The 64285-nt window shown below is 35.8% G+C and overlaps 1 protein-coding gene across 1 annotated transcript; it reads right to left on the bottom strand.

Moving 5' to 3' along the window:
* Window positions 1-20839: 20839 nt before the first annotated feature.
* On the bottom strand, window positions 20840-57312 carry LOC123668095 (fatty acyl-CoA reductase wat-like; the record flags this gene model as incomplete). Its single annotated transcript, XM_045601888.1, has 13 exons — window positions 20840-20996; window positions 21244-21371; window positions 22738-22867; window positions 23373-23492; window positions 24254-24376; window positions 24896-25019; window positions 25837-25914; window positions 26386-26495; window positions 27197-27342; window positions 28079-28204; window positions 30600-30722; window positions 37044-37174; window positions 57150-57312. Coding segments are annotated over 13 exons (1590 nt in total), but the record flags the coding sequence as incomplete, so codon positions are not given.
* Between the last annotated feature and the right edge of the window lie 6973 nt (window positions 57313-64285).

The following is a 64285-nucleotide window of genomic DNA, read 5'->3' as shown; positions in this document are numbered from 1 at the left end:
CGTTTTTGGTGCGAACTTGTGATGGCCTATGTCAGGCTGTGGACTGTGATAGGCTGAAATGATGATGATGATTATGATGATGGTGATGATGATTATGATGATGGTGATGATGATTTATTTATATCTTGTCCTACACAGAGAAAAAGGCCAACGCCCGGATGTTATATATGTTAAATAAGTCAGTCAATCTTTATTTAATAATTATATATTTTTTAGTATTTGACAGATATCCTAAATGAAATATACAAATCTAACCTAGTGAATTCTGGTACCGAGATATTACCCCTTACCCAAAGAAAGTAAAAAAAAACATTAACATTTAAAAAAGATAAAAAAACCAAAAAAATTATGAAAAAATATTTAAACTCAATCCCTGCTTAGTTAAATTTCTCCGATAAAAATCTGAAAATTATTTTATTTTACTAAATTTCATTTTAGTAATTTAAATAACTTAAATTTGTGGGGATGAGTAAAAACTATTTAATTGACGATTGAAAATTTATACAAGATAATTAAAAATTTTATCAGAAAATAAAAGAATATAATATTTATATAAAATCTATATACACAGTGTCACCAAGCGGATTCCTTGCACCGTCCGCGTCGAGGACTCGAAGAGCACAAACTACGACTCGCAATATTGTAATCGCAGTAAAATATAAATAATACGTAAATTTATTTATTTGTTTTAAAATATAAAATCGGTTATCCGTTGGGATGCGAAGCTAATGCTATCATTATGCAATACATTAAAAAACACATACAATTTTATTATTATTAACCGACTTCAATAAAAGGAGGAGGTTATTCAATGCGACCCTATATACAGGATGTTCCAGAAATTGCACGCCAGGCTGACACGGGAGGTAGATCGGCTTTAGATCTATCAAATAAAAGCAACATGATTTCAGTAAAAGTTTTTTAGTTTTCGAGATATTGACACTTTTAGGTTTCTTCAGAAAATCTCTACTTTTTGCCCTATTTTTGCCTGTTATGGGAATAAAAATACCTCTAACTTATAATATTTTTTTCCTGGGCTACCACTAATAGTTGGTTGAGATAACCCAGTATTCATTTTATTAAAAAGTAGCACGACATAAAAAAAAAACTAAATCTTACTTTTTGTTTCAAAGCGAAAACCTTAACTAAAGTTTGGCTAGCGACTGTGAAAAAAAATGTACCAGACTGAGTCAGCAAATGTTCTTAAAAACTAACCTACTTAATGTTCTTTCAAAAATGGTATAACATTCTTAGTTTTTTTTTCACTAAAAATTAAATAATACCACGTTTTGTCATTGAAGTCGTAATTGTTCGAAATTATGCAACTAAAAAATAATAGTTTTAATTCAATGTGCGGACGTCTTTTGTCTCCATATCACTGAGAAATTAAATGACCTAAGCATTTATTAACTATCTCACTCACACTCATTTTTCGGTCGGTAACAACGTTACCAATAGGATCAGAGGTGTTACCTGCGCACCGCACGCGCGGGGGCGCAGGGTAAATTTAGTACTGCTCCTTGTGCTTAGTGCTACACACGTGTTCTTTAATTTCTTAGTCTTGAAGCTTCGGTTTGCATTTTTACGACAACTTCGCATTAACTTGCATTCCGTTTTGCTTTTGTTTGAAATTAGTTTATTGGATACAGTTTCATAACGACGACTTTTCGCTCTTAGTGGATTCGATTTACTTTGTGATTTGGACTGCTTTTAAGATGGCAAATGAACAACCTGTGCTTTTCACCTCTAGTGAGTACACAGACATGTTGTTAATTTATGGTGAGACAAGAAGCGTTTCTTAACGTGGTAGCGTCAGTTATAACGCAAGATTGGTAGCGAGATTGTACTCGGAAAGATACCCTAACCGCAGGCGAACAACCCATGAGATTATTCTTCGCACTGTCAATGCCTGCCGAAAAGGCAGAATCCCTGGCCGAAGAAGTCCTCAAGGAAGACCCCGTAGTACTCAAGAGGATGAGGTTGTACTAGAACAAGTATCGGAGGACCTATCTACTTCATTAAGGGTAATTGAACGACGTACTGGCGTTTCTAAATCGCAAGCGCAACGAATTTTGAAGAGGTATGAATACCACCCGTACCATATTCAAAGGATTCAAACGCTGGTAAGCAGTGATTATGCAAAACGTGTATCGTTTTGTCGCACAATGCTGGAGAAGCATGAGGAAGACCCAAATTTTTTCAACTACGTCTTATGGAGCGACGAGTCGGCCTGTAAAAGAGATGGGTATCTTAATCTACATAATATTCACAGTTGGCAATTAGAAAATCCGCATGAAGTAAGACAAAACCGTTCGCAGCACCAATTTAAAATAAATCTATGGACCGGGATCCTTAATGGGCACATAATTTGCCCATTCGAACTCCCTGCTACCCTCAATGCAGTATTTAGAATTTTTACAAAATGATCTACCCATTCTTTTGGAAGATGTGTCTCTTGAGACAAGAATGTGGCTGCAGAATGATGGGTGCCCTACTCACTAAGCTCGCGCAGTTAGAGCTTATCTAGATGACACATACCCAAGAAGATGGATTGACCGGCTAGGGCCAATTTTGTCGAATCTGCAGGACTTGTTGGATCATACTGTGGCACGTATATTACTAATTGATTCAGTTTACAAAAACAGTTTAAGAAAGTTGAAACTATTCTGTAAATGGGGTTGTGACGGTTCATCAAGACAGAGTGAATACAAGCAAGTTTTGCGCGAAGAAAGCGATTTAATATCAGATGTAAACCTTTTTATTGCTTCACTTGTACCCATTAGACTCATAGATGAGACAACTAATACTGTTGTTTGGAAGAATGAAACTTGCTCATCTGTAAGATATTGCAGACCTATATTGTTAGAATTTGCCAAAGAAACTCCTGAAAAAACCGCGTCTGTTGTGGCTGATATCAACAATCAAAAACAAAATCTGTCTCCCTCCCTGATAAATAGGAATAGTGATGTAATCGAAATTACTCATGAACTATTTTTAACCATGATTGATGGTAAAGCGGCACAAGTTTTAACTGAGACTTTTTCGAGCGCTTCTTGTACAGTTTGTGGTGCTACTCCTCGCCAAACGATAACTTAGAGGCAGTTAGGACACGAGATGTTAACGAAAGTTCACTTCATATAATACGGACTGTCAACACTACATGCTCGGATTAGGAGTATGGAGATGATCTTACACATTTCTTATAACTTGTCTTTTGAAAAGTGGTCAGCTACTACACTTGAAAATAAAAAAAACAAAGACGAAAAAAAAAAACTGGTACAAAAGCGGCTTAGGGAGGAAATGGGACTGCATGTCGATAAACCTCGACAAGGCACTGGAAATAGTAATGACGGAAACACAGCTCGGAGATTTTTTCAGAATTACTCTTGCTCTGCAAACATTACAGGTGTAGACGTAGAATTTATAAAACGAATGTACATAATACTACAAACTATGTCATCTGAAATGGCTATTAATTCAAAAAAGTTCGGTGAATACGCAAATAGTACAGCCCAACTGTACGTAAATATTTATAATTGGTATTATATGCCTTCGATTTTTTCTCCGTGCATAAGTATTTTATAGAAAAAAATCATTGAGTACTATGCTATTTTACCTATCGGACAATTGTCCGAAGACGCGCAAGAATCCCGAAATAAGGATTACAAAAAGTTTAGACTTCATCATTCTAAAAAGTGTTCAAGAGTGGCTACCAATGAAGACGTGTTCCATACCTTATTGTACACTTCTGATCCATATATATCAAGTTTGAGAAACACCTCAGAAACAATATCGAAAGAACTTTTAGATGAAGGCAAGGCCCTTCTTGCTATCAACGAAAATCTGTAGGAGCTTCCTGAATTTTGTACATATTTTTTTTTCTCGTTTGTTACTAGTATTCCATTTTATGTAAATTACAAAAAAAAGACAAATTTTGTTTATTTTTCAATATGAATGAATGAATATGATATGAATGCATGTATTTTTTTAAGTTTTACTTCTTAAATTAATTAATAAACAGAATTTTCAAAATCAAAATTATTTCCATTAAACTTTGTACATACAAATATATGTGTGCAAAATTACAGCCCATTTAGAGACGAAACATACGCGATTTTCCCATAGTGCAACGGGTTGGTTTCTAATAAAATATTTTTTTTATAAGATGTTATACCTAGGGCTTGTAATACCGTTAAAAATTCGGTAACGTTAATTTGCCAAGGTCAGCATAACGTTATTTTTGGAGTAACGATACTTTAGATAACGGTATTTTTCTAAAATTTTATCGTTATATTTTTTACCGGTAAAAACTCATTTAACGTTATTTTTAACGTTACTTATTTATATACCGTTACTGTTAATTGCTACTGTTAACGTTATAGGTAACGAAATTATTACGCTCGTACAATGTATGAAAAAGACAGATTAGACTTGTAATTTTCTTTATTAGTTTTTGAATTATCACAGAATACGCCCTGTTTGTTTAGTGTGCACATATCTACCTATGTGATCTATTTTTAAAACAATGATGGAATATGAAATAAGCCGTTCGTTGTGTATTATTATTTTTAACAGACTTGAAAAAAAGAAGATATTCTCAATTGGATTGAATTTGTTGTAATGTGTGTTACGTCATAATTTATTTTTACTAGGTAGACCGATTTCGATAATTCTTTTTTTAGTCAAAAGGTGGTGCTTATCATATAGTCCCATTTAAATTTGATTGAGTACTTTTCGAGGTATATCTAATAATGCATATTTTACTATGTTTTCGTCTATAAACGTTATTTTACTCGTCGATGTAATTGAAGTTGGTTTTTTCTTTCGTTTGCAACTAAACACAATTTTATTTATTTTATTTCAAAATCTTTGAATCAGCTGTTTTTATTACTAATTGAATTCTAGTACTACAATAATCTATTGGTAAAAAAATGATACAAGTAGTTTTTCTCATTAGGTGTTCTGTCGGTTATTCGGTCGTTTGCAATAATATGGGGAAGGGTCTAATATGGAGATGGGAGGGGGGGGGACGCAATCGCGGAAGTAGAAAAGCACCCGCTGATAGCGTCCTATACACTAATATGTATTTATTTAAATAAATAGAGATACCTGTACTTTCGAAATAAAAATATTCTAGGAGGATGGGTGGGCTGTGGTTGTTACGTAGTAATGTTTGCTAGGGGATCATTGAACGTGTGACTAAGCGTGACAAAGGGGGAGGGAGGGTTCCCAAATGATAAAATTTGCGTGATATATTTGAAGTTAAAATTAATAAAATTAATTAATTAACTAACAAGAAGATACCGCCTACTTGATGTCACTGATTTTGTTGGAATTTATATTTCTCTAGCGTCCTTTTTCAGCTTTGCACGGGTAACTAGCTACCTAGTATAATAATAATATTATTTAACTCAGCAACAGCGGGTGGCGGCGCGTCGTCGGTATCTGATCCGTCATCTATTCAAATAAATAAAATTGGAGTGTCTTTTTGTAATATTAAAATAACCTCTTTTTACTAAATGGGCATAAACACGGTACAAATACTAAAATACCATTTTCTGCAATTTTTGCCGGTCTGTCTGTTTGTCTGTTTGTTCCGGCTAACCTCTGAAACGGCTGAGCAGATAGCTGATGTAATAAGGAGTAACTTAGGCTACTTATATTTTAGAAATTTATTTATTTTGTAATTCTGTGAACTGAACAATAATTTTTTATAAGTTCCACGCGGACGAAGTCGCGGGCACTGCTAATTGAATAATATTTTCGCGTGCTTTTTTTTAGTCTATTTAAATTAATTGAGCGCTGACTTTTCAGCTACTTACCTATTTGTTCAAACCTATATACACACAAACGTATATAAAGTATCAAATTGTACATGAAATCTTTAAATTATTGACGCATTTTAGTCAATTATCTAATTAATTAACGTATTTAGTAAATATCAGAAATATTTAATCAATTCACAAAATTAATTAACGTTTTTGTAATAAGTAATAATACTGTATCCGTATAGCTTTAGAATTAGTGCAATATAAATTAGCATTATTTAGAAGTTAAGTATGAGTGAGTAGCTTTCTTAAAAGTCAACACGGACTGTTTTTGTAGACCAATGAAAGAAGAACAATTCTACCATACATTTTTTTGTTACATCTCAAAGTGTTTATGCAGTGTTTTCGATAAAACTTTTTCTTTTTATACAACTAGGTCGGCAAACAAGCACTAGCTACATATGTACTAATTTTCGAATAAGTGTACGGCTTACCCGATGGTGACCCTGTTGGATATATTTATTTGGAAAAAAGTGTTAAAATATAACTCTAAGGCTAATAAGGCTTTTAAAATAATAAGTCTTTATAACTCTGTAAAACTAAAAAGATCAAATATTCTCTAAAATTTCAGACTTTCAGACTTACACTTTTAAAAATCTTATTAACATGAAGATTTTTTAAGATTTATTTCAACAAATATTGAAACCAGGTTACCGATTTCCGTAGATTATAGCCCTGCAACACCAGCAGCATCACAAGCGTTTTGTCTATCATATGTCTATTGCTTAATTTATGCATTTAAAAGTTCGCAAAACAGAACAAATCCAGTCAAGGTCAGATAGTATAAAACTCGCGTAAACATTGGAAATCAATATGTGAATTAGATAGTAGGTATAATTAAAAATTGTTATGCAGAAACTAGACGTTATAAACTTTTTTTTAAATAATGGATCTAATAATTACAATGATTGCTTTTGAAAGTTCAATGATTATTTTTTGTATAAACTTATAAAGTCTGATCGTCTCTTATTGAATATCATATATATTAATACCTCCGCTAAGGTTTAAGATGTTTGCCTCCCTTTTTAGAAAAAAAAAACTTAAAATTATTCCACATAAATTATATATCATTTTATTATAAATAATTGCTTGCTCTACCGACATCAATAACTAAAATAATTTTTAACAAAAAAAAACCGACTTCAAAAAGGAAACTAAAAAGTGAAAAATAAATTTACTTAGTACAAAGTAATTCGTATTTTGATTTAGTTAATCAGAAATGATTAAATAAATATTTTATAATTTTGAAGTCGGTGCCAAGTAAAACAATAACTACTCTAGTATCTACTCGTAAGTTGTATTCAGTTTTCTTTCATAATTTGTTTCATTGACTATTAGGTTGAATACTGTTATTATTCTGTTATTGTTTTGACATATCTAATAATATTTTTTTGTACTTGTTGGTTGTGTGTGTGTTGTTTGTATTTGTTATTGTAGCCAGGTTGTTGTAGTATTTACTTGGCACCAACTTCAAAATTATAAAATATTTATTTAATCATTTCTGATTAACTAAATCAAAATACGAATTACTTTGTACTAAGTAAATTTATTTTTCACTTTTTAGTTTCCTTTTTGAAGTCGGTTTTTTTTTGTTAAAAATTATTTTATTTTACAATTTTTAGTGATGGGTAGACCTAACAAGGATGCTTTTTCTCTTATGTCGGGGGTTCGGAAACATACATAATACACAAGCACAAACACCCAGATCATGACAAACATCTATATGGCCAATACAAATGTCTGTCGTGCGCGGAGATTGAACCCACTAACGCCAGCGCAACAGCCGATGCTGTGACCGCTGCGCTAACGCGTCGACATACTATGAGTAAAGTTCGCTATCAGGTGTACGTAATAACAACCGGGACTGACAGCCTAGCGTGTTCTCCGAGGCTAGGTTGGGAGAACCACAAGGATTAACAACTAGACCAAAAATAAATATTTATATAAACATAAATATCCACTCCGAGCTGGAATAGAACCCGCGACCGTCAGTATTTAGGCGCCGCCGACACGGCACATGCACCATTATATCAAAGCGGTCGACAAACAGCAAAAGGTAACTGCTGTAAATTGTTGAGAAATTCCCTCGAGTGTTTATGGGCTCCATCATCAAACCTGGTCCTGCGGCACAGATGATCATACAGCAGGTAATTGCTATAAATCGTTGAAAAGTTCCCTCGACTATCTTTCGTCTCCATCATCAGACTTTAATGGCACTTGTAACTCATATAGGTGCAAAGTTCTCATCAATAGAAACGAATTAAGTTCAAACAGCAGGTAATTGCTATAAGTCGTTGAAGAGTTCCCTCTACTATCTTTCGACTTCATCATCAGACTGAAATGGCACTTACAACTCATACATATGCAAAGTTCTCATCAATAGAAACGAATTAAGTTCAAACAGCAGGTAATTGCTATAAATCGTTAAAGAGTTCCCTCGACTATCTTTTGTCTCCATCATCAGACTGTAATGACACTTATAACTCATACAGGTGCAAAGTTCTCATCAATAGAAACGAATTAAGTTCAAAAAGCAGGTAATTGCTATAAATTGTTGAAGAGTTCCCTCGACTATCTTTCTTCTCCATCATCAGATCGACTCCAGACCTTTATTAAATAGTAGTGCTTTATAGTACTTAATGAAAACATGATTAAATTTACTAGTCACCCTCACGATTTTTGAAAGTTTCCCTCGATTTCTCTGGGATTCCATCATCAGATCCTGGTTTCTTATCATGGTACCAAACTATGAATATCTCCTTTCCAACAAAAAAAGAATTATCAAAATCGGTTCATAAACGAAGAAGTTATCTCCGAACATACATAAAAAATATATATATATATATATACGGTCGAATTGAGTAACCTCCTCCTTTTTTTGAAGTCGGTTAAAAAAAATTATTACTGCTTTTGTTTTTGGAAATTATTTGATTATTAAAATTATATAGGTATATGACGGCTTTAATTTTGAAACACCGTCAACATGACTGACGGTCCGTAATTTTTTTATTGTTCAATTTCAAATCAACTCACGTATAATAATACTTTTTTTGTAATTTTGTAAAGTGATAATTATTATACTTATTTAGTGCGAATTATTCGTACGGGTATAGCTAATAAAGGGTATAATAGTAAAACGATAAAATTTACGAGGTGACTGTAGGTACTCGAACCGAAGCAGAAATTAATATAACCAAGAGCGGATCCAGCTTTGGCGCCGGGGGAGGGGGGGGTGTCACATAGTCGTGGTCGAGTCACAAGAAGTTATAATTTAATTATTAATTTTAATAATAATAGATACATGTAAAAAGATGATATTTTATTAATGTAGGTATGTAAGTACTGTACTTAAAAATATCTATATTGTGACAAAAATATAAAATAGGTCATATGCTTAACAATTTTAATTAGTTCTCCTCCTAGGTCCTGGACCCAGCCCTGGATCCGCCCTTGTATATAACCTTGCAATTGCAAAAGGAGGAAATATTTTAGAAGATATCCCGGAAAACAGCTTATGTAAATTTCTAAATGACAGTAATTGAATCTTATTGTCACAGCTATGAAGAAATAAATAAAACAGTTAGATTTTAGTTGTTTTATTTTTTAATAAACATATAAATATGTTAATATTATATATACATACATAAAGAAATTAACAAGCTAAATCTAAAATATTTATTATAAATATATCTTAATATATGATTTGGATATATTATCTATATCTGATGATGATGATGACTGATGATATAATTTGGATATATTATTATTAATATATCCGCCAACCCGCAGTGGAGCAGCGTGGTGAATTAAGCTCCAATCCTTCTCGTAGGTACGTGAAGAAAGAGGCCTATGCCTGGCAGTGGGATGATACAGGCTGAATACATGCATGCGACATGCGAATACATGTAAATATAGTAAATAACTAATAAATTTACCTGTAAATGTTACTTTGCTTAGTAATGCTTTGTTTTAACGGCAAATTAATTTAATTCGGTCTTTTTTATTTGTCTTAATTTTGATTAAGTTTGTTTGTTTTGATGTTTAAGTCTGATTTTAATTTTATGTTATTTAATCTATTCTATTTTAATTTTAATTATTTTGTTTGATTGAATTTTGATTAACTTAATTTAACTTGATTGGATTTTTTACGACATAATAGGTTTTTATTATTATTAAATGTAATGTAAATTGATGTAATTTAATTTGTTTTGTTTAATTCATGACAAATCGTTGGTTTTACTAATTAATTCAAATTGATGTATCTCGTCTGGGCTTAGTTTAGTTTAAGTTCATTTTATGAATTACTGGCGACCCGCCCCGGCTTCGATCAAAACAAAATATCAACAACAATAATTATCAACAACAAAAGATATGTACCTATTCTATTCAGTTCTTTTTTTGAACTTAAATACTTAACCTTAAGCTAGGATTTTCGATACCTAATTAAATATACTTGCTCTAATGACAAATTGCTTTAAGTCTAAATTCAAACCAGAAGAAATACAATTGATAAATTATGGTTTTAATCTAATCCTATCCAACTGGGTGACCGATCTTAGCTCGGTATTTTTAGTAAATCGTGTTTTTTTTGGAAATCATATTTTATTTTTATTTTTTTATTTTTATTTTATTCGAAAACCAACAGCGTTACAATTCGTATATATATGACATTTAACATAATATTAACAATAATAAGGCCAGTAATAGGTTTTCCTATCTATACATCTTAGTATTGTTACAAAAGGGCTGTATTAAGAGCCGATATTAAAATGACTTGAAAAACAAAACAAAATTAAGTTAATAGGATAGCCACATAAATGATAGTAACATAATAGATACCCATCACACTAAGCATCACACACTAACAACAAGACGTAGAATAAGTACAGTGAGTCCAAACGTATACAAATAGCCAATGTAACATAATTTTTATATATAATTACCAACAGACATTGCAATTTTATTCATCTGTATAGATAATAAAACTTTGTAGTATATAACAAACACAACAACATCTACATGCAGACTTATAACTTGTTTGTAGCTATTACATTTATTTCGTTTATAATGATTGCTAATGAGATTCTAATTTACTCTTTTAAAATTTTTATTAAACTTTTTTTTAATTGAGATTTCGAGTTTACGAAAATATCCATGTCCTTACACATCTCATTAAACAGACGCGGCAGTCTAGACAGAACATAATTGGCTGAGTAATTGGTACTACATTTGGTCACATATAGGAGTGGTGTATGTCGGGTACGATGCTTGGGTGCACAATATGACATTGCTCCTACAAGCTCGGGACAATCCACGCGGCCGTGGACAATGTCATACAATAAAGAAAGACTAAGCATTTTGCGACGTTCCTCCAGTGTTAGAAGATTATTTAGGTGACAATTCTCAGAATAAGATAGGGAAGGTTGTCGACTTCGGTATAGAATGTGTTTGATAATTTTTTTTTGGACCCTTTCAAGACGATCAATATAAATTTTATATTGTGGGGACCAGATAGGACACGCATACTCGAGAACACTTCGTACATACGAGATATAAACAGTTACAATCGCATTCATGTCATCAAAAGGCCTACATGCGCGCAGAACGAATCCTAGATTTTTTAAAGCTTTTTGCGTGATTATTGAGTTGTGAAGCGAGTATATCATTTTACTATCAAAATACACACCAAGGTCCCTTATGTGGTTAGTACGAACAATTATTTTACCATCAAAATGATAGAAGAAATTTATAGGATTCAATTTACGCGTGAACGTTATGCACTGGCATTTTTCAATGTTGACATTTATTTTATTATGTGCATAGTACGCATAAAGTGAATTCAAATCCGATTGCAAACGATAGCAATCTTTTAGACTTTTTATTTTTATGTATACTTTTTTATCGTCGGCATACATCAGATTTTTGGAATGCCTTAAGCAGGCCGATATGTCAAATAGGTAGGAGTTATACAATAGAGGTCCCAAGTGCGATCCCTGAGGGACACCTGTAGGTATTTTAGTGAAGTTAGATTTGAAACCACCTACTACGACTGCCTGTGAACGATTAGTAAGATAGGATTTTATCCACCTTAGCAAATCCCCATGTGTTCCCAACCTCTGTAGTTTGTATAGAAGTATCTCGTGATCCACATGGTCGAAAGCCTTCTCAAAATTGGTATAGATAACATCCACTTGACCGCCCTTCTCCATATTAGATAGTACAAATTCCGAAAAACATGTAAGATTGGTGATCGTCGAACGTCCTTTAAGAAATCCATGTTGGTTATTATAATCTATTTCACATAGGATGGGTACGGTGACATTTGATATGTTCCAATACACGCTCACTATTTTCAACAAATCGGATAAATATACATTTTTAAAAATCACCAATTAGTTTCCAAAGCAAATAGTAATGCTTGATTAGATTGAAATTGTATTTATATATGCGTTTTTACATTTTAAATAAAATAAAAAAGGTACAAAAAAAATGATAACTTAAAATTACAGGGATGATACGAAACGTTTAATGATAGGGATTGACACGTAGTAATCGGCTAAAATAAATAATTGTAGCGGCCATCTTGCGAATCGCGTCATCTCACTGACTCGAGATATCTCAATCAGTACTTTCTGTCTCTTGTATGCTTCCCGTGTTTTGGTTTTGCCAGTTGCTATAGTTATATTTGTTGCTGTTTTATTGTTGTTAAGTTCTGTTATTATTTTTTTTAGTTATTCATTTTGTGTGTGTATTCTGTTCTGTAAAATGCCGAAAAGAACAAAAGAAGACCGTTTCAAACAGTCAATTGGTTGTCCGCTTTCGGGAATACTTTGAACGGGAGTGAGAAAATAGCGGTCCATTATTATCTGTCAACCACATAGTGGATCGAGTTGCACAGGCACTTGAAATTAGGCGTAATACGTGTCAAAAATTACTTCAGCCTATCGCAGTCCACTGTTGGACATAGGCCTCCACAAGCTCGTGCTAAAAAATGGCGTGAACTCATGTGTGTTGCCTATAGTCACCACGCTGGGCGGGTTGGTGACGGCAGGGCCGGCTTTGTCGCACTGAAGACGCTGTTGCCCGTCTTCGGCCTGTGTATTTCAAAGCCAGTAGTTGAATGGTTATCCCGCTATCGGTCGGCTTTATAAGTTTCAAGGTGGTAGTGGAACTGTGTTATCCCTTAGTCGCCTCCTACGACACCCACGGGAAGAGACGCTGGTGGCTATATTCTTTATTGCCGTAGCCACACAGCTTAGTGTCAAAAATAAGTAAAGAAAAGTATGGTGACACCAATATGGAAGATAATAAGTTATCGACTCCCAAAAAAAGGCAAAGGAAATAAATGTTTGGTCGTTGAGGTTGAATATGATTATTAGCGGAGAAATGAGTTGCCCACAGTTTTACAATAATTAATGTCTTTGAAAGGTGCTAAATTATTTAATGGAAGTGTGACATCGTTATGGCGACTTTTAAATAAAATTGGATATCCATAAAATAAAAAAAGTTAAGAAACGGAAAAGTGCGTGAAAACTTTGTGACATTCTTAGAAAAGGCGAAAAACATTACGGATTGGAACAACGTAGTATTCCTTGACTATACATGGTTGAACGCCAATCATACTGTTGGCAATGTATGGACAGACGACACTGCTCATTCTTCGACTAAAGTACCGGAGGGTAAAGGCGAACGACTAATAATTTGCCACGTGAGCTGTGTTAATGGGTTTGTCGATAGCTCATTTCTCGCGTTTAACACCACCCTTAAAATATTATTTACTCACTATAGCGATGATTAATTTTTAATAAGCAGTTAAATTTTTTTTTTATATAAATGATTAAAGGTTAACCGCATTTGTACTCGATAATCGAATTACATCAATTAATTATGCACGGTCACCTCACTATAGAGTAAATTTGACATGTGTCACCGTACCCATCCTACGTGAAATAGACTATAGGTATGCCTTTAACGATGACGGGAGATATAGCATCATATACACATTTTTTGAATATTTTGCCTATTGTATTTAGTATGGATATACCTCTGTAATTCTTGATTTCTACCTTAGAGCCTTTTTTGTGAACAGGAACTATATGTGCTTTTTTCCAAACACTGGGAAATACGCCTTCTTTTAGAGATTTATTAAATACAAAAGTAATTGGGGCTGATAGCTGTTTAGCACATTTACGCCAAAACAGTGAAGGTATACCATCGCTGCCTGCTCCTTTGTTAATATCTAATTGTAATAAAGACTTTTCTACTGTGTTTTTATCAATGTGAAGCTTTGAAATCGAGTCCAACGCAGGCGTATGTTCTTCATCGCTTAAAGCAAAATTTGTGACTGAACCAGTGTCAAAAACACAAAGAAGAATACACTGAAAGCCTCACAAATAGATTGTCCATCCACATATTTCCTATTATTGTAAGTCATTAATTTTGGTTAATTAGAGCTACCACGAATAGATTTCATGTATGACCAAAATGCTTTTGAATTTTCTTTTATAGAATTTTGTATGTTATAAATATATCTATCATAACATAAACGTTGTACTTCCTTTTGTGCATGACGCAGCATACAGAACTCATTGTAATCACGATAGTTATTAAATTTTTTCCATAGCTTAAGTGCTTTTGATTTTTCCTTAATTATATTTATCAACGCTGACCTATACCAGACAGGATATTTACGTTTAGTGCCATTTCGCTTTGAAAATGGTATATATTTAGAAATAGATTCGTTTACACAGAAGTAAAAGTTATCGAGCATACCGTCTATTGTGTTTGAATTTAGTATAGTTTCCCAATGCAATTCGCTAGGATATTTGTTTAAGCTATCATAGTTGCCTTTTCTATATTCTCTAGTTTACACACTTGTGAATGTAGGAAACTGGTCTTACTTGCAATGACTGAGAGGCTAATATTCGGTAAATTAAACAAATGAATTAAATTTAGAGTTTTGTGAATACGTCCGTTCGCAACAAGGTCTCGATTAGAACAATATTTGAATACAAATTACATATTGATAAAATATGAATAATATTTTCCGAATTTACCGACATAATAATAAAAAGTATGAACTGGTTATTTAAATAAAAAATCATGAGTGCAATTAGAAAAAAAAAAAAAATAATCGATCTTGGCGACATAAGATTTGAACCGCGGTCTTCTCGGTCACTCCCGACCGGCCGACTTCCCACCGAGCTATTACAACTTTATTAATGACTAGCTTCTGCGCGCGAATTCGTCCGCGCGGATCAGAGGCGCGCGCAATACTTGATCATTATTTTGCTATCTCCTGAGATACTCATTGAAATCTATTTTGTTTTTAATTAAATACTTGTGATGAATAACGCATTTATTTAGATAAGGATTAGTATCATGTTTATAAAAACATCTTCGCAAATAATGCATTATTTTAGAACAAACTTGGTAGCATAAAAAGGGCACGGTGGGCAGGCGGGGGATTTTTCTCCCCGCGGGGGGCCACGCGGGCGATGGGTCGGGGGATTCGTCGTCCGCATTGCACGGTCCCCCAGTTGGAGAGAGCGCGCTTCGTGTTCGAGCGCGCCCTCCGAGGTGCTTTGCACCGCGGTGGACCCGCAAGGGCAAGCGCCGGCGGGATTGCGAAAGAGCTCTGCGTCCTTGCGATCCCGCCACTTAGGCGCCTAGGCGGACACACGTGGCGGTTTTTATTCAGTAAGAGTCTGAATCCCCTTCGGAGCTCCCGCGACGGAGGGTGTCCATGAGGATTTTCCCCACGAGAAAAAAAAATGGTTAGCATAAAAAACGTTATAGTGAGCCAACCTTAAAAGATAGATATATGTTGCGCGGAATTTTTTTTAGAAGTTGTAAAAAGGATCAATTCTGTCATACATGATTTTGCGAAACTTTAACTGTTCTCACAGCGCACGCAGCGGAAGCTTTCAAAAGGAAAAAAGAACTCCCGATTTTGAAACATTCTTCATTGATGCTCCGCTCCTTTTAGTCTTAGCGTGATGATATATAGCCTATAACCTTTCTCGATAAATGGGCTATCTAACACTAAAAGAATTTTTCAAATCGGACCAGTAGTTTCTGAGATTAGCGCGTTCAAACAAACAAACAAACAAACTCTTCAGCTTTATAGTATTAGTATAGGTTTCGAAATTTACCTTCATATTATAAATATTGTAGCTATTTTTTCATTGCCTAAAAACCGGGATAAAACGACATTTTCTAAAAATGAATCTTAGCTATGTCGATTTATCGCTCCCGAAATTCCCTGCATACATTTCATGAAAATCGTTGGAGCCGTTTCCAAGAATCACATTGTATATATATATACAAGAATTGCTCGTTTAAAAGTATTAGATGCTATCTCCTATAACTGAGGTTTGAAGATTAACTTTAATACAGATTAAAGTACGTCATACAATTCCGAGAAAAATTGTTGCGCTGAAAAGCACGTTTCGTCTTTAAAAAAGAATTCACTTAAGTATTTAAATACTATCATACCATTTAGAATATATATTTTTTATTTTATCTATTCTCTATCTATATATTATTATTAAAAAAAATATTTCTCAGTTTTATGTTTTAGTTTATTTTGAATATTTGCTATTGTATAATCAAGTTTTCTTATAAGTATTGTTACACTACCTGTGCCGCGACTTCGTCCGCGTGGAATGTAAAAAAATGTTCAGTTCGCAGAGTTACAAAATAAATAAATTTCTAAAATAAAAGTAGCCTAAGTTGCTCCTTATTACATCAGCTATCTGCCAATTAAAGTCCCGTCAAAATTGGTCCAGCCATTTCAAAGATTAATCGGAACAAATAGACAGATAGACAGACAGACAGACCGACAAAAATTGTAAAAATGTAATTTTGGTATATCTACCGTGTATACATCCATATGAATTTAATAAGCGGTTATTTTAGTATTACAAACAGACACTCCAATTTTATTTATTTGTAAAGAGTATAGATGTATAGATTAAAAGCATAACTCTGCATGTCGTGTTTGCTTCAATATTGTTATTCATTTAAAAATGTAGTCTAAAAAAATAACATTAAATTTTCTAAGTATCATAACATGTAAAAACTGCTAGCAATTCCTAATAAATAAATTACTTGCAAGAGACGAATCAGAGACTAAGCATCATATTTTATCATCAAAACCCACATTAATTTTTGACTATTGAAAAAAAAGTAGCAGTCAGAAATTGTCAAGAGAACATAAAAAAATATATATTTTAAAGGCGAGAGCGTTTAAATTCAGAGTGGAACAAAAATCAAAATACTTATTACTAAACTAGCTGTGCTTGCGACTTCGTCCGCGTGGAATAGTGACTACATGTTCAACGTGATTCTTTAAAATAGTATAACTTTTTTATTTATGAACCTATTGATATGAAACAAACATTAAATGTTAAGCTAAGCTTGCACAATGTACTAGTAACAACTGCATCTAAATCGGATAAGCCGTTTCTGAGATTAGCGTGCACAAACGCACAGACAAACAGACAAAAGTTCAGAGAATGATTGTTTTGGGTGCTATTTGCGTTGACAAAGATCCCAATAATATTTTTTTCTCATATATATCAAATGTTCAGACAGCGATCCACAGTCCAGCGATTACATTTTTATTATAATTATGTATTAATTAATCATTTATTTATTTAACATTAACACCAACAAGACATATACTGACAAGAACAGAAAAATAATGAATTTTTACAAAAATATTAATCATTGCAAAAATACTTAGCAATAAATGACAAATTTACTATAATTGAAATTTATTACTGGAATGATAATTTATTGAAAACATTGCTTTTAGGTAGTACCACATTTCCTGACAGAAAAAAAAAACAAGATATAAGCTGCTATACGCACATTAAGCTGACGTATATCTACGTGCTAATTAATACAAATCCGAATGTAATCTATACGTTCGACTAAGTTCGGACTATTTTTCGATGAGTTACAAGTTTATTAAAATATTTTTTTGAGTAATGATTCGAAAGGTAATTTTTCAATAAATTTTGTTACGTTTTTATCTTATTTCTTTACATGAAATAAATATTGTTAAATGGAAACTTAAAGCTAAGGTATGAAATAGAAAGATGTCTATGTGTGTAATATGTCACATTAAAAAATAGTATGTACCTCTATTATGCACAAACAGATAAATTGAGGTAGGACACAGCAATAACTCCAGTTAAATTATAATTGTAATATAGGTATCCTCATTCCTGAGGTAAAAAAATTATAAAACATAATATATGTATTTTGAATAAATGAAATAAACAAAAACTTATTCAATAATTGTATTATACAAATTCAAAGCTCTATGGAGAAATATTGTGTTATTTATTGTGTACTGTACACAAAAATATGACACGGTACATGAATAACACAATATTTCCCGTATAAAATAAATTAATCCATTCATACACAGTATAAGATAATAATTATTACTTTACATAGGTACAGTACAAGATAATAATTATTACTTTACATAGGTACAGTATAAGATAATAATTATTATTTTTAGAAACTGATTCGCTAGCCCGGTTTAATTATATTTGCAATGTAATTTAGATATATCGCAGAAGAATTATCCAACGGGATTGTGAAGGAATAAGCAAGTTGGTCTTCATGGTGTTTGTGGTGTCGGCAGTAACTATATTTTATACGTGTTCTAACAAATAGTAACATCCGATACAATGTATTAATGAATGATTAAAAAATATATACAAAATAAATCCTTTAAACGAGGGAATAACATCTTTAACCGAGCAATTTTTGTACATATATAATCTCAATCTTGGCTTACGGCTCCAGTTAGCTAAGATTCATTTTTAGAAAATGTCGTTTTATCATTGTTTTCTTACAATGAAAAACTGCTACAATATCATTACAGTACTAAGATTAAATTCACCATCCCTTATAAGGTTATAATAGCTCAGGTGGGAAATCGGGCTATCCAGAATTTAGATGACCAAGCTTCGAGTTCAGATGTGTCCAGTCAGATTACTTTTTATTTCTTATTTTTATCTAACATATCGAGCAAACCTCGCTCATCCAGGTACAAAATTTTTTGTTTTAGTTTATGTAGTCTCATACAGTTTATTTATTTTAAAAATAAAAACAATTGCAAGTTCTGAAAAAGAAAACCACGAAACATTAAGTACCAAATGTACGTTAAGTAGGTACATTAAATACAAAATGAATATCTAGAAACACATATAATACGCGAAACATAAATTTTGTTTGATATATAGGCGCATATAATATTTTATTTCTTATATGTATAACAAACTTAAATATTATTTTATGAATTTCAACAATAATGAAATAAAATTAAATAATAAAATGAGAGAGATATAAACCAGTTATTCGGACAGTACTCTTTTGAGTTCGCCATTATAATTTCGGAATACATTATATTAGCTAATGTTCGAATTAAGGGTTGAAGTACATTGATGTTCGTACCTACAGCTTTATAATCCAATAACAGGCGCTGTTGCCGCTTTTATCAATCCCAGCGCGTCAAGTTGAAGATCACTTGCACGGAGCGGCAACGTCGTAGAGGTATCGATAAAAATTTCGTTAATTCGTGATATTGGAGGTATAACGATACCGATAACGATCAGTATCGTTAAAATTCTATTTAACAGTAAAATTAAACGTTAAAAAACGTTTTCGTTACCGAATTACCGTTAAAGTTTTTTCTGTTAAAATTAACGCTATTTACCGGTACTTTATAATGGTAATTGGTAACGGTAACAAGCCCTGGTTATACCCCCTTTTCCCTCCTTATTTTGAGGTAAATAGGAAAAATAAAAAATACTACAATTTTAAAAAATGCACTTTATTACACATTTTTTGAGAAATAAACGTTCTTAAGAATTATTTTTAAAATCCCATTTTGTTTTTTTTACACAAGTCTACGATAAGTACATAATATTTTTACACGAACTTAATTAAACCTGTACAATTAAAACTATATAATGAAAGGCTAATATTTAAATACCTCCCTTCAACCTAAATATTTTACAGAATAAAATAAAAAATATTAAATATTCATTTCTTTTGCTATGTATTCCGATATAAAAATCATGCATACTGGCCAGTAATGACACCATAAGTCTAATAACGTCATAGCAATACAAACATGGCGTCGATTCTAGGTGTCATTGTAGCGAGTCTGACTGCCCAATTAAAAATTGTGGAATACCTAAATATTACTATAATGTGTATAATTTCTTGTTTTTCGTGTCCGTTTACGATAAAATATTGTATGTAATTTTTAAAATATTATTCTACACTAACCTAACCATATATGTATATCTTTTTGGTAACGAAGATACAAATAAAACTTCTGAAACCAAGGTTTGAAATTTAATTTATGTATTTGCAAAGTCCCGTTATTACAATTTGTAAAGTGACGATTCAAAAGATCAGAAAACTACTTGTATAAAGAAAATTTTGATTTAACTGTGACAAAACCAAAACATGATGATATGATGATGATGATGATGAAACCAAAACATCATGATATTATACGAATCAAAGAAATAACATTGAGCAAAATATTATACTAAGCCTAGATCTGTACAATTTCATCTTTCCTCGATTATTTAATACGACTGTATCAATCCTGATAGATACAAAACTTTACTTCCAAAATCGTATACTGCTCAACTTTACATTGAATATTTGAAATAAAGTATGAATTACTTTAAGATGATAAAGTATCGCAAAAATAATCATAAACATATTTGTAATTGCAATTCTGCCTATATACAAAATCTTTCCGTATTACGTAGGTATGTACCTACTTGGTGCTTCATTTGGTTTTCTCGCTTTTGCGACACATCAATTAGAAAATAACAGATTATAAATAAAAAATAACAGATATTTACTAAAGAAAAATAAAATTTTATTTATTTTTTGGTGCTCTATAAAACATCGGGTTCAAATTTATTTTACGTTAAATACCCGTTTTATATTTAAAATTGTAAAATAAATGCCCACATGAAAAAATGGCTACACCCTGCTTGATAACAGTGGACAATTTTTATCTTACATTTCTAAAAAATTCGTGTAAATATAGACCAGAGAGAGTAGATCACGAAAACTAAGAAAACGATTCGAACTATCTGGTGGAGATAGTACAATCTGAAACAAAAATGTAATATTAAATTAATCAGCATTGGTAACCAGTAACTTCTTGAAAAATGATTATTAAATACCGCTTCAGTGGGGATCAAACCTGCATCTCCGACTGACCGTGTCGGTGCTCTAGCCAATTAAGCTATGGAACGATGTACCCGTTAGATCGAAATTCCTGATATGATGATTTTTATATTCGGTCTCAAGCGACCGTATAAACAATACGAATAACGTAAACATGAAAAACCATTACCTTTTCCATTTAATCTTGGCTTGCGGTATCGTGTCATCGCCATCCTTGAAGAGGTAGCGCCGGATACCCGAGAGATAGTCGTAGAAGTAGTCCTTCCAATCGACGTCACTCATACTGAATGGGAAAATCTAAAAACATGAAAATTTTAATCCTATAGTCATTATAGCAGACATTTTTGTGAGCCTTATTTTACAATTCAATTTGATAAAAAATACTGGTCCTCAGTGTTTCATATGATAGTCTTGTTCCAATATCATTATTGTCTTACAGATTGCTGTAGATTGATTTCTTAAATTATTCCAACAAAATCTCACGTCTCCCTCAGTAGAGTCTCACGTTTGTCTTTATGGTCTAAGATTCCACTGCAAATTAGTACATGCATGGCTACGAAGAGGTGCGGCCAGGTGCACAACGGCAACCGTGATTTTTCAGAATCTTTATATTTATTGCCGTGATGTAGACGATATTTTATTTAAAATACAAGTGAACGTACTTTTTTAACAAAAATCAATTAACAAAAATGTAATTAAAAACATTAGCTACATTTTGATAAGTAACCTTGTCGATATATATTCTCCTAATAATAAATATACATAAAAATTTGGTTTTTAGCAAAACTCGATGCATGCACTAATTTGCAGTGAGATCTCGTACCATTAGTGTCGTGTTTGTCTCAACAATGTTGTATTTGAATGTTTCACATGAAGGCTTCACACATTTATCTACACAGCTTAAAGATTGTGTTATGATAGTCTTTTGTCGGTCACGATAATGTCATTTGTCAGACAACGTCTCATGTTTGTCTCAATACAGCTTCCAATTTGTCTTATATCAGTATTTCTACTTTATGTGTGTGTGTGTGTGTGTTTGTGTTTGTGTGTGTGTGTGTGTGTTTGTGTGTGTACTAATAATATGTAGCCTATCTTACCGTTGTCATGTTATCTCAATACCCTCTCAAGATTGTCTTATGCTTGTCTAACGTCTCAGAATAAACTAAAGTCCGTCATATGTTTCATTTTTGTACATCCGTGAGTCCACTTTATGCCAGTTTTTTGTCTCCTTACAGGACATTCTCAGATTTATTTTATTATACACTCATGTCTGTTTCAGTGAAGTCTCAAAATTTTCTTATAAAAGCCTCGCATTTATCTTAGTTAAGTTCAAAAGAAAATCGTCACTATTTTATGTCTATTTCATCACATTTTGTCATTATTCTGCTATCATTATGTATTTTCCTATTTGTTAGTAGGAAGGATTAGTAAGAATCCCATTCTTTCAGGATGTCACTGAATGTTAGATTGTACAGTTAGAGTTTAGCATAGGAGCTCCTTATATTGTAATAAGGTTCTAGACTACCTTTTTGTACTGTCCTCTTTGATGTAGTTTAGATACAGCTAAATTTCCACCAATATACGCCGTTGCAGTGTTGCTTTGTTAGGAAAAGTTAGTTAAACTTGATAAAAATGATAGAATATTAAAATAAATTTTATTTACCTGTTTGTCCAGATCGGATGTCTTCTCCCACAGTTCTCTTGTCCGTCGATTGCAGAACTCTATATCTCTCGTGCAGAAGTACTTCAGTACTGATGAGAATTTGTGTATTTTCCTGTATACCTTTAACATTCTGAAAATATAATCTAATATTAACTAAATGCATAGCTCTAGTAAAAAAATAAAATCAGTTAGTTCTCGCAACTAAAAACTGAAGCGCAAATACAGATCAAATAGAAGAAATTAAATCTCGTCTATAGTTCTAAATTTTTCATAAGTCCTGAGAAAAATATACCAATAATCAGGCATAGTTCTTGAAATTTAGATTTTTAAAAGGCATGTGCAAAAGAACTATGGAAAAGAAGACAGAAAGTCAGGGAAACTGTCAATAATAATAAAAAATAAAGTGTTTGAAAGTGAATTAATGTTATTTAAAATTACTGAGAATATAATTTCGTGAGTTAACACAAAAGATAAATTCAACACAAAAGAAATTGGCAAATTGTTATTTAGTCGTAAACGTAGAATTCAACTGATGCAGAATATCAATGAGAAATCCGATTGTTTTTAAATTAGTATGTGCGTGACATTAATAAAAAAAAATTGGTCAAGAGTTACGTGTTAAAATTTGTACATACTTTGGTTTTTTTCCAATGCATATAGCTAATCCGTCAACCATCGCAGCTGGTAGCAAATGTAAGAAAAATCTGTATATATAGTGAAGAAACGCTGACTTCGTCAGTGTTAAAGAGGCATACCTGAAAATATGTTAAAACCCTTAAATATATATAAACCTTATCTTTTTTTAGACTTTCGTGGTCACTAACAAGATGGTTTTTATGATAACTCTTCATTACCATTTTTATTGTAGGTCATTTTAAGTTCTGAATATTTTAACACTATTGCAAGCGCTCTTCCCATGAAAATCATGGTAATTCAAATTTTCAATACAAATATATAACAAATACGATATGATGATGATGATGATATAAATGCTAGTAGGAACTCATCTTAGGCCTATCCCATCAATAACATCTACATGTGTAAAATGAACGCCTAGTTCAGTATTGAATAATGCGCCGCAATTAAAATTACCGAAAAAGAATCCAGATCTAATGCGTGCCAAGTTTTATGTTCATTCAAGATTTGAGTCAGCTATTTTCTACTTATAGGTTCATAGTTATATTTGTTAGGTTGTGTATTTTTTGTTTGTACCAGACTTATACTATTAGGTTGATATATTTGGTGTCTGGACTTGGGTTTCTGATTTAAATAAATTACTTTTGACCATCTGATTGTTAGGATGCCCCCCGTTAAGACTTTTCGCAGCGATAAATTTAGCATGTCTCTTCCCAAGGTCTGAGAGGTCGAGTTGTTTAGGCGTGAAAGAGTAACAGATAGACTCACTTCAGACAGAGCTACTTTTCATTTCCAATTTTAATATGGATTTTGTGGTTGAGTATACAGGCAGATCCGTGACATTTCGATGAGTAAAACTACTAACTATTAAAAATCTTACCATACAGCGTTTGAAAAAGGATGGTTATCGATCCTCGAAAGGTTGAGGTGCATAAACTCGCCCCATGTTATTCTATTCTCCACTGAACTTACGTAGTTGAAAATCGGTGGTTCTGATAACGTGCTGGAAATAATATCCATATTATTATACAAAATGTTTGTTTTTTTTTAAATATTTTTGTATGACGGGTTGCATACTAGCATTACTAGCATACGATACGCCTGATGATAATCGGAACCCGTGCTTCACTGGTATATTTGGCGCATTGGCATCTCTAACCCCGACCTTCACCAGGTGCTCTGAGCCCTACCCGAACAGGAACGCAGCACTACTTGGAAGCAGTATTATTTGTCTGTGATCTTCTGTAAGGTTGAGGTATTTCCCCAGTCGGGCTCCAAAATTGCAAGCAAGATATTTCCCGCTGTACCCCACCTCAATAATACGCTGATCATCTCAACATACCTAATCGTTTTTTAACTTTATTTTATGATGGAAAATCGATGAAGATTGAAGATTAAATATAATACATTACACTAAGGCTTTTCAAACTAGATCAATTATTATTCAAATACAACGCCAGTATAACTATGAAGGATGCTTACTTCAGTGTTTTTAAGTCATTTAGTGTTAATTAAATATTACCCCTTCGTATATTCCTTATGGACATCATAAGCGGCTACCATCAAGCAATTGACCACTATGTCAACGGGTACAATTTCAGCGGTTACAGACGCGTCACACTCCATTGTTCGTAGCATCCCTGTTACTGAAAACATAAATAATTATTAAACTTTTCTGTCTGTCAAAGAAATATATAAATAAGCGTGGCACAATAAATAGAAATATTTAAATATCTAAAGAATACTTTTACATTATTCAATGTTTAACATATAGAAACATATTTATCTATATTTTTAACACTAAAAGAAAGCAAATCAGGAGATTGTTGCACCTCATATTAAGGGAGTTCTAGGTACGTTGTCGACATTAAGGGACAAATCGACACTTGAAATATATAGATTTGCTATATAGCTTTGAGAAAACCAAAAAAGCAAAAATAGTTCTTGCTATATACATGGTTACGGCATTAAATAATATAGCCCCCCCCCCCCCCTCTTCCCGTGGGTATCGTAAGAGGCGACTAAGGTAACACAGTTCCACTACCACCTAAGAACTTAAAAAGCCGACCGACGGCACAGCCTGTGCCTTTCAAAGCCAGCAGTTAAATGGATAACCATCCACCTGCTGGCTTACATAATAATATATACATAATAACCATCCAACACAGGCCGAAGACGGGCAGAAGCGTCATCGGTGCGACAAAACCAGCCTGCGGTCACCAACCCGCCATTCCAGCGTGGTGACTATCGGCAAAACACATAAGCTCACACCATTTTTGGCGCGAATTTGTGGAGGCCTATGTCCAGCAGTGGACTGCGATAGGCTGAAGTGATGATGATGATGATGATGATGATGACATATTTATAGGAAGTTACAGAAGCTATGAGATTGTGGAGAAAATTTAAAACCTTATTAAGAAGCATAAAGTATTTCAAGAATGAAGAGTTTGTATAACTACTAACCAGTTCCAACTGCAACTCCAGTGGGTCCGTACATGTTGTCCAACCAACACTTTAAAGGTTCTTTTGCTGTTGATGACACTATAAAAAGACAAATCATATCAAATTAAAAACAACTTGTTAGGAACTGGCAAGAGACGCAAATATTAAATCTACATACATATTACATACTATTTCTATTACTCAATAGAAGCAGTAGCTTAAGTTCAATTGTAAACTTTCATTGTGCTATATAATAAAAGCTCAAAGTTTTTACTTCAAAGGTTGAATTGTATGACATATTTAAGATATACAAAACGTTTCAGCCTGTATTATCCCACTGCTGGGCATAGGCCTCTTTCCCCATGTAGAAGAAGGATCAGAGCTTAATATATCACGCTGCCCTACTGCAGGTTGGCGGATATATTCCCTATTATGAATAATAATCGCTATCAAGTGTATATGAAAACAATTATGATCGACATCTTAACGTACTCTCTGAGACACGTTGGGGAGACCCCGCAAGGCCAGACACCCTGACCGGACATGACATGTTCACATATAATTACTTACCGATGGCAGGTCTAAATATTGCTAATGGCACGCTTCCTGAATTCCGTCTAAGTTCTTCTTCCGCCAGCGCCTTGCTAAATGTATAGGTATTAGGACGGTTGCTCAAAATGCTGCAAAATAAATCATAAATAATTTTTAATTTACTTACTACTTGATAGTCAATTTCATTAAGAACATACAGTTTTATGAATTGGTAAAAGTTATTGTTATAAAGACTAGCAGTAAATAGTTTCTTTATTCAGTGTATTGCCTCAAAAAACGAAAGCTGAACATACTAGTTAGCACTTTTCCTCTAGGTACCACACCGAGTTGACATGAACAGAAGCAGCCTGTAAATATACCAGTGTGTTGCAAAATCTTTTTAGCGTATATCAAAGAAGGTTTAGACCATGCTCCTACGGCTATGAGATGTTTATATAACATCAGTGGGAAAAGCTGCAAGGAGAAATAAGAAACCCCTCGGGAAATGTCTTCATTTCTTTGGACAACTCCTTCGTATCTATCTCAAAAACAACTTTGTGGTCCCTTTGGTAGTAATTGTTAAAAGCGATATTGATTCTTTCCCCATGTAGGAGAAGTATCAGAGCTTAATCCACCACGCTGCTCCAATGCAAGTTGGCGGATATATTCCCTACTATGAGTAACGATCGCTATCAGGTGTACATGATAACAACCGGGACCGATAGCTTAACGTGCTCTCCGAGGCACAGTTCGGAGACCCACAAGGAGTGCACAAACTGATATTAATTACTTAAAGATTATTGACATTACGTCCCTTTGTACTTTAAAACATCACTAATAAAAGACTTACACAGGCAGCATATTATTGATCTGTTCGTCTGTCAGTTTGTCGATCATCTGCTGTAGTTTCTCGCAGTCCATCTCGCATGGGTAGAACTTCTCTTCGATGCGTGTCAGGTGTGAGTTGGAGTACGCCGTCGATATATGCATGAAAGCCTGGAAGTTATTTTATTTCTTTATTTTATTTAAGAACTTTTATAAGCAAGTACATGCCAATACTATCGTAAGGGGTCGTCCATTACGCACGTGAGGTCAAGGGAAGGGGGAGTGGTTCGAAAAAACTTGAATATACATATTTATCTATGACCTCTTCATATCTCGTGTCTTGAATAAAGCCAGGAAATGGAGGCCTCACAAGATGGTTATCAATTAAGATACAGATCATGATCCGATCTGAACATAAATTTATCTTATTTTCTAAATATTCTGAATATATGTTAACTAGTATTCTCTTGTGATTATCCGTTTATTTATCCTAATTATATTTCTCTTTAAACATCGATAACTGTAACAAAAATATTGTTAACTATAAATCTATAAAATAAATCATGAAAGTAATTATATAAAATTGATAAATAAATAATTTATTGTCACAAAAAATTGAAAAAAAAAAAGATTGGTGACATAATTTGTGACAAAACCAGGTGTTTCAGCATAATCTGACATGAAATCATGACCTTCATGAAGAGCTATTTTTCAGACCCAACCTACTCTGCATACCTTTCGGATGGTTTATAGGTCTGTGCCTGCAGTGTTTGTTTGTGCGTGTTTTTTATGTGTTTGTGTGTGCATGACTCACTTAGCACTGATTCACTAAGCTCAGAGCACATGCATATAGAGCCCATGATATAAGGCTAAATCATCATCATCATCGTCTTTGCATGTTTATTACCTTCAAGCCCTTCATGTCTTTGGCCATCTGCAACAAATATAAGGGTGCTTGCACGTTGGTGATTAGGGCTGCTCTGAGGTGTTCATCGAACTTCACCGTGGCTGCGGAGTGGAATATCACGTTTACCTGTAAATATGAGGTGTAAATTGTATATTTAATTGTGCCTCAAGAAACTACTTCATAAGGCAAATTTACATATACAATACGTGCATTTTAAGAAAAAATCTCCTGAGTGCAAACGGAATTCGGTGTTGCTCTTCGGTATGTCGAGCATCGTAGTGATGCAAAATCGCCTAGAACGTGAGGGAAAAGGAAAAAATATGGAAACAAGAACGCAGGTATGCGGGATAATTAGGACTTTGGAGTACTCTATAAAGAGTCGTTAGGATGTGCGTATCACGACGAAGGTGGTTCGCTTTCGTTCCTAGATTTGACCAGGACTGTTTTGATTTCAGGTTATAGTCCTGGAACGGGACCATGTTTCATGCGCACTGACCTGACCGGAGCGTGCTTGTCGTAAAGTCAGTTCAGCAGTTAAGGAGTTTACCGCGATATCAATGTCACTTAACATCAATATTGCTGTCAAGCCGATGTTATTAACTAAGTTATCATTTATATATAGCTTATTACTCGGTGCAGGATTACATAGTTGATAAAGATGTGTGGACTCAGTGACGCTGTATTTCATGCAACATGTTTCTAATTTTGTACTAAAACACAGTTTATATATTATTTTCAAAGGAGTAACTGCGGAGTTTCTTTCCGATTCTTCTCTGCAGAATCTACATTCCGAATCAGTGGTAGCTTCACTTTTACAAAAATATTAATTTATTTTTAAAGTTTTAATTTGTAAAATGACGATTCGAAAGTGCTCTTGGAGCCTATTTGAATAAAGCTATTTTTGATTTTGATTTTGATTTTACAAATGATAATTACTATTGATATAAATTATTTACTTATACGGGTTTCATTATTAGGTATCTGAAAAAAATAGGTCTAATTAAGAATCCAAATGATGATTCGTTATCCCAACAGTTGGATATAAGACCCCAACATTAATAATTATAATTACGTAGTGAAAATGCCTAAATTACGCGCTTTTCTTTATATTGATTGAATTACCTTTCATGTTTAAGATTTCAATAACTGTATATATGAACGATTCGAAAGTTAACGGTTCGTTGACAAAACGTTCGGATTTATAAATATAGGAACCGGATAATATATTCATAAATATCCAGACTCTTAGGTACAATTAAGTCAAATATAATACCTACATTTGCTATTTTCATATTAATTAACGCCTTATGAAAGTAAGATATTAATTTTCTTACCATGTTTTATAAGTGCATTAAAAGTAGTTTAATTGAATCATTACATAAGATATATATTTTTTTAATACAACTAGGTCGGCAAACAAGCGTACAGCTCACCTGATGGTAAGCGATTACCGTAGCTTATAGACACCTGCAACACCAGAAGCATTGCAAGCGCGTTGTCGACCCAATCCCCAATCCCCCCCAGGAGCTCTGGTCACCTTACTCACCAACAGGAACACAGCCCTGCTTGAAAAGAGTATTATTTAGCTGTGATCTTCTGTAAGGTCGAGGTATTATTAATTTAGTATTATATTTTGAGTAGGAAAATTCCTGCTGTGCCCTACCTCAGTTAAGAGATATCAAAATTTTTAAGTATGTAAAACGAATAATAACAATGGAAAGAATTTTCTTATAAGAGCTTTTGATAAAGTAAAATGTCAGTTTACAGATATTAATTTTTTTATCTCGAAAGTAATTTACTAGTTTCTAGCATGACCATCAATTTTGTTACCTCTGCAAAATATGAGTCGTTCGCCATTAATGCTATGTTATCACATGAGTGTCAACTATACCAATATTATAAGCTACATGTGAACAAATAATTTGTGATGCCTGAAGAAGATCTAATATAAGATTTAAACGTCGCATGAATTTACAATTGGTATTTTGATTGGCACCTTATGTCCACTTCCCTGAGAACTCCAATAATATAAATAATGATTGGACGCAATGACAAATAATGAAAATTATAAGCTAAGGTTTTGAACGTGCTGATCTCAGGAACAGCTGGTTGGAATTGATAATTTATTTATGTGTTTGATAGTCCATTTAACGAGAAAGGCCATAGGCTATATAATATTTTAGTTGATTTATTTTTCTCAACTCTCATTCATCTCATTCAAATATATCCGCCAACCCGCATTGGAGCAGCGTGGTGGATTAAGCTCTGATCCTTCTCCTACATGAAGAAAGAGGCCTATGCTCAGTAATGAGATATTACAGGCAGAAGCGATTTTTCTCAAATTAACCAAAATCAAAATCAAAAACAGCTTTATTCAAATAGGCTCCAAGCGCACTTTCGAATCGTCATTTTACAAATTAGAACTTTAAAAATTATTATATTTGTAGAAGTAAAGCTACCACCAATTCGGAATGTAACGCGGATGAAACCACAGGCTACAGTTAGTTTAATATAAAAATACCTTTTCGATGATTGTCTGTCTATCAGTGATCGTAAGCCCCAGACCGGCCGCTTCACAGTCCGCCGGGATGGCGACGATTTTGTGTCTAAACTTTGGTACTTCTTCTTTTAGGCGGTCGAAAACCTGGAAAGGAGATTTTGTTTAAAAATAAATCTTGATGTAAATTTAAAAAAATCACGTCACAACCGGTCACCAACCCGCTTGCCCAGCGTGGTGACTATGGGCAAAACACATGAGTTCGCGCATTTTTGGCGCGAACTTGTGGAGGCCTATGTCCAGCAGTGGACTGCAATAGGCTGGAATGATGAAATTTAAAAAATAATAATATCCTTCGTGTATGTGTCTTTTGTCATTTCACTACCTATATAATAAATAAAAATGTAAGAATTGATTACTCAGTTGCTCATTTTTACAAGATAATTAATCATTTTTATTGAAGAAAAATGTGACACATTGAATCTATTTTATAGAAAAAATAGTATATAAATCTCCCCAGTATATAAGTCCTCGTGTGACCATGGTTGCTGTAAAGTATCCAAAACGTCGGGCATTTAAAAAACTTAATAAATCGCGATAAAATCCGAAAAAGTTGTTTCATTGCAATATATAAATCAGTTTAAAATAGGAGAAAAACGCTAGTTTAATATGTAACCTGTGGACGATAACAAAGAATCATGATAACAAATAACTAAACTTATTTGGTCATCAAATAAAAAATAATTAGAACAACAACTTAACATTGCAAGATAAAGCACAAAGGGCAGTCACATCACTGAAAAGCTATTTCTTTTGTGACCTTGAGGCAGAGGAAAGAGTAATTAATAATTTTAATATTAAAGATTTGAATATTATTTTAATATTAAATGTTTGAATATTATTTATTTCGTTAAATAGTGACAACAATAATAAAATTTATAATCCGATCCTTCTCCTATACGGAGAAAGAGGGCTTTGCCCAGCTGTGGGATGTTACAGGCTGAATCGTGATACTATGTAATATATATATCTTCTAATATATAAAATTCTCGTGTCATGGTGTTAAGCATTGAACTCCTCCGAAACGGCTCGACCGATTTTAATAAAATTTTGTGGGCATATCGGGTAGGTCTGAGAATCTGCTAACATCTATTTTCATCCTCCTAAGTTACAACGGGGGGGGGTTTGAGGAAGTTACTAACATATATGGCAAAACAACGTTTGCGCGGTCAGCTAGTATATATATATATATATATATATATATATATATATATATTTGTGATTAATTTATTTTTTTAACTATTTAATTCATGTAATTGTACATATTATTTCAACAACATAAGTGCATATATTGACGATAGCTCAGCGTAATATAATATCAAAATAAATGATACCTTTTTAGAATAAATAGAAGTACACTCATTTATTTATAAAATATAAATCAATATTGATGTATCATGCTCTGTATTTATTTAAAAAAAAAATTATGTGGTGTCATGGGAGACTAGGTAGGATCCTTCGGATAGTATAGAAGCAACACAATTAAAATTTTGTTGATCGGTTTTCAATTAAGTACATAAATGTATTAAGGAAATTTAGTATTTTAGATAGTAACAAATACCGTAAAATAAATCAAACAAAATAATAATAACAATAATAATATTTCAAACCATTAAGTGAAATAAAAAAACGTGCCTTTATTTATTTTTGTCGACAGTATAAAATTACATAAATAATTTAAAAAAAAGTGTCCTAGTAATATTTTAGTTTTACAAACGTCTTATTATACAGTCGTGTGACTGATATTACGTCACTTCCGTTACATATTTATCTTACGGTTTTAGTATCACATTTTTTTCAGTTCGGTCGCCCAGCCAAATGTCAAGCCTGCCGTAAGGAACTTCGTTCCAAAAAAAATATTATTAATAATTACATTGTAGGTACATATGTGATGACAGAAAAAAATCTAAACTATTAAAGTTGACTATTATTGAGAATGTTTAATGCTACATAATTGTTTGACCGCAAACGAAAAAAAAACCGACTTTAATTTAGTATATAGACACAAATAAAATACATAAACTATAACTAACCAACCCAATAATTGTGTTTGCTCGCAAACGAAAAAAAACTGACTTCAATTACATCGACAAGTAATACAACGTAGATCGACGATAAAATAGTCAAGCAACTACGCGTTATCAAAGATTACTCAAAAAGTACTTATTAGATCTCGATAAAATTTATATGTGACCACATAATAAACATCAGCTTTCGATTAAATTAAAAATTATCAAAATCGGTACACCCAGTAAAAAGTTATTACGAATTTTCGAGAGTTTCCCTCGATTTCTCTAGGATCCCATCATCAGATCCTGGTTTCCTTATCACGGTACCAAACTAGGGATATCCCCTTTCCAACAAAAAAAGAATTATCAAAATCGGTACATCCAGTAGAAAGTTATGCGGTATAATAATACAACGTAGGTCGGCAAAAAAAGCGTCAAGTAAAAACGCATTATTAGATATAACTCGAAAAGTAGTTGTTAGATCGCAAATAAATTTAAATGGGACCAATTGGCACACACCATCTTTCGATTAAAACAAAATTTGTCGAAATCGGTCTACGCGGTCAAAAGTTCTGATGTAACATACATAAAAATAAAAAAAAAAAAAAACAGTCGAATTGAGAACCTCCTCCTTTTTTGGAAGTCGGTTAAAAACTATCTACTTGTTAAAACCCTTTCATGAGGTAATACATAAAAAGTACAATTTAATTTGGAGAGTAAACGGTAAATAAATATTTAATTTATGATATGTAACATAACAAAAGAACATACAAGAATGTAAGCAATCATGCAGGTGGACAAGTTTTCGCAGAACTGAAAGACAAACAGTCATCTAGGCCAAGGTGATGTTTACATTATTTCAGAATTACTTCTTTTTGAGGTCAAGGGTTATTTATATAACACAGAAATTAAAATTGACATACAAATATCTACTTGACACCCATTATATTTTTATACCAATTAGAATGGAAAATAAACGTAAAATCAACCCGATGCAAATTGTTACCCCCTATTCCCGCTAACGACATTGTAACTGTTTTTAGTCTATGGATGCTTCAGAGCCGTATTTTAAGATTCAACACCCCGGTCCGGTATGGGGACAAATATAGCAAAACGTTTGCGGGATCAGCTAGTAATTAATTATATTATTTATACAAACTCTTTATCTACTATGAATAAAATCAAATGTCATAATACAAAGCAGATCTTGAGAACGTTTGTAGTCACAATAAACGATAATTTAATGTCATAATTTTAATACAAGTGTTCACTTCATGTCACAATTTACCGTACTTATTCAAATGAATCGATCGACAACTTAATATCATTCAAATAATGAACAAGCTAAACTTTAAGATGTTTGATGCAAACAATTAAATATTACGTATTAATCTTAATAAATAATAAAAATAAAAAAGAAACAATTATGCAACATATTTACGATGCAAAATCTAAAAATCTGTTTATTTTATTCTTATTTATTTTAATGATAGATAAATACTGCGTACGATTTATTTTTGTGTTACCCACACATGAGGTAATTCTAAACAATTTTTAGTATCATATCAAAAATCGACCGTTCCAGCGGGAATCGAATCTGCATCTCCGGCTGACCGTGTCGCTGCTTTAGCCAAATAAGTTATGGAATGATTTACATGCTAGATCGACATTTTTTATGTAATGATTTTATATTCGGTTCTAAGCGACCGCGGCTCTGAAGAACTCACTATAGACGGTATTTTGATATGATATTAAAAATGGTTTATATAAATACTTTATAAAAAATCATACTCGTATATAAAGTTAAATTCAAACGTACTAAATAAGTTATTTAGTACATTTGAATTGTTATTATACAATAAGATAATTATTATGTTTACGTTATGCCAACAAAGTGGAAATTTTTTGAGGATAATTGAAAGAAACTTAATTTTTACGCTTTTAACATTATCAGTATTCGTTTTAAGTTATAATAATAATAATAATAATAATAATAATCGCCATGTCCGTAAACTGTTAACAGCGTACCGAATACACCATCCTCGATCGTCTGTGATGAGATTATACATCCCACGAAAATGTGGGGGTCGTGGCTTTTTAAACGCTAAAAATCTCCACAATCGTGAGGTGTGTAATCTCAGAGGGTATTTTTTAAATATGAAAAACGATATGCACATGGACGTTGTTGCAGTTGATAGGGGCTTTACTCCGCTGTCCTTAGGCAAAGAGAAATGGCGTAAGCCTATAGTAATGCGTACCGTTGACCGCGTGGCCGTATGGAAGAGCAAGGAATTACATGGCCGGTTCTACAAAGTTCTGACAGACCCAGATGTAGACCAGCCCAGCTCTATATCCTGGTTACAACACGGGAACCTCTTCGGAGAAACCGAAGGTTTTGTCTGTGCAATTATGGACGAAGTTATTAAGACGAATAACTACCGGAAACATATCATGAAAGATGGAATTCCAGACATATGCCGAGCTTGCCATAAGCCTGGAGAATCCATTAGACATATTGTTTCCGGTTGTAGTCATCTTGCTAACGGTGAGTACTTGCATAGACATAACCAAGTAGCCAGGATTATACACCAACAACTTGCAATTCGGTACGGCCTCGTTGAAAATGAGTTGCCTTATTATAGGTATAGCCCAACGCCATTTCTTGAGAATGGTCGTGCATTGCTCTACTGGGATCGATCTATTGTCACTGACAGGTTTATTGCAGCCAATAAACCTGATATAGTGCTAGTAGACCGATCAGCGCGCCGAGCAATTATTGTTGACATTACAGTTCCACATGACGATAATCTCGTAAAGGCCGAAAAAGAAAAATTAAGTAAATATTTAGACCTTGCCCACGAGATTACCGGCATGTGGAATGTAGACTCAACAATAATTGTTCCTATTGTTGTATCGGTTAATGGTCTATTAGCGAAGAGTTTCGACCAACACCTTAAGAAACTCTCACTTGACTGTTGGATCAAGGATCAGATACAAAAGGCAGTGTTGCTTGAAACGGCCCGCATTGTGAGGAGGTTCCTCAGCCTGGAACCTTAACTACCGGTGGCCTGGGCCTCAACCTGCCATCGGAGGACTACTATTTTTATATTTTTAAATATTTTTATTTGTCTTTTTTATAAATATATTTAAAAATGTAATCATAAGAAAATATACTGAATAAAAGAAATAATAATAATAATAATAATAATAATAATAATAATAATAACGTGGACAGTAAGGCCTCCGTGCAGTGGCTGCGATTCGGCGACCTCTTTGGAGAAACCGAAGGTTTTGTCTGTGCAATACAAGATCAGGTGGTCAAGACGAACAACTACCGAAAGCACGTCCTGAAGGATGGCACTCCCGACTTCTGTCGAGCCTGTCGTCATCCCGGTGAGTCACTCAGGCATGTGCTTTCGGGTTGTTCCGTGCTTGCTAATACTGAGTACTTGCACAGACACAACCAAGTGGCCAAGATTCTCCACCAAGAGCTTGCTCTTATGTACGGTCTTCTGGAAAAGAGGATGCCGTATTACCAATACTCACCGGTGCCAGTACTCGAACGCGACGGAGTCCGGCTCTACTGGGACCTGCCTATCGCCACAGACAGGACGATACTGGCGAACAAGCCTGATATCGTGGTGATGGACAGGGCACGGTCGAGGGTATTTTTAGTGGACATCACCGTCCCGCATGACGAGAACCTCGTGAAAGCCGAGACTGAGAAAAAACGTAAATATCTGGATCTGGCGCACGAGATTGTCGACATGTGGGGTGTGGGGTCTGCTGAAATAATCCCTATCGTAATATCTGCCAACGGTTTGATCCCGGTTAGCCTCGCTCACCATCTGAGGCAACTGGGGATCCGGGACGGTTCGCTCGCAGCCAGGATGCAGAAGGCGGTGTTACTTGACTCGGCTAGGATTGTCCGCCGGTTTCTCAGCCTACAGCCCTAACCCCCGGCCGTTTGATCTCCCTGCCGGGGCGTATTCCTCCACCCGCTTATATTTATATATGTAAGTATAAGTAAATTTACTATATTATTTATATAAGTAGTTATTATAATATATCTATCTATTATTTATTGGGCGGGCGGAGTGAAATTCAGTACAATAATAATAATACACTTTATTGTACACCAAAAACAGTAATGATACATATCAAAAAAAAAAAAATATTGACAATATATTCATTAGGTACAAAGGGCGGCCTTATCGCTAAAAAGCGATCTCTTCCAGGCAACCTTAGGGCAAAGGAAATGGTCTAGTCTCAGCATAAGTGTACAAGTTACAACAAATTTATTATAAATATATATAAGTTATGTTTTTTTTGTTCATTTTTAGTTATGTTTTGATAACTAAAAACGTATGAATCAAGTTAGTTAATATGAGAAACTTACCGGATCTTCAAACATTTCTTCGATTCTCGTATAGATGTCCTTTCCTCGCTTCTGCCTGATCAGAATATATATATTCTCCACGCCAGGACAGCATCTCAGAAGTTTCTCCATGAGAATCTTACCGAGAAACCCTAAAACAAATAAAAATAGATTTAAGTGCGTGTAATTAGTGCTTGTTTTTTAGATAGCAGCTGACTGATTTACAAATAATCTTTCTTACAAATAATATTTGCAATATATATATACAAATTAACCCCAAGGTTCAAAGTAATTGAATTCCCAACCTTACAGCGTGATGGTCTGCTAACTATTTAATTTTATTTATTTATTTGTTTACACATTATTAAAAGCTTAACCAAGTGCTTTTAACTGCACCAATGATGATAAGAACATTTTCAACTATCTTCATAAAGCCCAACCCAAATTTGTATGTCTATGATTTACGGCCAACTAAATAAAATTAGCTGTTGCGGCTCAAGGATTTTTCTTTTCCTCAGTCGTTTGCCGCTGCTGCCGCATCGATATTTTGTTTGAAAATGACCAGTTAACTTTGTGAAAATTAAAGATGGTTCAAGAATCAAGGTTGGTAATGTTTTGATAAAAGTTATAAGCAATAAAAATAATCGCAGTTGGATTTTTTCCCGTTTTGGGGCTCCAGACACACAAGCACAAACGCCCAGACCACGACAAACATCTCTATGGCCTATACAAATATCTGTCGTGAGCGGGGATCGAAACTGCTACCGCCAGCGCAACAGCCAATGCTCACAGCAGCCGCTGCACTAACACATCATTAATTTTTGTTTATTAAAATTTATATTAAAAAATAGTGGCTCTTAAGCGAAAACAAAAACCCACTTCAATATACATCAAGAAGTAATAAAAGGTAGGTAGTCGAAAAAACAATAAATTAAATACGTATTGTTAGGCAAAACTCAAAAAAGTAATCGTTAGATTGCGTTCAAACAAAAATAAGATCACATGACAGGCCAGCTTACGATTAAAAAAGAATCACATCAATCGGTACACCTAGTAATTAGTTTTGAGGACAGACATAAAAAATAGAGTCGAATAGAGAACCACCTCCGTTTTTTTAAGTCGGTTAAAAGTAGGATTACATTTTAAGTCACTGAGCAGTCATTCGATGAACCTGGGAACTGTATTCGACCGTTACATTTAAATGTTTTTGTCCTTAAGATCTTTTGGCATTACGAAGATATTGTGAGGTTAACGAAACAACACAGGGCAACGTTCACGTTGGTTCTACGAGAAGTAACTCTCGTATGTTCAACGTTTTTAGAGTTTACTCAATAATTAAGAATCGATTTTCATATAAGGCCTCCGGTATGAAAAAAATATGAGGAAAAAATCTACTGAACGAATGATTTCGTTACGTTTCTCGTAACCGAATTGGGTTCCGGTAGATAGAGTTATTGAATTCGTTTATATTCGTTTATTAAACCTTTTCTTAGACTAGTAAGCCTTTTTGTGCCTATTTAGACCTTGTCGTGCGTCGGAACTGACACACACTTTTTTTATTTATATAGATATATATTTTTCAAGGTTTAATTCCAATTTCTAAAGAGAAAGATTTTATATTTATAATTGTGTTGTTTTATTACGGATACTTTGTTACAATATGCTGTTCATAAAATAGCATTTTAAACTAAGAAAGTGATACCATATACTGACTAGGGGAGCGAGGGGCTTGTTGTAACAGGGGAAAGTAGTAACAGGCTCTTTTCACTAGGATCTTAAACTTTATCAACGCATTTCTTTGACTCGATTTAACCTATAAACCGCGTTGCATCATGTTGCCATAGCCAGTGTCCCGCCAGTCGGCGCAGTGAGCGAAATTGTGCACGCGCATCATTTTTGCCAAGTAATATGAAATTGTACTGTCGTAAAATTTTGGTTTGCATTATTAATATCGACTAATTTCAGACTTTCTATATCTTATTTAGATACAAATTTATCTATCTTTGATAATGTGTAACAGTTTTTAAGGTTGCTAAATCTTAATATATATAAATCTTGTATCACAATGTTTGTCCTCAATGGACTCCTAAACTACTTAACCGATTTTAGTCAAATTTGCACACCGTGTGCAGTTTGATCCAACTTAAAAGATAGGCTATATTTTATTTTGATATATTATGTTATTATTATATTTCAGAAAAAAATAAGGTGATACGAAGTACGCCAGGTCAGCTAGTTGTTTAAATAGTTATGTTGATAAATGTTAAAAATCATACCATGGGGTTAGTTGTAACAAAAACCCGGGGCTAGTTGTAACAAAATTCCAGGCTTGATGTAACGTGTTACAATATGCCCTAAGATATGTTCTTCTAGAATGAGGGTGTATAAAAGAAAGTCAGAGCGGGCAACACAAAGCCAAGAAGTGTACGAGTTAGCGGCAGCTGAAGTTTTAGAAAAAAATGCAGTATTCGGAAAACTAGTCAGACTTTCGGATTATGTCACGTCTCTCTTTATAGATACATATTGTCTGGTATGTGGTGAAGCTTACACAGATTCAAATAAAGAAGATTGGGTAGAGTGTATCATTTGTAAGATGTGGGCACATGTAGGATGTGTTACAGGAGACACTATTTCTTTTATTTGTATTAATTGTTGCTCCGATGAAGACTGAATTTAATTATAATGAAACCTACCAAATGTTGATTCTTATATGTATAAGTACAATACTTTGTTAGATAGATATTAAAAAGAGATAATTACGAAGCATACCTTACATATAAATAATTTAATTACTTACTGTGATATAAAAGTGCAATGATGATTATAAGTAGTGTTTAAGTACATACAAGTAGTTAATTATATATATTAAGTACAAGTACAATTTTTAGGCATTGATTACTTAAAAGTCTATTTGAGTTGATTTTTGACAAGAATTACATAATACCTACTTTAAAAAGGTGTCAATTTTGTTAAAAATAAACAAAGAATAAATGATTACAGATATTAGTGTCGTTTTTTGTTGTCGTTACTACTTGTCCCGGTAGATATTACAACTTGCCCCAAACACGAGGTAAGTTGTATCACCGCACTTCTTCTAGAAAATAATTGATTGTAAAATAATGACTAATAGTTATGGTATTATTTTTACAGCATCCATCCATCTTTATTTAGTAGCAATATAATCAATAGATTTCAAGATATATTAGTTTTCATGAAAAATGTTACAACAAGCCCCTCGCTCCCCTACTTAGATATCAATTTTGTCATTCAAGTGTAATAGGTACATATAAATTTTGCCCTCATCTAAGAAGTTATTGCAATATCTCCATAAAATACGAAGATAATTACTAGTATAAGTATTGCGAAAACGATTTCCAAAAGAGTTACGTGATCAATAACAAAATAACTTGGCTTACAAAATAATTATGTTAGAAAAGTGTATTTCTTTTTTATCACTTTTTATCTCCACTCGATGGTAAGCAGCACGAAGTATTACGATGAGACCGAACGGTACAGGCTTTTCCGCAATAATGATTGTACACAATAATAAAACCAGATCTTAGTTCTCTTTTCTGCCACTGGCTGCGCTAGAATTTAGGACGTAGCGACATTGTTTTCACAATGAGGGGATTTTTCTCTTTTCAGGGGAAATTAGGGTCCAGGGGGAAATAAAAAGAGGAAGACATGAACAGGGGAAATCGAGGGAAATCATGGGTAAGGCTAGTGTTACTGTATAAAAGAAATAGTGGCGATACCTGCAGGTTTTATATATTTCTAGTCAAGCTATAAATAAGAATTCGAAATGTTGAATTATACTTTCTTTTTTTTTTGGTATTGCGGGCACCCATTTACGGGTGTTATCCAGTCAGTGTCTTCTGATATATGTAATCTCCTTTGCAAAAATAGAAATGGAAAAAGATAAAATTTTGTCGACAATGAACAATGATCCCTTGCCAACTACGTTTCAAAATACACCCCATACCGTTTATGAAGATCTTGCCGCTGAGCTCCATGAACGTACTCTGAGATCAAAGAATATTGTCGTTGTCGGCATTCCGGAAGATACAATCTCGGATGTATTGAAAATGAAAGAACAAGACAAACAAAAACTTCTAAATATCCTGCACACTAGGTATAAGCCCCGATTCCCCTCAACCAATTAAAATATACCGTTTGGGAAAACAAATCTCCGGAAAATCTAGACCCATAAAAGTTTGCTTCGAATCTGAGAGCACAGTTAAATATTTATTGCGTAATAAGACAAAGATAAAGAACGAAAATTTACGTATATACTCAGATCAAACACTACTACAAAAACAGTATATGAGCGCCTTGCGTGAGCAGCTGGCAATGCGCACGGATAAAGGAGAAACTAATTTAACAATTAAATATATAGGCGTATATAAAGGCGTTCCGAAAATCATAACAGGGTCCTCAAAAAACTGAGAAAAACAAATCAACACAATAGTAAAATAAGTAATTCACAACTAAACGATAATAATAATATTACCTACCAATTGGCAAATAATTACCAGAATATTGTTACAAGCTCTTCGTCCCTTAAATGTTTTTACGCAAATGTGCGAAGCTTACATACTTCAGGAAAGCTCGAAGAACTAACTTGCATTCTGAAATACATACCGGTCGATTTTGCTGCTAACAGAAACCTAGAATATGAAGCACAATCAATACAAATACCCAATTATACGCATGTCTTTAACATCCGATCTGGTGGTACGGGAGGTGGTACACCACCTCACCTCACCATCAATCTTTATACATAAAAATTTTACCTTTGACGTAACTGAATCGCTTTACAATGACAGAAATAACTACCTGTGGATCTATATTAACAAACTAGCTCTAAATATATGATTGGTATATAGACCACCTGATACAAACGTAAATGACTTCTTGGATAGATTCTCAACATGTCTCGAACAGCGAAAGCGATGTGTCGTCTTTGGTGATTTCAATATCAACCTGCTCTCTAATGACTCCCGAGCAATGGAGTATCAAAACGGCATAAGGGAATGAGGATACATTTTATTGAATAAAATTGATGTAGAACATTGTACGCGAGAGACGAACACAACTAAAACGATCATAGACCATATCTGCTCGAACGAGAAAGAACACCCATTTCAATTTTGTTTAATTGAATCTAGTATGTCGGATCATAAACAAATTTATTTTGAATTAAAAAAGCGTATAGTTGTGCCAAAGCCAAAAATACAATACGAAGCAGTTAACTATACATCTCTTTACTCTGATATGTCGCAAAAAAAAATTCACTAACGAAAATCATGTTTTCTCTAATCTGGATGCCCGGTTAGGCATTCCTTATATATTCCTTTATATATATTATAATAAATTAATCATTCAAAATCAAGAAACCATTCAGACAACTTTTTTCACACCGAATAGCTTACTTATAAAAATAAATATATTTAAAATGATATAAAGTAAAAAAAAAAACTTATTAAATTAATAAAAACTAAAATATTATCCATGGGAACAAATTCAATGATAACAAATCATTTGCACAATAAACACGCGATCGCAATCACAACGAAATCAAGAACGACTTTATTCAAGTGCACTTTAAAAGCACTTTTGGATCGTCAATACTGTATTTGGTCCAAATAAAAAGATTTACATTTGTACTTAAATGTAGTTACAAAGCAATTTCACAGTAATTATAATTAGGATGCCTCTGCGTTATGCAAATGCAAATTACATGAGGGTTTAATTATTAACGCTAATTAATTTGAAGCTACAATCGACTTTAGATGTTACCTACTTATTAATAATTGTGTTTGCTCGCAAACGAAAAAAACCGACTTCAATTACATCGACGAGTAATACAACGTTGGTCGACGAAAAAAGCATCAAGTAAAAACGCATTATTAGATATAACTCGAAAAGTAGTTGTTAGATCTCAAATAAATTTAAATAGGACCAATTGACGCACAACACCTTTCGATAAAAAAAAAAACTGTCGAAATCGGTCCACACGGGCAAAAGTTCTGATGTAACATACATAAAAAATACAGTCGAATTGAGAACCTCCTCCTTTTTTGGAAGTCTGTTAAAAAAAACTATAAATTATTATAAATCAGTATATATAATTATACTAGCTTTTACCCGCGGCTTCGCTCGCATTTAATTTTTTTAATAAAAAGTATCCTATGTTACTTCTGGTACCTCCGAGAATATACGTACAAAGTTTCATGATGATCAGTTAAGTAGTTTTCGCGTGAAAGCGTAGCAAACAAATTAATTGAATTAGAGCCATCTAATTAGTGGGGATGATGTGTCACAATAGTATACTATATACAATAAAAAAATAAAATAATTCGTTAAATTGTAAAATCTTAATATGTACGATTTTATTTTTGTGTTACCCACACATTAGGAATTCTAAATATTTTTGAATATCATATCAAAAATTGACCGCTCTAGCTGGGATCGAACCCGCGTCTCCGACTGACCGTGTCGGCGCTCTAGCCAATTAAGCTATGCAACGATGTACCCGCTAGATCGAAATTTTTGATATGATGATTTTTATATTCGGTTTAAGCGAACCGTGGCATGGGTTGTAGAATCTTTTTTTTCAACCCTAAAATAGTATATATATATATATATATATATATATATATATATATATATATATATATATATATACTAGCTGTGCCCGCGGCTTCGCCCGCGTTTAAATCAGTGAGTCACAAAGTTTTCCCGGCAAACTTCCAGTGAAACTCAAAATCTCATCAAAATCGGCTTAGTCGTTCCGTAAACCTTCCTCTTGAAGCACTCTCTCTATTGGTAAAACCGCATAAAAAGCCGTTCAGTAAATTTTGAGGGAATCGATCACATACACTTTTGGGGACTTATTGTTATAATACACTAAATGTTGCCCGCAACTACGTTCGCGTGGTTATGAAGATATGCATTACTATAAAGATGTTTAAGCAAATTATTTTTTTTATTCAGTCACTTGAAATGCTTATCACGCTGAGTAATTTTTTAAAAGGCACAATTTAGTACAATTTATTAGTTATTTTTATAAAACCTCTCTATACACCACATTTTTAGTTTCATTTTCAGGCTGCAGTATAAATAACCTAGCAGGCGAACTTATAGCTGCTGCATATGTTTCATACAAACTATCACCCCAATCAAACGCCCTTAGCAGTGGAATATCAAAAAATCCTTTCTTAGCGGACGTTTACTAACTATAATCTACCTCCCTGCTAAATTTCATCTTTGTCCATCCTGGATGGATGGACCATCGGTCGAATTTTGTAATATCCATTCTTAGCAGATGTCTACGCCCTATAAGAAACCTACCTACCAAATTTCAAGTTTGTAGCTGTTATAGTTTCGGGGATTTTGTGATGATTCAGTCAACCTACCATCCCCCGTTTTAACCCCAAAAGGGAGTTAATTTCAAAAGATACATTATTTGAACACCTTCTCACCATCTATAGAGCATACATTTTAAATTTCAAATCTCTTACTTCAAAAACATAGGACTTACATACAAACTTCCAACCCCCGTTTAACCCCCTTAGGAATCAAGTTTTGTAAAATCCATTCTTAGCAGATGTCTACGCCCTAAAGAAACTTACCTGCCAAATTTCAAGTTTGTAGCTGTTATAGTTTCGGGGATTTCGTAATGATTGAGTCAACCTACCATCCCCCGTTTTAACCCCAAAAGGGAGTTGATTTCAAAACATACATTATTTGGACACCTTCTCACCATCTATAGAGCATACATTTTAAATTTCAAGTCTCTTACTTCAAAAACATAAGACTTTCATACAAACTTCCAACCCCCGTTTTACCCCCTTAGGGGTCGAGTTTCGTAAAATCCGTTCTTAGCGGATGCCTACGTCTTATAAGGAGCCTACCTGCCAAATGTCAAGTTTGGGGGTTTTATAGTTTCGGAGATTTTATGATGAGTGACCTTTCGCTTTTATATATGTACTAGCGACCCGCCCCGGCTTCGCACGGGTGCAATGCTGATACTAAATATACTACAGAATGTCTTTATTTATAGTATGAAGCTAGCTTTTAGCATGGTTATTAACATAATAACAACATTCAAATATGCGTCGTTAGATTACACGTTGTTACAGAATGCGTTGAAGAAATAAAGGTTCACTGCTCGTTCCCCGTAGGTGATAGCGTGATAATTTGTAGCCTATATGTTGACCCGACTTCTTAATAATATTCTTGCCAAATTTGAAATTAATCCATGCAGTACTTTTTGAGTTTATCCCGGACATACACACAGACAAAAATTCTAAAAACTATATTTTTTGCTTCGGTATCGATTGTAGATCACACCCCAAGTATTCTTTTAAAAAAATATTCAATATACAGTTTTGACTTTCCTACCATTTTATTATAAGTATAGATTAACTGTTGCCCGCGACTACGTCCGCGTGGTTATGAAGATATGCATTACTATTAAGATGTTATCATGGTCCCCTCCCATCATGGTCATCCTGGTTATTATCATGTACACCTGATAGCGATCGTTACTCATAGTAGGGAATATATCCACCAACCCGCATTGGAGCAGCGTGGTGGATTAAGCTCTGATCCTGCTCCTACATGGGGAAAGAGGCCTATGCCCAGTAGTGGGATATTACAGGCTGACACGTAAGATGCTTAACGCAAATTATTTTTTATTTCAGTCACTTGAAATGCTTGTCACTCTGAGTAACTTTTTCAAAGGCACAATTTAGTATAATTTAATAGTTATTTTTATAAAACCTCTCTATACACCACATTATTTTTTAGTTTTATTTTCAGGCTGCAGTATAAATAACCTATCAGGCGAACTTATAGCTGCTGTATACGTACAAACTATCAACCCCAATTAAACCCCCTTAGCGGTGGAATATCGCAAAATCCGTTCTTAGCGAACGTCTACTAACTATAATCTACCTGCCTGCTAAATTTCATCTTTGTCCATCTTGGATGGATGGACCATCCAGCGGCTTTTGAGTTCTCGTGATGAGTGAGTCAGTGTTTTTTCTCTTATATATATATATATATATATATATATTACGATGTATTATTTGGACACTTCCTCACCATCTACAGAGCATACATTTTAAATTTCAAGTCTCTTACCTTAATAACATATGACTTTCATACAAACTTCCAACCCCCACTTCATCCGCTTAAGGGTCGAGTTTCGTAAAATCCGTTCTCAGCGAATGTTTAGGCCCTATAAGGAACCTATCTGCAAAATTTCAAGTTTGTAGCTGTTATAGTTTCGGAGATTTCGTGATGAGTGAGTCAACCTACCATCCCCCTTTAAACCCCAAAAGGGAGTTAATTTCTAAAGATGCATTATTAATTTGAACACCTTCTCACTATCTATAGAGCATACATTTTCAATTTCAAGTCTCTTACTTCAAAAAAATAGGACTTTCATACAAACTTCCAACCCCCGTTTTATCCCCTTAGGGGTCGAATTTCGTAAAATCCGTTTTTAACGGATGTGTACGACCTATAAAGAGCCTATCTGCCAAATTTCAAGTTTGCAGCTGTTATAGTTTCGGAGATTTCGTGATGAGTGAGTCAACCTACCATCCCCCGTTTTAACCCCAAAAGGGAGTTGATTTCTAAAGATACGTTATTTGAACACCTCCTCACTATTTTTAGAGCACACATTTTAAATTTCAAGTCTCTGACTTCAAAAACATAGGACTTTTATACAAACTACCAACCCCCGTTTTACCCCCTTAGGGGTCGAGATTTGTAAAATCCATTCTTAGCGGCTGTTTAAGCCTTATAAGGAGCCTACCTGCAAAATTTCAAGTTTGTAGGTGTTATAGTTTCGGAGATTTCGTGATGAATGAGTCAAACTACCATCCCCCGTTTTAACCCCAAAAGAGAGTCGATTTCTAAATATACATTATTTAGACACCTTCTTACCATCTATAGAGCATACATTTTATATTTCAAGTCTCTTACTTCAAAAACATAGGACTTTCATACAAACTTCCAACCCCCGTTTTACCCCCTTAAGGATCGAGTTTCGTAAAATCCGCTCTTAGCGGATGTCTACGCTCTATAAGGAACCTACCTGCCAAATTCCAAGTTTGTAGTTGTTATAGTTTCGGAGATTTCGTGATGAGTGAGTCAACCTACCATCCCCCGTTTTAACCCAAAAAGGGAGTTGATTTCTAAATATACATTATTTAAACACCTTCTTATCATCTATAGAGCTTACATTTTAAATTTCAACTCTCTTACTTCAAAAACAGGACGTTCATACAAACTTCCAACCCCCGTTTTACCCCCTTAGGGGTCGAGTTTCGTAAAATCCGTTCTTAGCGGATGCCTACGTCCTATAAGGAGCCTTCCTGCCAAATTTCAAGTTTATAGGTGTTATAGTTTCGGAGATTTCGTGATGAGTGACCTTTCGCGTTTATATATATTATAGATAGATAGATTTCTTTAAATATATGATTTGTTTATTTTTTTTTTGACGTTACAACGTCTAATATATCGATGAATGACGGTTGCATGCACGGAAAAGGATGACTCATTGTCCCGTTACGCTCAGTGTACGCTTGCGCCGCATCTATCTCTCTTCCACTCAATTGGCCTATGCGTCCGAGGAGATGTTTTGTTATGACGTTGTGACGTTAAAATATCGTCCGTACACCAACTTTCGCTTCAGTTTGTAATATCCCACTACTGGGCATAGGCCTTTTTCCCCATGCAGGAGAAGAATCAAAGCTTAATCCACCACGCTGCTCTAATGCGGGTCGGCGGATTCTCTACTATGAGTAACGACCGCTATCAGGTGTACATGATAACAACCGGGACCGATGGCTTAACGTGATCTCCGAGGCACGGTGGGGAGTCCCACAAGGACTGCACAAACACCCAGATCACGGCAAACACCTATATGGCCAATACAAATGTTTGTCATGAGTGGGGATCGAACCCGCAACCACCAGCGCAACAGGTACAATCCATGGCTGTAAGCGTTGCGCCAACATGGCGTAAACCAACTTTACAGACAACCAATTATTTTTATTCAAATCTTGTCCTAACAATAAAGAATAAAAAAGGTTCATCCTATTTTGTGTAGTCGTTTGGAAGTTAAGGCACATGCATACATTTTAGGTAAGTCTATAGACAACCGCGGGACGCTTTATGGGGTTGGAGTGGAGGGGTGAGGGGAGGGGGGGTTACCCACTGGTTCCACTCCCCCCGTTTGAAACCCCCATTGCTATGGAGATATCATGGTTAAATTTTTGAGGTTAGAATTGTTTTATTTACGTACTCCTGTTCGAAAATAACGTGTGAAAGTTGCGAAACGGAGCCTGAGTGCACTTCCCGCAGTGTCAGAGCTAAGGTGGAGTCAAACGCGGAGCTCTAAGGTATCGTGATAGCACTAAATAAAACAATTATAACCTCAAAACTTTAACCATGATATCTCCATAACCATGGGGTTTCACACGGTGGGAGTGGTACCAGAAAGCAACTCACTCCTCCCCCTTTTTCCCCACCTAACCCCCAAAACCAAAACCCCACAATTCAGTGCTCGATTGTCTATAGACTAGCCTACATTTCATATAAATTACGCAGAGAAGAACTGACAAAAATTTCGCAGTTACACTTTGATTTATACACATACATACAATATAGGTATCTATTTTAAAAATTCTCGAAGAATCTAATATAAACTATAGTTTTTCTAGTAAAAACAAGAGGTGGTGAAGACATTAAAAAAAAGACAGAAAATTAATTGTATGGTTAATGGTAGAAGTGGACTTATTCCTAAAAGAGATCTCTTCCAGTCAACCAATGGTGATTAAAGAGAGTGTCATATAGGAGGGTGGACAGTGCAAGAGACCAGTCAACCAATGGTCATGAAAAAGAGAGTGTAATATACCGTGGGAGATACTGCAAGAGATGACATACTGTTAGAGAAATATACTCAAAAACTACAGATCTCAGATACAGAGCTTTTGAATGCAAAAAGAATCACCAATATCGGTGCATCCAGTAATATTTATGAGGTACCTACACAAAAAGACTAAAGGAAGCAGATAAGCTAAGGAAGCGGAAAAGTATCAGAAAGTAAACTATTGCTTTAGCTCCAAAATAAAATGAAAGGTTTCAATAGACTCGTTCCCACAAAAAAAATTACACACAATTTTTTTCCATAGAAGTAGGGCACAGAAGGATATATCCCGTTCAAAATCTGGAGAAATCCGATCGAGGAAGTACCACAACCTAACGAAAGTGTGAACGAAAAGTGCCGTTAGCCAAAAGAAATATCTTTTGGCTAACGGGCCTTTATAATGACGGAACTCCCATAATACAATATTTACATAATGGGAGCCCCGAGTCTTGAAGACACCGAAAGGACAGGAAATCTTTAAGAGAGCTCAGGAAGTCGAGCTGTGTTCCTACAATGAGTTACGTAGCCAGAGTTCCTGTGGAAGGTCAGCAGGCCTAGCATGCATACAACGAGATATCTCTTGACGAGAGAGAGAGATAATGTCTACATCGAGTATTTTCTCGATTACCCTAACATGCGCACTACGAGAGACAAAATTCTCTTCCGAAGACTTCGCCTTGTCGAGTAGAGAAACTTGTGCTGCCCTTACAAAAAAATATACCATTTTTTTATAATGCAACACTGGTATCATTCTAAATTTACACTACGTTTAATTATATTTAATTTTTTATTGAGTACTTTGATTTTGTATTAATTGACACTTGTCAGCATCAGACGTGGGTTATAACAGGTGAAACATGTTACCTGTTATATCTGTTACTGTTATAGAAAAATAACAGATATGAATACCTGTTATAAAATAACAACCTGTTATTTAAGTTTATGCGGATAACGAATTTTGTTCTTGTAAATTGTAAACTAAATAATTCCCTTCATCAACCGACTTCCAAAAAAGGAGAAGGTTCTCAATTCGAGTGTATTTTTTTTAATTACCTCAGAACTTTTCACTGGGTAGACCGATTCCGATGTTTCACTCACTTTTTTATTGAAAGACATTTTTATGCCTAAATAGGTAAAAATTGTACACCTAAACCTAAGTCCTAACAAATAATAAGAAAACAAACTAACTATACACTATTTTTAATCGAAATCTAAACTATATATACAATGAATATAAACACTAACTAAATATTACTAACTAACAACACTGACTTATTAACTATTAAACTAATTTAAAAAACAAGAAATACAAGAATCTTAAAATTTCGCCTATCACTTCCAAAATTCAAAACACTTTGTAATTCGTGCGATTATGAAATTTTAATAAAGAAGGAATTTCAAAAATTAAACATTATCAACCATAATCACAACTGAATATCATTATTATTTCTTATGTCGTAAAGTTGAATTTACAAGGTTATTGACCAATCGTGCCAAACCGGGATGAGCCAACGTTTGGATTCACAGTATAATTTCAAACGAGTGACACATGTTTTATATAACAATGTTCTCGGCCTTTTGGCTAAGATAAAAAGTGTATATCTAATTTAAAAAATATATTATGAAAAATAAAACGGCATAAGTAAATGAATTTAATTATATATGTAAAACAATATGCTCGTGTTGTGCTTTATATCTTGTCGCACATTAGATAATTGTAATTCTATCACGCATTGTTTAAGAATAAAAAGCAAGAGGGCGCAAATACGTTTTTTGTGCCATTATATGGCACACTTCACTCGACTTTTCGCGCTTCCCGCTCTTCGTATACCGAAATTATATAATTATAATAGGGAAACGCCATGGTATGCAAAAAATAGGCACCCGGTTTTATTTATTTTTTATTTATCGTCTTTCTCGTCGATAATATTGAAGACGAGAAGTTTCTCTTCTTAAAACGTCTAAATTCGACAAAATTACGATGTCATGTTAGCTTCCGTAGAGATAAATACCACAGATCACTAAAATTTAATGATTATCTCTTCTATTGACGTAACGAGAAGAGTATCACGTGCACGCATGTTAGCTACTGTAGACATAGAGAGATAATACGAGAAAAGGGGTAGACAAAATTTTGTCGTGGCGCGCATGCTAGGCCTGCAGGGGTGATATTGACAACACGTTTGCGATGGGTCTTCAATGACTCAGGACTGTTTTTTGTGCAACTGGCATTTGCGAGAAATAGCAGCAGTTTACAGCAGATTTCAGCAGAAAAAAATAACAGCCGTTGATATTAAACTAATAGTTAATAGTATCAATATACGGGAGACAACACGCCCTCTTTGGTCCGGATTTCAGGCCAAACGGTAGCCCCGTAGCTAGCCACTGCGGGGAAACGGACATGCGTAACTGCACGGATGAGCCGGGTGCTTTACGCTGGCGAGATGGGGAAGGGTCCTCTGGGAGGACACGGGGACCGGCCATGCTGACGGGGCAAGGGTGTTCGGAACAACTGGGGGCCGTGGGATCGCGGTCACCAGCCGGGCATCTGCAGCTCCCGATGTCGCGCTTGGAACCCAACCTTTCATATCTATACCCACTGCGTAGCCCCGGTGTCGAAACGGCATCCCCAACGTTGCGGGCTCCATGGAGGGTAGGGAGCGCAGTGGATGAATTTATTTCTTACACACTATGGATAAAAACAGATCCAAACCCACACAGGGACCTGAAGGGAAACCGGATGGTACCTCACTGGTGGCGAGAACCGCGAATGCGGGTCCGTCTACCAAACACCCACTACAAGTTCAACAGACACAACAGGGGAGCGGTACCACGAAGTTGGGACCGCCCTCCTCCACAAGCGGAGGCAAGGCAGCGAAGTCGACCTTGACCTCAGCAAACACACACAGACATGGGGGTGGTGCTACCAAGGTGGCGCCACCACACACAAAACGCAAGTCCGTGGGTGGCCGAGGGGAAACTGGGAAACCGGAGGAACCTAGGCCGTCCACGTCGACGGCGTCCTCAACAGAGGGTGCCATCCTTGTTGCCGACAGGGCACCGGGGCAACCCAGAACCCGGACGGCGGAAAAGGTGGCTGCCCTCCAACGCTTTGACGAGGCGTAGACTCTTGTCGGCCGACGACAAGCCAAGGGGAAACCCAGCAAGTCGGCGGGACGCGTGGGTGGTACAGGGTCCTTCCAACCAGGGAGCGAACCTAAGCCTAAGCGCAAGAGCAAGAGGCAGCGCCAACGTCAAAGAAGGGCCCAAGCCAAAGAACCCAAACCCATGGGGTCCGTCAAGTTTGCGAGGGGGGCGGCAGGTGGCCAGGGCAACCAGGCAACCGGTCGCGCCCAACGCGGCGAGGTGCTGGCGAAGGTCAAAGCGGGGGATGGAAGTACGTCCCAGGCACCGCCCAAAAGGGCTCGCCTCGACGACTCTCAGTCGCCGAGGGGGGACCCCAAAAAGCCGAAGCTAGCGGACGGAACCCATGTCCCCTATGCTGCGGCTGTGCAGTCGGACCTACTGGTTGCGGTAACAACTGCGACCGGTGAGCCCCTGACTGCACAAGCCGCACAAGAGGTACAGGTCCTTTCTACAGGAGCGCCTTCTCAAGGACTCCATAGAAGCGACCGATGACGAGCCGGTGAACCCTGTCTTTCAGGGTAAACCGACCTACGCAAACGGGGCTCTGAAACTGTGGTGTGGTGACCACGATACCGTGGGATACCTCACGCGCATAGTCTCGGAGCTCACCTTGCCCACGGGTGCTAGACTGACAGTCAAGCGACAGCGCGACCTCGTCAAGTTGGTCCGCTGCGGCGTTCTGCTTCCAGGTGAACAACCGGACATCTGGAAGGTGGGACGCGCGCTGCGGTTCCAGAACAAGTGGGCAAGGGTAGACAGCTGGGTCCTCCACAAGGTCGATAGACAGGACGGTAACACGTTCCTGATCTTTAGCGCTCCTGAGGATGTGGTGCAGACCCTGGTTGAACGCGAACGCCGACTCTGCTATTTGCTGGGGTCGGTGTACGTAAAATTCCAGGGTCCAAAGGGCAAATTCGCCGAGGACCTGCCAACGGGGCGTGAAGACCAAATGGAGGGCACAGATGACAGCGTAGGGCAGGTGAAGGAAGAAGAGTCAGGAGCAATCCCGGCCATTCCTGAACCGCCCCCTACGAGGCAGTTGAGCCCCAAACTCCAGACCGAAGAATCGGTGGTCGTGGTAGAGCCGCTTCGGGAGTCGGAGGAAGGGGCTTGCTTAACTGACCTGGACAACCTGGCCATAGGGGGGACAGGGACGGAGGAGGCGGGGGAGAGGCTATCTGAAGATAGCTCACCCGACTCACTCGTCCTGTAAGGTCCTCCAAGCTAACCTCCACCATAGCATGGCAGCAACGGCTCAGATGCGGAAATGGTTGGAGGTTAACACAACAGCCATTGCGCTGATCCAAGAGCCGTGGGTCAGAAATGGCATGGTATGCGGACTCCGGAATGCTGGAGGTAAGCTCATTGCACATACGGGCCCGGAAAACACCAGGGCCTGTATTTACATCACTAGGGATATACAGGCGCAAATTTTGACGAGCTTTTGTTCTAGAGATCTCTGCGCCATTAAGCTGCACAGAACGCAAGACCACAGCCTGCCGGAGATGGTGATCGCGTTGGCCTACATGCCAGAGGCTGACGCGCCACCGCCGCATAACATGGCACGGCTGATAACATACTGCGAAGAGTCCGGACTGCAACTGATTGTAGGCACTGACTCCAATGCACATCACATCCTCTGGGGAATGAAAACAACAAACGAAAGAGGTAAGCTCTTAGTTGAATATCTGATGACGAATAATCTACAGATCATGAACGTGGGCTCTGAACCCACATTCGTGAACAGACGTAGTAGGACAATCATCGACCTAACACTAGCCACAGAAGCGGCCTCTGGAACCATCTCCAACTGGCACGTATCCGATGAGGCATCGTGCTCAGATCACAGATGGATACGCTTCGACGTGCAGGTAAACACAGTCCCAGTAGTCCCTAGGCGTAACCCACGCAAAACCAACCGCGTGCATTACGTCGAGAGACTGGAGCAGCTGCTCAGCGAGCAGACATGCCCAGACAGACTCGAGGGAACAGGACAGATAGAAAAACAGGTAGACATGTTAACTAACAATATTATAGACTCCTATCAAACTGCATGTTCCTTATCAATCCCACCGGAGAACAAAGTGAACTGGTGGGGGCCTGAACTGGAAAGACTCAGGAAAAAGGTAAGGCGACTCCTAAATAGAGCAATGAATACATGCGCCGATCTGGACTGAGACAAGTACAAGAAGGCCAAGTCCAGATACAAGAAACGTTTAAGGTATAGAAGTACCGACTCGTGGCGCAAATTCTGCAGCAGCGTGGAAACCTGCGAACAGGCCAACAGGGTAAGGAAGGTTCTCGTTAACCAATCTAGCCAGATGAGGGGCTCCCTGAGAAAGCCAGACAACACCTTCACGAGCACGCTGGGAGAAGCTGAGACCATTCTGGTGCAAACGCATTTTCCAGGCTGCCGCATCATGCGGTCGGTCGATTGGCTCGAAGAGGATGTGACCCCAACAGAGGAGCAATGGGAGTATGCACTCAAGGTAGTAAGTCCACCAAAAGTTAGATGGGCTACAGCAACAGCTTTGACTCCTTCAAATCCCCAGGGTTGGACGGGGTCTTCCCAGCACTTCTACAGTGGGGAAGCAACCAACTGACCCATAGGCTTACCGCTGTCTTGGTAGCGTGCTTAGCTCACAGGTACGTGCCAAAGCAGTGGAGGGAGGTAAAGGTAATCTTCATCCCCAAACCGGGAAAAGTGACTACTCCGAACCCAAATCCCACAGACCTATCAGCCTAACATCGTTTTTGCTGAAGACCCTCGAAAGGCTGTGTGAACGGGATCTGAGAGAAAACGCCCTGGCTATAGTACGCCTACACTCACACCAACATGCGTACAGCCAAGGTAAATCAACAGAGTCAGCTCTACATGCAGTGGTCAGCAAAATAGAAGAGGCCATTGAAAACAAGGCAATGTGTCTCGGCACCTTCATCGACATAGAAGGTGCGTTTGACATGACCAACTTCACCAGCATCTCGTCGGCCCTGGTTAAGCACGGTGTGCACCCGGTAATGGTTGACTGGATAGGTAACATGCTCAGTAAAAGAGTCATCAGACTTACATCATCTGGGACACAACATGCACTGGTGGTTAAAGGATGTACACAAGGAGGGGTGCTCTCCCCACTACTGTGGAACGTGGTGGTGAATGGCCTTATAACCAGACTGAACCAGCACAACTACTTTACGATCGGGTATGCTGACGATATTGCCATTCTAATTAGCGGCAGAGTCAGCAGTACCGTGTGTAATGTTACACAACAGGCGCTACGGATTGTGGAGAGATGGTGCATAGACAACGAACTTACCGTCAATCCCAGAAAGACGGAACAGGTAATGTTCACTAACAAACGACTATTGGGGAACTACAAACCCCCTAGACTGTTCGGAACGGAGCTGCAGTTCAGCTCGGAGGTGAAGTATCTAGGAATCATTCTAGATAGCAAACTGAACTGGAGCAGCCATCTCAACAGCAAGATTGACAAGGCCACAATAGCCTTCTGGCAGTGCCGCAGAATGATAGGTAAAAGACGGGGTTTATCCCCAAGAATCACTCTGTGGCTGTACCAGTCCGTCATCAGGCCAATTATCAGCTATGGCGCAGTGGTTTGGTGGCCGAGAACCAAACTAATCACCGGCGAAGCAAAGCTACAACGACTTCAAAGGCTAGCTTGCATGGCGACTACGGGCTGATGAGGACCACCCCGACTGCGGCCCTGGAAGCCCTACTGAACTTGCCGCCGCTGCATCTGTTTATCCAACAGGAGGCGGGAGCGGCCGCGGTAAGACTCAGGAAGCTAAACCTATGGAGAAACGTAAAAGTAACTCATACAGGTATACTTGGTGAACTGGCGAACAGGGAACCGCTCATCGAAGCGGTCACCGACAGAATACCCAAACAGTACGTATTCGACAAAAAATACAGAATACAATTACATGAAGACCCAGGGGAAGGCATCAACCCCAAGGAGTTGAGAATCTTCACAGACGGGTCGAAAACATCAACAGGTACAGGTTCTGGGGTTTACTCAGAAGACCTGAATATCAAAATGTCATCGCCATTGGGAATCCACAACACCGTCTTTCAGGCGGAATGTATGGGAATCATAATGGCTGCAACAGTGATCACGTCTAGAGAGGTACAGGGTTTTCCAATCCGTATTCTTTCCGATAGCAGATCGGTCCTGCAAGCCCTACAGAGCGACACTATGACATCGGGGCTAATATACGAGTGCCATCGAGCTCTGACGAAGGTAAGTGAAACAAACACCATTATCCTCCAATGGATAAAGGGCCACAGTGGATCGCGAGGCAACGACGCGGCTGACCGACTAGCGAGGAATGGATCGGAGATGAGGGTCCACGGACCCGAACCCATTCTACCTCTGCCTTTCGGATGGCTGCGCAGCCAGCTGCGACACAACACCAAGGTAATGCACCAAGAATATTGGACAAACCTAACCACCTGCAGGCAGACCAAGGAAGCTCTTCCGACGATCAACCCAGGATTGTCCCGCACACTTCGCGGCTATGGGAGAGCCCAGCTCCGACTACTGGTCGGGGCTTTTACCGGACATGCCTTGCTCAACAAACACTTACACAACTTAGGTGTTACAGACAGCCCCCTATGCAGAGCGTGCATGGAGGCAGAAGAAACGGCCACACACATCCTGCTGGAATGCGGTAGTGTGGCGAACTACAGGGCGATACACCTCGGGACACCGAGGTCGCTCCGGGAAGTCTTCGGCAACGCAAGGGGTCTGCTAGGCTTCCTCAAGGAGCTAGGCTGGCATGAATGAAGCCCCCAGCCTACCACGCAAAATAGGCGCACTAAGACGTCGAGTTGCGGAGAATAGCCCGTGGAAAATCAAATCAAATCAAAATAGTATCAATATAATTTAATTTTATTACAAGTAATACTAATGTAGTTTTAAGGTTACAACGTAATTAACAAGTGGACTGTAAGTGTCTTAAATGAATAAAAATTATATGTTATATTATAATAATAATAATTTGGTAAATCTTACCTGTAGCTCCGGTAATTAAAATATTTTTTCCATTATAAAACTCCTGGACATCGGACATTTTATGAGTTTTATTCATGTTAAGGTCAACACTATTTTCACTATTGTTGCATTCGTTGCAATAGTTCTTATTATTATCGATATTTTTCGACCCGTCACTAAAGTTTCGGTGAGATTTTGTCACGAAGGTCTCGCTCCCGATGACACCGTCGAACGCAGACATGTTAATTTTTTTTCAATTATTCTTCCTTCGATTTGATAATGTCATGTCTGAAATAAAAAATATATATTGTAGTTATATAAATAATAATAAGACGCCGCGTTGGCGCAACGGTTACAGCCATGGATTGTATCTGTTGCGCTGGCGGTTGCGGGTTCGATCCCCGCACATGACAAACATTTGTATTGGCCATACAGGTGTCTGCCGTGATCTGGGTGTTTGTGCAGTCCTTGTGGGTCTCCCCACCGTGACTCGGAGAGCACGTTAAGCCGTCGGTCCTGGTTGTTATCATGTACACTTGATAGCAATCGTTACTCATAGTAGGGAATATATCCGCCAACCCGCATTGGAGCAGCGTGGTGGATTAAGCTCTGATCCTGCTCCTACATGGGGAAAGAGGCCTATGCCCAGTAGTGGGATATTACAGGCTGAAACGTAAATAATAAATAAGAAACAAGTTACCCTTCCCAGTTACCCTGGGCAATGCGGGTTGGCGGATAAATAAGTGATATGAAAAAATTAGAATCAATTCGTACTTAGGCCAATAAAAAAAGGACTTTATTTACTTAGGGTATAAATAAAAACTATTTTATCAACGACTGAAAATTTTACAAAATATATTAAGTATATAACTCAATATACTGAGTTTGAAATAATTGAAAAAATATATATAATGTTTATATAAAATGTATATACACAGTGTCACCAAGCGGATTCCTTGTACCGTCCGCGTCGAAGACTCGAAGAACACAAACTACGACTCGTAATATTGTTGTACAATATAAAAAATGCGTTAATTTTTTTATTTATTTTAAAATATAAAATTGGTTATCCAATATTTTTTTATGTATGTAACCTCAGAAATTTTAACTGATTGGACCGATATCGATGATTTTTATTTTAATCAAAAGGCGGTGTGTGTCATGTGGTCCAATTTAAATTTTATTGCTAAGCAAAGTAATTTTTGAGTTCTATATAAAATACTCGTGTCACAATGTTAGTTACAATACTCGTCCGAAACGGCTGGACTGATTTTTCTGAAATTTTGAGTGCATATCGGGTAGAACTGAGAATCGGCCAACATCAATTTTTTATACCCTTAAGTTTAAGGGGGTTAATAACATATATGGCAAAACAACGTTTGCAGGGTCAACTCTAATATCATCATTACAGCCTATACAGTCCACTGCTGGACATAGGCCTCCACAAGTTTACGCCAAACATAACGTGAACTCATGTGTTTTGCCCATAGTCACCACGCTGAGCAGGCGGGTTGGTGACCGCAGCGCTGGCTTTGTCGCACCGAAGACGCTGCTGCAAGTCTTCGGCCTGTGTATTTCAAAGCCAGCAGTTGGATGGTTATCCCGCCATCGGTCGGCTTTTTAATTTCCAAGGTGGTAGCGGAACCGTGTTATCCCTCAGTCGCCTCTTACGACATCCACGGGAAGAGAAGGGGAACTCTAATATAATAATTCGTATTTACTTGACTACTTTTTCGTCAACTTGCGTTGTATTATACCGCATAGCTGGGTGTGCCGATTTACTTTTGTTGTATAAATTAAAAGCTAATACTTGTCATGTGGTCCCATTTAAATATGATCGAGATATAATGAGTATTTTTTGAGTAATCTTTGATGACGCGTATTTACATTACGGTTCGGGGACGTGTCTGTGGTCATGTTCAATACGTTGTTACGGCGCCATCTACCGGAATATACTAAGTACTTTTTGAGTGATCTTTGATAATTCGTATTTATAAGAGGTTGCATACTTTGTCGCAACGCTATCTATCTGATATCCAGTAAAACTGCTTCGGTGAATATCCATCAAATGATGTTACATGGTCACATCTACTTTAACGTAATGAGCTGTATTATCCATTAGAGTAGCGGTTTATTCTTTACTAGCGACCCGCCTCGGTTTCACATGGGGGCAATGCTGATACTATCAACAACAAATAAAAGATACGTTAGAAACCTCTAAAACTATCAGTGTTCCTCTACCATATTATACAAATTTGTATGTTTGTATGTTTTTTGTTATATGCTTGTATTATACACATACCCCTTTCTCTTGAATCACTCTATTTATTTAAAAAAACCGTATTAAAATCTGTTGCGTAGTTTTAAAGATCTAAGCATACATAGGGACAGGCAGCGGGAAACGATTTTGTTTTTTTTGCTATAAAAAGAGGATTTAATTTTTTTTAAAGGAAAATTATACCATAAATGTAAGTAAACATATATACAAATAAAAAAATGACTTTCTCTGCACACATAGACTCCATACGAGATAAAAGCTATAAAGCTCTGGGATTTGTGATACTGGTCTCGAGAGAATTTGGGACTAAAGAAACTTTATTCTCAAAAAGAATACAATATTCAGTTATATGAGAACATTATATTAAATTTACAACTAAAATTGTGCGGCGAAACAGTGCAACAATCGCAAAACATACAGAAAATAATATTTTCTAAAGAGGTCTGTAAATACTTTGTTTGTACTGTTGTTGATAACTAGTTTTATAGAAAAGCATAGATTGATTAGAACTGGAATTGGTACGAGTTAGTAATATAATAATTTAATAACATAAACAATAAAATTTCTTGATTTTTACTATGTTCGAAGTCTCCTAGAATATTGTTCTTCCGTATGGAATCCCCAGTATGTAACATATGTTCATGTTTTGGAAAAAATTCAACGTAAATTTGTTCAATATTTAAATTTTCGCACTGGACATGTGGATTCGAAATATTATACCTCGTGTACTAACTATAAAATCTCACCCTGGAAGAACGCCGTATTGTAGTGTAGTAAATTTTATCGAGATCTGATGACCACTTTTTAATTAATCTTTGATAACGCGTATTCACTTGACTATTTATTCGTCCACCTACGTTGTGTTACTTGTCGATGTAATTGAAGTTGGTTCTTTTTAGTTGGCGATCAAACACAATTATCGAGATAAAATTGAATACTTTTCCGACAATTCGACGACAAACTTCGGATAGTGGCGTCTGCGACGTCACCGAAATATCGGGTTTCAAAATAATAATCGTAGTAGAATAAATAATAAAGTACCTTGGTGATCGAGCTTAGGTCGGTATTTTTACTAAATTGTGTTTTTTGGAAATCATATTTAAATACGAATTACATATTTTTGCGATTTTACCGACATAATAATAAAAAATAAGAACTGACTATTCAAATAAAAATAAAGAGTGCAATTAGAAAAAAAAGAACAAATAATAATCGATCTACTTTAAGGATTTGGACCGTGGTCTCTTCGGTCGACTGCGACCGGCCGATGTCCCGCCTGAGCTATTACAACTTTATTGACAAATGCGAAATTTACCTTCGTATTCTAACGATATTGTAGCCATTTTTTCATTGTCTAAAAACTGGGATAAAACGACATTTCCTAAAAATAAATCCTAGCTAGATTCATTTATCTCCCCCGAAATTCCCTGTATACTAAATTTCATGAAAATCGTTGAAGGCGTTTCCGAGATTCATATATATTAATTATTTATAATATTCAATTCTTGTATATATACATACAAGAATTGCTCGTTTAATAGTATTAGATATTCAAAGCTACCTTCGTTGCATCATGTTACATTCAAGTCGGTTTTTTTTTCGTCAGCAAGTAAACACAATATTACCTGAATAGATATAGATAGTAAAACTATATTTTCTACTATAAAATGAACATCATTCAAAATCGTATAAATTTAATCAAGATATGACCTAAATCCTTCTACTGTAGCGCATCTGTCCGCATTAAGAAACAACACTGCCGATGTTGGAATGCTGCCACGTTGCAGTAAAATCAATGACGCTCGGATACTTTTTTAATTGGTTTCCTGGTCTTGTTTAAAATACTGGCATAGGGATATACATATAGTAATTGTGTATACTCCAAAAAAATGGCTAAAACTCCAAAATAAAAACTTTCTTTACTCTTTATATATATAACAACTTTTTATATAACAATATTCATGGGTTTTCTAACCATCTGATATGTCACCCTCAATCGTATCCTAAGATATTTTACATAACAATTAATTTATCATAGATCAAAAAAGTTAAAAAATCAACACACTAACAAACAGACATCATACCTCATATTGCTTCCGGGAAAGAGACCTATGCCCAGTAGTGGGATATTACAGGTTGAAGCGTATACTATGGACGGCTTCAACATTAGAAACATTGCAACCGCCTACCCTACACCAGACCCTACCTAGGAGTGCTGGCTACTTTATTCATCACAGGAAAACAACACTACAGACTCTACTTGAGCATCTATTGGTCAACCTAATATTTTCCGTGTTTATCTAGGTAGAATTTTTTAAGTACTAGAATATTTTTAACCCTTCAAAAAAGAAGGAGGTTACTCAAGTCGACCGTATATATATATATATATATATATATATATATATATATTATGTAAGTTCAGGGATAACTTCGTCGTTTATGAACCGATTTCGATAATTCTTTTTTTTTTGTTGAAAAGGAGATATTCTAAGTGTATTCTAAGTACCATGATAAGGATACCAGGATCTGATGATGGAATCCTAGAGAAATCGAGGGAAACCCTCGAAAACCCACATAACTTTTTACTAGGTGTACCGATTTTAATGATTTTTAATTTAATCAAAAGCCGATGTTTATCATGTGGTCACATTTAAATTTCATCGAGATCTGATTACAACTTTTGGAGTAATCTTTGATAATGCGTATTTACTTGACTATTTTTTCGTCTACGTACGTTGTATTACTTGACGATTTTTTTTTAACCGACTTCCAAAAAAGGAGGAGGTTCTCAATTCGACTGTATTTTTTTTTATGTATGTTACATCAGAACTTTTGACCATGTGGACCAATTTCGACAAATGTTTTTTTAATCGAAAGGTGGTGTGTGCCAATTGGTCCCATTTAAATTTATTTGAGATCTAACCACTACTTTTCGAGTTATATCTAATAATACGTTTTTACTTGACGCTTTTTTCGTCGACCTACGTTGTATTATACCGCATAACTTTCTACTGGATGTATCGATTTTGATAATTCTTTTTTTGTTGGAAAGGAGATATCCCAAGTTTAGTATCATGATAAGAAAACCAGGATCTGATGATGGGATCCCAGAGAAATCGAAGGAAACTCTTGAAAATCCGCAATAACTTTTCACTGGGTGTACTGATTTTGATAATTCTTTTTTTGTTGGAAAGAAGATATCCTTAGTTTAGTACCATGATGAGGAAACCAGGATCTGATGATGGAATCCCAGAGAAATCGAGGGAAACTCTTGAAAATCCGCAATAACTTTTTACTGGGTGTACCGATTTTGATAATTTTTAATTTAATCGAAAGCTGATGTTAGTCATGTGGTCACATATACATTTTATTGAGATCTAATTACTACTTTTTGATTAATCTTTGATAACGCGTATTCACTTGACTATTTATTCGTCCACCTACGTTGTGTTACTCGTCGATGTAATTGAAGTCGGTTTTTTTTTCGTTTGCGAGCAAACACAATTATTCATATGCCAGCAAACACAATTTTATATATTCCTAATGTTTTGTAAGCAAATTATTCAAAACGTATCTTGTAAAGTATGATTGAGTAAATTTTCTGTAATAGAAAGACGATCAAGGTTAAAGACCTTAGAGAGAGTCAGGTATAATCACGCATACGTAGGGTGTCCCTCTTTTATGAATTTAATCGGATACGTACCTACACTACAATTTCTCTAATCTTATATACAAAATTCTCGTATCACAATGTTAGTTACAATACTCCTTCGAAACGGCTGGACCGATTTCTATGAAATTTTGTGTGCATATCGGGTAGGTCTGAGGATCGGCCAACATTTTTATACGCCTAAGTTATAAGGTTTGGGGGGTTAATAATATATAGGCAAAACAACATTTGCGAAGTCAGCTAGTAAAATATAAAAAAGAAAGTTGCTTATATTATTTCGTGATGTTTTAACGCAACAGTCATAGTACTGGCTTGTAGCCGTTGCGCTGCCAGTTGCGGGTTCAGTCCCTAGATACATTTGTATTGAGTATGCCGATGTTTGCCGTTGTCTGGGCAATTGAGTTTGTGTGTTTTGTATATTTCCGAATCCGCGACGCGGGAGTAAAACCTAGCAGAGACCATTGAGTACGAGGCATTTATTAATTTATTATCTGAGTAGCTAGCCATAAACAAAGCTCGCCTAAAAATAACGACCATAAAAAGATTTATTCAAATCAGTTCAGTCATTCGGAAGTAAAGCGCGTACATACATTTCGCAATGGCTAAAACTTCGCGAAAAAGAGAAAGTGAAACAAGCACTTGTACAAACATAACACAGTTTCAATTAGAAATTAAATAATAACTACTTTCTTTTGACTTTTTGTCCTGTTTTTGGGATACGAAGATTTTTGCTCATATGTAAAAAATAGGCGCTATCTTGTCCTCGTTTTTGAATATATGATGGTAACTCTAAGCTGATTGATTTATAATTAACATTATGCGTCTGTAATTACTAAAAAAAGTACTTAAAACATGTTGATTGTAATTTACCGGATTTTTGCACTGTAAATATTTTTACTATTACTGACTTATAAACATTTTTTAATTACAGTTATAATTTTTTAACATGTAACAAACAAACTATTGGTATTTCGTGAAAATAAATACTTATTTTTTTTAATGTTATTCATATGTGGTTATATCTATGTTACGCGAGGTTATACGTTACTTTTTATAAGTTAAGTTTAACTGAGGTAGGGCACAGCAGGAATTCCCCGCTCAAAATATGGAGCAGCCCGCCTGGGAAAGTACCTCGACCTTACAGAAGATCACAGCTAAATAATACTGTTTTTAAACAGTATTGTGTTCCTGTTGGTGAGTAAGGTGACC

This window comes from Melitaea cinxia, chromosome 30, assembly GCF_905220565.1.
Source record: "Melitaea cinxia chromosome 30, ilMelCinx1.1, whole genome shotgun sequence".
Lineage (NCBI taxonomy): Eukaryota > Metazoa > Arthropoda > Insecta > Lepidoptera > Nymphalidae > Melitaea > Melitaea cinxia.
Note: the sequence above shows the minus strand (reverse complement) of the source record. Positions and strands in the feature narration are given on the sequence as shown.